The sequence below is a fragment of the Solanum pennellii genome, chromosome 6 (genome assembly GCF_001406875.1).
Source record: "Solanum pennellii chromosome 6, SPENNV200".
In the NCBI taxonomy this organism is placed as follows: Eukaryota; Viridiplantae; Streptophyta; class Magnoliopsida; order Solanales; family Solanaceae; genus Solanum; species Solanum pennellii.
In genome coordinates, this window is record NC_028642.1 from 48,504,993 (window position 1) to 48,572,836 (window position 67,844).

At 31.7% G+C, this 67,844-nt stretch overlaps 3 protein-coding genes, 1 non-coding gene and 1 pseudogene across 5 annotated transcripts; 4 read left to right on the forward strand and 1 right to left on the reverse strand.

Moving 5' to 3' along the window:
* The first annotated feature begins 13,551 nt into the window (after positions 1-13,551).
* LOC107023704 (protein NRT1/ PTR FAMILY 6.3-like) lies at positions 13,552-17,202 on the forward strand. Its single transcript, XM_015224479.1, has 5 exons — positions 13,552-13,909; positions 14,246-14,423; positions 14,576-14,615; positions 15,085-15,653; positions 16,060-17,202. Exons 1-5 carry the CDS (start codon positions 13,792-13,794, stop codon positions 16,931-16,933), a joined length of 1,779 nt encoding a protein of 592 aa, XP_015079965.1. The 5' UTR covers positions 13,552-13,791; the 3' UTR covers positions 16,934-17,202.
* Positions 17,203-28,924: 11,722 nt separating this feature from the next.
* Positions 28,925-32,546, forward strand: LOC107022751 (cation/H(+) antiporter 15-like). The gene is made up of 2 exons (XM_015223342.2): positions 28,925-29,473; positions 29,601-32,546. The coding sequence occupies exons 1-2, from the start codon at positions 29,252-29,254 to the stop codon at positions 31,902-31,904; spliced, it is 2,526 nt and encodes an 841-aa protein (XP_015078828.2). The 5' UTR covers positions 28,925-29,251; the 3' UTR covers positions 31,905-32,546.
* Positions 32,547-40,114: 7,568 nt separating this feature from the next.
* LOC114077637 lies at positions 40,115-42,756 on the reverse strand (annotated as a pseudogene).
* A 6,558-nt stretch (positions 42,757-49,314) lies between these two features.
* On the forward strand, positions 49,315-59,867 carry LOC107021154 (protein arginine N-methyltransferase 1.6). Of its 2 annotated transcripts, none has more exons than XM_015221761.2 (14): positions 49,315-49,725; positions 50,359-50,593; positions 52,071-52,196; positions 53,352-53,516; positions 53,590-53,708; positions 53,779-53,882; positions 54,293-54,564; positions 56,351-56,581; positions 56,734-56,810; positions 58,279-58,372; positions 58,459-58,608; positions 58,712-58,786; positions 58,873-58,969; positions 59,129-59,867. In XM_015221761.2, exons 1-14 carry the CDS (start codon positions 49,415-49,417, stop codon positions 59,281-59,283), a joined length of 2,211 nt encoding a protein of 736 aa, XP_015077247.1. In that variant the 5' UTR covers positions 49,315-49,414; the 3' UTR covers positions 59,284-59,867. The 2 variants fall into 2 exon arrangements, with proteins under 2 accessions (XP_015077247.1, XP_015077248.1); XM_015221762.2 differs by having other exon boundaries at positions 49,316-49,725; positions 56,737-56,810.
* LOC114077690 lies at positions 57,331-57,453 on the forward strand. Its single transcript, XR_003579063.1, has one exon. It is a non-coding gene; the product is annotated as a U11 spliceosomal RNA (small nuclear RNA).
* Positions 59,868-67,844: the final 7,977 nt, after the last annotated feature.

Genomic DNA, 67,844 nt, shown 5'->3' on the forward strand with positions numbered 1-67,844 from the left:
TAATTTGCAATTGTATAATTCGTTGACCTTTTTCGCTGCAATATTTGTATGAAATTTGCATTTGTATACAATTGAATCGAAGTAAAATATTTGTAAATTGTATAATTTATAAGTGTGTAGCACGAAGATATATGTTTTTGCATGTGTATATACAATTTTCTCTCGCTTTATTCAAAACAGAAACACAATTTATACACTTCTATTGTATAAAGCGAGAGAGGAGAGCAGAGGGAAAGTGGCGAGCGAGAATGGGAGAGTGGCGAGCGAGAGTTTTGGGAGAGAGGCGACATGCAAACTTTGGCAAACGTTTGCTATGAGGCACAATTAAATTAAACAGTAGCTACTCCATTTATTTTAGATTATTAATTTGCTATTTTATATAATTATCCCTAATAACTATCAGTTGTATATACATGTCATTTCCTTGTTAAAAATGTTGTGCAAACTTAATTCATTCTTCAATTTATTTTTTGGAACGAAATCATGTTCTATTGGAAAATCATTTCTTATGAGCTACCTTTTGAGAATAATAAGCACAATGACCATAATAGGTATCAAGATAGAAATAAATTTCAAATGTTAGTAGTCATAATTTTCCACAACCTAAAACTCAGTATGATATTAGCTATGTATAGTATACAACTATACATTTCAAAATGGCCCAACACGCTCCAATAACAAAATAAAACCCATTATTATCCATTCAATTTCAGTTTGAATCTACCTACACCTAGATTACTTTTTCATTTCATAGAATTCCTATTTCCAAGTTATTATGTCCTTACCGTCAATAATTTAGCTCAAAAATGTCGTTACAGTCAATACTTTGATCCATAAATGCCCTTGTAGTTACAAGATGTAATGTCCTTTTTCCTAATAAATATATTATTTTTTTCTTTTTAAACACATCTTCTTTATAAAATATTATTAAGGAACATTATTATCGTTTTCTTTCTTCTAAAATCACTTTAACAAATAGAATAATTTCATATACCCTTTCAATAGATAATATATGTCATATATGAAAGATCAAAGTATGTCTAGATTAAAGTAAGATAAACAATAGTTATCCCAAACTCATTTAAGTATTTTTTTTCTCTTCTTTTTATTACAAGAGGAGGATGCCATAATAAGATGGGCAAAGAACTAGTGGCCACTTATTAACCAAAAAAGAAAACTTTCCATTTTAGAAATATAAAAATTTAGTAGAATTGAGACGGGAAACTCAACCATGTATAAGTGATACAACTAGAAATTATGGAAACAATAATAGTAATTAAAAATTAAGATGAGAAGAGGAAAACTAACTATGAAGCAAATTATTAAACCATAAGTATAATTGAATAAATTTAAAATGAGAAGAGGAAGCTCGAACATGATACATAAAAATAAAAAAATACTTCATATCTTTCTATATCTAAAGGGAACAAAAGATAGCAAACAACAACTCTGTCCTCATTAAATAAGTACATTGAGTAATACTTTAAAAGTATAAATTAGAGTATAATCCTTCATTGGTGTATCAGAAGGATAAATAATTGGAGAGACAAAAATGATTGAACATAAAACAAGACACAAAGGTGTCACATGATGACTTGGATATACAGCTCAAGACAACTGCAGATTAACAATATATACCCCATTATTATTATAATTATTATATTTTATACTACTAAAATAAGTGTACTACTCTTTGCTGCCTTTTCAAGTCCTCCAATAGACATATTTCCTTAAATTCTTGGAGTTAATAATTAATTCAAATAAATTGTGTATTTGGTACATGAGTTGACATATGTATATATACACTCATTTTTTCTACTTAAAACTCACCTGATCAAAGGTCGGTTCATATATAAACTAAACTAATTAATCTTGATTAATTGTATAGGTAAGTGATGATTAAATATCAAGCCACGTCACGTCAGCTATGTTTTTTTTCATAATTATTGGGATGAATACGAATATAGAGGATATCCAATAGGGAGAAACATTTTGATCTCTTATAATATCGAAATAGAGAAAGGTAAGATGTTTTAAATTTTAAGTCTATCTGTATTTATGGTGAAACAGTAAATATTTTTATATTCTTAATTAAAGGTTGTTAGTTCATATGAAGTAGAAAGACTATGTGACGTAAATTGAAATATAACGAAATCTCAATACAAGTATCAAAGATCATATGAAAAATTATACTAAACGTCTATTCATGTATATACCTTTTGATTTTTTTTTAATTTTTTAAACGTGATAAGCGAGTCACCAGTGATGCCATCTTTGTTTTTCAATTCCTATTAAGGTGTCCCAAATAAAATGTCGATAAGATACTTAATTACAAGTTTAAAAGCTAATATATTATCTAAATATGTTATAGTAACTAACATAACGACCCTTTACCAAAATGAGTCGAATTAAGTCGACTATTGTTTTGTTGATAAAGAAATTGAACTCACATCAATCTTTTCTTGAAGATTTCTTCTACGCATTAAATTCTCATACAAAGAATTTACCACATAAAACAAGTCTTGACCCCTTAGAATTCTCCTTCACTTCCTTCCCTGGTGGATCACCAAGACTTCAAAAGTTAATGCATGCATGCATCATCATTACGATGAAGCGGAAGAGATTGCTTTTTACTTAATTATAAATTTTAAATATGAATTTTTTTTTGATAAAGAATGTTTTCTCCACTACATGAAGTAATAAAATTAAAAAAAATAATTTAGAAAATACATTAGTACTATTAACCACCCACTTGTCAAATTTATGTGGGGAAAGAGATCTCTATTTATAAAAATTCAAACTTTCACTAAGAAAAATCATTATTAAAAGTGTAATTATTGGCATGGACTTCAATGGTTTTCAACTAGTGTATGATTCCATCGGCCATGTGTTGGCCCATGTCTAGAAATTTATATATATATTCACAAAAAAGATTTGATACACCAATATATATCTGCAAATATATATATATAGATAAACCTTTTACCTTTAATGCTAAATAATTTGAGCACCATAACATCACAAGAATGGTCGATTATAAAGGTGCCGACATACAAAAATGGTTCAACTCCACGTGTTGTGCCTTAATTGTTTGACACGTCAATTACTAGAGTCTTTGACTAAATATATTAATATCGTTTATGTTCATGTTTGATCTGATATATCTTTAATTTAAAATTAGGGAAAAGGGTCTGATATACCCCTCAACTTTGTCATTTGGAGCTGATATACCCCTCGTTATAAAAGTGGCTCATATATGCCCTTACCGTTATACAAACGGCTCACATATACCCCTGCCGTTACAAAATGACTCACATATACCCTTCATTTAACGGAAGTTAAAAAATTAGTTTTAAATTTATATTTATTACTTCTAATTTTTTTTAAAAAATTATTTAGGGGTATATATGATTCTTCTATCAAAGTTCAAGGTATATTTTAATTGTTTTCATACATAAATTATTTTTTGACTTCTTTTATTATAATTATTTGAATTTCTTATTCTTATTTTGTTTTTTTCTTTCATTCCTTAGTTTAAAGAATAAAAAATTAAACTATTTTTTTGTGTGTGTATTGTAATTTAATTTCATATTCGAAGAAAAAATTTGATCATCTACAATAAGTTTTACAAGAATAATAGTGAAACATAAAATAAATTTGATTATCAAAATAATAATTATAAATTAGTCATTGAAACCAAAAAAAGTCAAAAAAAAAATATGTTTGACGAGGATTAAATTTATCATAATGGATTATAAATTTTAGAAAAAAATAATAAAAATTTAGATTAAAATTATTATTTTTTTCATTTCCGTTAGAGGAAAAGGGTATATGTGAGCCATTTGTTTACAAGTAGGGGTATATATGAGCCATTTGTTTACAAATAGGGGTATATATGAGCCACTTTCATAACAGGGGGTATATCAGCTCTAAATGACAAAGTTGAGGGGTATATCAGACCCTTTTCCCTTAAAATTATTTACTTTTCGTTTTATGTATCTAATAAAAAAGAATAGATCTCATTTTACTTGTTAGTTTAACAATAGAGAAAAGACAGCTAACGTTTGATCATAGACTTTCAAATATTTTTGACAAATATTATTTGGATGAAATTTTGAGTGAAATTTTATCATGTATTTGACTTTATTATTCGGAAAATATATTTCACTTTTTTAGAAAAATATGATTTATACCTATAAGTTTTAAAAATATCAAAACTAATCATAAGTTTGGATTACAAGTCAATTGAATTTTTGTTACAACAATATCAAATAGTGTCCATGACACTAGAGCAATGTGGTAATTTTGAGTGAATGCAACAAGCATCATTTCATACATCGTGAAGTAGATAAAACACACGACTTTGTTATCTTGAGCCGATTATTCATCATTTTCATCAATAATCATATTATCATTTCACATTCACCGAATATTGCATCACTACTTTAGAATTAATTTAAAAAATTATGTAATACAACGTAAGCAACAACTATAGAGGGTGTTTTTGTAATAGATAAAAGTTTGGGGTAAACTTTTAATTTTTAAAAGATCCCAAATAATGAGATTTAACTCAAATACTAGAAAAAACTAATATTTGGGAATTTAGGATATTTGCTAAACAATGACAAAGTGTATGGACAAACACTATTTGCCAAGTTTTTTCCCAAATATTATTTGAAAAATCTATGGCCAAATGGACCCATAAAGTCACCACTAAAGTTGTTTTGTATTTTAAAAAAGACACTTTAATTTTGCGGGTGTCCTATTACCCTACGAAACTATCCAAATCCACAATAAATATATCTTCTTGACTATTTTAACACCACTCGTGTTATCACGAAATTTTGGCGCGTGAAGGACTGTTCATACAGCTTCAGACCAACGTAAAATTGCCATGTGACATTCCCAATTTGACTTATTTTAAAAAAAATACAAAACCCATGTATTAATTTTTTTTAAAGCTTCAAGAATAGTTTTTAATTTTTAAATTTTTTTCCTCATCTTCCCCACAATCATTAGCTTACTTATGTTTCTTGGACATCTATGTCTTCGTTCATTTTTTTCTAAACTAATGTTATTGTGTTCATTCTTATTCTTTTTTATTTTGAAAAATAAATTAGTTTAGTGATTTTATTCCTGCTACACATCAAGTTTGAAATTTGGGAATAGTGTAACTATGAAAAATTCGATTTGGGCGTAAGAAATTGAAGAAGGAGATGATGTAAATGTCAGATTTTGACTTGGTGATATTTTGAATATTTAAATTTTAATTATTCGACGATATTTATTTTTATAAATAAATTAATTAATGATAGTTTGACAAATACCTAATAATACTGTCGAAAAATTTCATCCCACGCCAGTGAATTTAGCGACTGTTCTTATGGAAGAAAGAAGAAAAAAGAAGAAAGAAAACCAAAAAAAACAAATATAAAAAAAAAGGAAAAAGAAAAACAAAGAAATTAAATAAAAATAATTAAAAATTAGTTTTAACACGTGTCATACTCTATTTTGTCTGAAGACTTCTCTTATTACCAATAAAATAAAATAGCACATGTATTCTTGTTTTATAAAAAGGCTTCTTAGAATTAAAAGAAAATAAATTAGTTGTTAGTTAATTAATTATTTAAATATTCACTTTATTCATTGAGATTTAATTTTCTATCTTATAATTTCCTTACTCCTACCTCCATTTCTTAAAACGAAGACTTATTATATTTAATAATACTGACTTTATTTTCTACATTAGAAATAATGTGTGCTATACAAAATAATACAATTCAATTTTATGTCGCACGTAACTATCTAATCTAATGATGACAAAAAAATTGGACACAACGTATAAAACTCATGAGTCACGAGTAACTATAGTTTAGGTCGACAAATTAATAAAGATTATTCCCTCGTATTCAACCCCAAAGTTTGATCTATCCATTAAAAGTCAGAAATTAATATATATATATGGTTGCAATTTATTAGCCAATAAAAATATACGATATATATAAGAGTTCATAATCAACGTGTCGATTGCTTATTAAAGTAATAAGGTTCAACAACTATGTTTCAACTAATACTATATATTCGATTCCAATGGTATTTTTTATACATTGCACCATATGCGTTTTGTTTTTCTATTTCAATGCATAATATAATTGTGGCACCTCATTTTTATCGATTCATGCTACTTTTTTAGTTTATTTCGTCAAGTTCTCTTACTTGATTGATATTGTAAAGAATGTGGCATCACTTCAATCACTATTACAGAAAATTATAAAGTTTTTTCCATCGCGAATAAATAAAAAATTTGTAATGTAAACTATTACTATTTTTTATCTGTTTCTCATCGACCAGTTCACCAAAAAAAAAATACTTAGTGGAACTTAAAAATAAAAATAAATAATTTTTTTAGCTTTTTGTTTTAATGCAATCGTGAGTGGGAGAGTAAAGTGGTAACATGTCACATGGGCACGTCAATGGGGGTATAGGAGTACAAATAGTGAAAATCAATTGGATACACCCTTATTTTATGCTTATTCAAAGTTTAAAATGTAATTGAAAAATAATTATTTCAACGTGGACATAATTAAAGTTTTAAGTAAAAATACCCTTCAATCAATATATAAAATAATTTCAGTACATTTTGTCAGACTTGAAAATTCTCTTCCACGAGGAATTTATTTTCAGTGCAATCAATTGTAGAAATATGAACGTAATTCTATAATACTATTTTTGAATTTTTCAATTATATAATCACAAATTTATATGATTCTTTTTATTTTTAGAAAACAATTTTCATGATTCTATTCATAAGTTCTCATTTTTATAAAATTTCATTTTTATATACCTTGGCTCTCTACCTAAGATTGTTCGTTATAATATCATGTTGTTAGCTACTTAAATATTGAAATTAGTTTAATTTTAAGTGTTGGAACTACAATTGTTGATTATTCATAGAGATTTATGACATTTTTTTTTAATTTAATAATTTATCTAATACCACTTGTTTTCTAACCATTGAGGCATTGACTAGAGTCGACAAATAATAATTATATTCCCCAAATCCGTCAACCTCTAAGTTTTTATTTAATAAGTAATTTCAAATTTTTATTATTCCAGTAGACAACGTGTGTCAATCTCTTATTAAGGTCCAACAAATGTTCCAACTAAAACGTACACTATTTTATTCCAACGTCATGGAATATTTTATATCTCTTTTGCTATATTTGGTTAATGGAATAAACTATTTTTAAAAAGATATTTCATATTTTCATTGTGGTAAAACATTTTCTCAAAATTACATTTTCCTTAAAAGTCTCGAAAATAAATTTCCTAACATGTTGCTAGGGGACAACTTCCACGATCATCGATAATTAGCTCTAAGGTTTTTCTCAGCCATCCAATGTTCTTTTTTCCCTGTTCTTACGTCCAATTGAATAACCACATTTACAAAATTGTACTTCTATATTTGTTGAAAAAAACAAAATTATATTGGAAGAAATAGTATTAAAATTAAACAGAATATTTTGATATAGAAATTTAACATAGAATAATATCTTTCTAAGGATTTTTTTATATACAGTTCAAAGCTCTACAAGCATTTTGCAAATTACCAGTTGAAAATGCAATGTAGCGATATCAAATTTGGAAGTGAGAGGTTGGGTGGATGGAGGTAGGTAGGTGGATGGGTAGAGCACACACTGCGAAAAAAATAATTTTTAGTGACAATAAATATACACATTAATAAATAATGCTAAATTTTATACCGATATAAGTTAATTATTATTGAATTTAATGTCATTAGAGATTTTAAAAATATTTACAAAAAATACTAATTATTACAAAAAAATATATATTTAAGCGATAATTTAGTTATAACTGTTAATTAATTGCCGCTAAAAATTATAATGTAATGTAGTGACATGAACTACTAGAACTGATCATGGGTGTGATTGGTGAGGTAAAATGCTTTCCTGTGTATTTTCTTAAAAGTATAAGTGAGTTTTTTATTTTTATTCTGGGATTTGTTAAGTAAGAAATAATGTTCCAAAATTATTTTTAAATAGTATATACCAACCAAAAAACATTAAAAATATACTTTTGAAAAGTATTTCTCACTTACCAATTTAATCATTAAAATAAAAATACAAAAACATCACTTATTTTCTAGAAATGAGCTTTCCACCACCTTTTTATTGTTTCACTCTACTCTTACACTTTGTCTCATCAAAGTTTTTTTACTCGATCGAACATTAAAGAAAATGGTAGAATTATGTGATAAATAAAAATTATCCATAGCTTTAATCAAAATGTGATAAATAAAAATTAAAATTTCAATTACTATAAATGTATACTTAAATTTTATAACTTTTAATATAATTAAAAAGAAAAAATATGTTACACGATCACCTTTTGGATGAGTGGGAGTAAACATGTCACATGGGACGGTCAACACGGCAAAGGGGGACAAACAATAAAAATTTGATGGAATTATCTACTTTTTCATTTTTCAAACAGTATTCAAACTTTAGTCGTCATTTGTAATGTAATTAAAAATAATTAGTCTTTTTAAGTTAAATATTTTTAAAATAATCAAAATGATCACTAGCGATAATTAATTCTTAATGGCATTTAAATATGTATTTTTAGCGGCAATTCACACTTTTTTATATGTCTCAAAAATCTTTAGCAACAATGGTTCTAATGACATTTAACTAATGTTAATAAAGACTTTAACACTCTTTATTAATGCCAGTATTTATTGTCACTAAGAATTGTTTTTATTGTAGTGAAATACTAAAATAAATAAAAAACGAAGAAGGAATCACAAAATCTATCAACAATCTTGTCCATCTTTTATATCTCTCCAATCCGTAAATAAATGATTTTTTGTATTGAACTCTATTCCCAAAATAAACGATATAATATATCCAATAAAGTTTATTAAATGGGATATAAAGAGGATAAAACATAAATAATTGCATCAAACTCATTAAAAAAAAGGAGGAAAACAAAGAAATTCAATTCCCAAAACAAAAGTTGTCCAAATTCAAACAAACCAAGCATTGATTGAATAGAATTTCGAACTTATATGAAACTGTAACTCACTCTAACGACGACAATAGTAATAACTTTTGGTAAACATGTGACGCGTTAGAAATGTGTAAAGTTTATAAAAAAATATAATTGTGATTAATAATGGGTTATTGGAAGATAGTGGGATTTGGTGAAGTCGAAGAAAAGATTCAATTAAATGCGTTGGACAAAGACGAAACATTATAAACAAGTGGTATATACCCTTTAAAATTTTGTCGCAGTTATCTCAAACACCAATTCATGCTTCATGTTTGGATTTTCCCAATATTTTTTTACTTGAGATGCTCCACTTTCCACCCCATAGTTTTATGGAGAATGTTATTTTATCTTTTTTATTTTTTTTTTATTTTTTTTCACTAATAAGTTGTCTTCTTTGTTAGTATTTTTTTTGTCTTGCCCAATATTAACTCTAGCTTGATTTGAATTCAGATTTTAACAGTACAATGACACTATGATTTTTTATGAGTACAGTGTTAATTATTCTCTTCGTTTAAAAAAAATGACTCTATTTCTTTTTTAGTCTGTTTAAAAAAGAATGCACATTTTTCTTTTTGGCAAATTTTAACTTTATTTTTCCACGTGACATGTTTAAGACCACAAGATTAAAAGACATTTTGGTACATTTGATATAACTTTAATTTAGAATCACAAGATTAAAAAATCTTCTTTCTTTTCTTAAACTCCGTTCCAAGTCAAACTAGGTCATCCTTTTTGAAACAGAGAGAGTATATCTTAATTTTCGTAAATTTTTCAAAGTAGATATACATGTATACATATGATTTTTTTCCAAAGTTATAATATGTACATGCATCCCATCTAGAAAGGTGAGTCCCGCCTCTGCTTACCAGTTACCACTTCATGTCTCAATCACAACCCTTATTGATAAAATTATCTTTTTATACAGCACTCCCGGTGCAAATATAATTGTATCATTCACTTATAAATGGATGGATTTTGTTGAGTGAAATAGCATAAAAATACATGATTCAAAATTTAAATATTTATTAATTTCCACGTGAATTTTATAAATTAGTAAATTTTTGATAAAATTATATTTTCGTGAATTCATAGGTTGTGCTCTAAATCTGTCACTAAGTCAATGTATAGGCTCTCTAGTTGTAATATTTCTCATTTGAAGACAAACATCGTGGCGCTAGAGTTCTTAATTAAAAGGACAATCTAATCTGGAATAGTAGATGTTTTTGCTAGACTATTAATTAAAGTATCATTATTCTCTACATAGTAATTATTCATTTACACCGACTTATCTTAATCTGTCTATCAGTTGATTTAGATCCACTTATTTTATACATATCCTCTTTATTAATAATGCTAATTAATTTTGCTTAAGAAAGGCCGACCTTGTTATATATTACATGTCATTCTTGGAACATGTGTTAATACTCCCTACATCCTCTTTTTTAGTCACGAGTTTAACAAAAAGGAATGATTAAACTTTAACTTTGTTCGAAATGTATTTATTTAAAAGGTCACTTGATCGAACAATATTAATATATTATCATAGTATAATTCTCATTGATATATAATTTATCAGCGACATGATTTTTTTGCATGATATTTTGATTATTTCATTTTCAGTATAATATGTAATTTTATTTTGTTGTCTTTTGTATTTTTATTAAATCTTTTTAAAAAATTTTTATGTCTAATTGAATCGAAGATCTATTAAAAACAAATTTTTTCTTCTTCACTTCTGAAAGGAAAGTAAAATCTATGTACACAGTATCATTTCCACACTCCGACTACATTTTTGTATGTGCTTGTTGTAGGAGCACTTGAGTTGATCTACAACTATATGGACCATTGAATTTCAGCAGAGGAGCTATACTAGAAGGACGTTGTACAATTTTAATTGACAGCGATGGATGGTTCATAAAATGAAAATTCATGTACACTATATTTCACTATAATAATGAGATTGAGATAGATGATCAAAATATATTCATAGTCACTCTTTAATCAAAAAAGAGTGTTACACTGAATCTAGGGTCAATTCGTTACGTAGCCATATACTTTTTGGACCTCTATAATCAGTCACTATTTAATGTAAAAATATTATTTGGATAAAAATTTACACTTAAAACTTAAAATTGGGAAAAACTCTAATTGGTGTTTGAAGTTGTTACAAGTGAAAACACATGAATCATACTTTGTGGGTAAATTTTCCATGCAAGCAAAAAAAAAAAAAAGCTAACATGAGTAGTCTATAATTAGATGTTGACTAAAATATGAATAGCTGCCCAATGCAATGGAGTATGATTATGAATAAGAATTATAAGGGCCACCAACAATGTATGTATATATCAATTATATTCCCACGATTGATAAGCACAAGCAATAAAATTGGGAACACTAATTAAGTCAACTAGCTAGTAACACTGAAAGTGACAACATTATGCCCCATACAACATATTCATCGAGAGGTCGGAGTTAGAATTTTAACTTTATAGGTTATGAATTTTATCACGAAGATTTTAAATGATAATAATTGAATTTTTTATTTAATATTTGTATATTTTAATGAATTTATTAGCACAAATATAATGTTTAAACAAAATCTATTGAATTCGATTGAATCCGTATGCAGATCACGTATCTATCAGCAGCAAAAATCAGCATTAATCTCTAACATGTGGCTATGAAGAAAGAAAGAAAGAAAGATAGAGTTCGAATTAGTGGCATATTTCATACTCCACCAATAATTCATTGTGTTTAAAAAATTTGGGTGTTCAAAGTTTAGAAAATTGAAGATGGAAATATTCCTTTAATAATAGTTGAGATCTTATCTTACTTATAATTTTAAATTTAGGCAATTATTTATTATTATTGAAATAAAAATGATTAAAAATAAATAAATAGATAGGAACTTGACTTAGAAAATGAAGGTGTTAACCAAACCCTTAATCCAACAAGAGTGGCTGTTTTTCTTTCAACCATCTTATCGAATATTGCCCCTTCATTTTTTTAAATAAAAGAAAATAATGCAATGCTAGAAATTTTTATTACCAATAAAAACTCTACTTTAAAAGATGAAATGCAAATATAGATATTCAACAGGCGTCGTGGCAGGGGTGTGTGTGGAGCGGTTAACGGTTCATAACTTTTAATATAAAATATAAATTTAATTACGTGTAAAAATCTATTGAAGTTGAGATAAGTAGTATTAATATCTTTTGTCTCGATTTATCTTAGTCAATCTCAATAAGAATGATATTTTTTGTTTTCATAGGTAGTAGTTTAATTTCAATGTTCTTTTTCGCCCTTACGGTCATGTGTTTGGCATGAAGAAAAACGAGTGATTTTTTTTCTTATTTACTATTTTTTAATTTGTAAGTAATAGCAAAAAAATTATTATCCCAAGAGTATTAACATGTAATTTTGGAGAACATTTAGGGGAATAAAAAGGGGTGGAAGTGAGGCCTCGGAGGTGGGATGAGGGGTTAGGTCGTTAGGTTGGTGATATAATATTCTAAAAAAGTTATAAAATTTTTAATATAATAATCGACGATACGTATTAAATACTTTATATATACTTGAAAAATTTAATATAAATAACAAATACATTAATAAATTTAAAGGATTCGAGAAACATCGTAAGAGATTATTTTGAGAAACTTGGGTGAAGTATATCTGAAAGTTTTGAATAGGGGCTAAAGTAATAAAGTTCACGGATGTGAGGAAAAAGGTTCACTTCACTATCAAATATCAATCATTTATGCCATCATAAGATTCTATGGACCACTAAAATTCACTTACCGTGTATAAAAAGAAGATAAAGGAAAGGCAACTAATCATGGGTATGAAGGGATTGGTTGATAGATAAAATTATTTAAAAGAATTGAAATATCTCATATAATTAATTATTCCATATTTTATATGAGATAAAAACAATTTTAAACAATATCAAACAAGCAAACACATTAATATCAATATCAATAGAGTCGTTCCTTCATTTTTTACTCTATAACACTGTCTTTTTTTATTAAAAAAATTATTTTTGATATTATATTTATCTTCAATTATTCTTTAAATTTATTTAAAATAAATATAAATTAACTATGACTTGACAAATTGCTCTTCTTTATATTATATTTTTCATATTAAAGCATTTTTCTGACTTATTTAATAAATAATTAAAATATAAATCAACATAAATAAGTTATTTCTTCGTATTGATTTATTTTAAAAGTATTTATTAAACAAGTCATTTTTAATAATATAAAATATTAATATAAAGAGGGACAAATTTATCAAATCATAAAAAAGTTAAAAGAATGGTTAAAAAAAATTAAAATAAAGAAGATAAACATGATACGATAGATTACACCAGAAAAGTCATGAGCATTACAAAAGGAAACCTAGAAGGAAATTTATGAAATTATCACTATATTTTATCTCGAAATTTTTATGTGGCGTACCAAATGAAATGACCCGTGAGTGTAACCCACCCGTTAGACATGGACCTACATTTAAATATTAAAGAAACAAGAATACAACACACACGACTCTCTGCTATAAAAGGGTGAAGGAATCAATTCAGTCTGCCATAGTCTGAGTTTTACTACTCATATATATTCCTTTAAAATCTCCTCCTATTATAGACCTCTCTTTTCTATCTCATTTCTCATAAGAAACATAAAAAATACAAAAACCAATAAAAGACGGTAAAAAAAAAAAATGGCCCTTCCACACACACAACAAGAAACAAAAGTTATTCCAGATGCCTGGGATTACAAAGGTAGACCTGCCCTTAGATCTACCTCTGGTGGTTGGGCTGGTGCCGCCATGATTTTAGGTAACTTTTTTTCTTTTACTATTTAAATCATCTCGTACATATAGAGAGATATCGAGAATTTTTTGTCTAAGATTCGTGTCAGATAGGGTTAATAATGGATAAAATGCTTTCAGAGTACAAACCTGTGTCCACCACATCCATTAGGAGGTGGTTCACTCTGATAATAATAATTACTATGTCAGAAAGTCATTTTCAAGTTGATTTTCAGAGATAATAACTATTTTGAGTGGTGATCCGTGAAATCAACTTATCTTTTTTTATTTTTTCGTTAGTAGATAGATCTATCGTTGTGTTTTTTTAACATAGAGTTTTTGTATGTGTAATATTATTTATCAGGTGTCGAAGCTGTGGAGAGGCTAGTAACGCTAGGCATTGCTGTGAACTTGGTGGTGTACTTGACTAAAACAATGCATTTAGGGAATGCCAGCGCTGCTAACATTGTTACTAACTTTATGGGAACTTCCTATATACTCACTTTGCTTGGTGGCTACGTTGCTGACACTTTCCTCGGAAGGTACTTAGTGATCTTTTTAATATGATTTGAACAATCTTCGCTTCTTAAACTATCTTTTGAAATTGATCAGTTAGATCCAATATCTATTTGAAAACTAGATAGGTTTACTTAGCTTCTTTTGATTTTTATTTTCTTGGTTTAATCGTTTGCAGGTATCTTACCGTTGGCATCGGAGCCACTGTTCAAGCAATAGTAAGTGTAGATGTTTCTTGCCCAAAATGAATAAGAAAATTAGAAATATTTTGTTAGTTAAATGACCTCATTCACTTTTAAGAGTGCTAAAATGTTGGAACTTAATAAATATATATAGTCACCAATCAACCTTTTTCTTTTCTTACGTATGCAACAAGTGATAAGCATATTGCCAAATAGTAAATTTTAGACTCTTTTTCTCGAATTTATGTCACTAGACAAGGTGTCAATAATTTTAATCAGAATAAAAGTCGATAAAGGGGCTAGGCCTTAAATTTTACTTTATTTCACTGTTTTTTTTAAAAAAATCTTAGTATCACGAAAGTCACAATCATTTAAGTAAAACTAAGAGATCATACAAAACTCTGTCTAGTTATCTCACAACGCCAATAAGTTTTGTTTTTACATTATTTTCATATTGAATTTAAATATTAATACTAATTAATTTTTTTAATTATTTTCTTAATAGGGTGTAACAATTTTGACAATCTCGACCATAGTTCCAAGCTTACAACCTCCAAAATGTGATCTCGGTAGCCCATCCTGCATCCCTGCAGACGGCAAACAACTCGCCGTCCTCTTCATCGCCCTCTACATGACGGCCCTAGGCACTGGATTTCTGAAATCCAGTGTCTCGGGCTTTGGGACGGACCAATTTGATGAGTCCGACCCTAAGGAAAAAGGACGGATGATTAAATTCTTCAGTTGGTTTTTTTTCCTAATCAATGTTGGAGCACTTACTGCTGTAACCGTACTCGTGTACATTCAAGATAAAGTTGGAAGGAAATTCGGGTATGGAATTTGTGCATGCGCCATTTTAGTTGGCCTCGTGTTTTTCTTGTGCGGTACGAAAAGGTACCGGTTCAAGAAACTCGTCGGGAGTCCGTTATCGCAGTTTGCTAAGGTATTTATCGCTGCTTGGAGAAAACGGCATATGAAATTACCGTCAGATTCTTCCGTTTTGTTCAATATTGATGATATTATTGGAGATGAAAACGTTAAAGATAAACAAAAGTTGCCTCATAGCAAGGAATTCCGGTGAGTTTTACTCTTTTAACAATAATATTTTTCGCGCTGATACTTTTACGTGGTATACTTTTATCCAAGTTCTTCATTCTCTCTTAAATTCCGCGTAGAGTTGAATGAATAAGCACGTGATTTGTACTAGTATTTCAATAAAGAAAATTTTAATTTATAGTTAGGTAAGAAATCAAGTTTATTATATGTCGAGTGAATTATTTGAAGTTTGCGTCGTCGATGTCTTAGCATTATTTATTTAAATAATGTAAAAAAAAAAAAAAAGCAATTGGGACTGCTGGAATTGTAATTATTCACGTGGGTAGGCCAATCTTTGATAGGAACAATACAAATCACCACTATCTTCCAAGCATGTGGGCAACATTTTAATTACTATTTGGCTGTGTTTTTTTTTTTTTTTTTGCAGTTTCTTGGATAAAGCAGCTATTAAAGATTCTTCAAGTGAATTTTCTGGGACAGCAATATTGAATAATTGGAAGTTAGCAACTTTAACAGATGTTGAAGAAGTTAAATTGGTAATTAGAATGTTACCAACATGGGGTACGTCAATTATGTTTTGGACTGTTTATGCTCAAATGACAACATTTTCTGTTTCACAAGCTACGACTATGGATCGTCACATCGGTAAATCCTTTGAAATTCCTCCGGCTTCACTCACCGCGTTTTTCGTTGCAAGTGTCATGTTGGTTATTATTTTCTACGATAGGGTTATTGTACCCTTATGTGCCCGGTACCTGAACAGTCCACATGGTTTCACTCCTTTGACACGTATTGCGATAGGGTTAGTCACGTCTATTTTCGCGATGATTGCAGCTGCTTTAACTGAGATAAAGAGATTAAACGTTGCTAAATCTCACGGATTGGTTAACAGTCCGACCGCGGTGATTCCCATGAGTGTGTTTTGGTTGGTGCCACAATTCTTACTTGTTGGAGGAGGTGAAGCTTTTACATATATTGGACAACTTGATTTTTTCTTAAGAGAGTGTCCTAAAGGGATGAAAACTATGAGTACTGGCTTATTTATAAGCACGATTTCCCTTGGATTTTTCTTTAGTTCGATTTTAGTATCGATCGTAGATAAAGTGACCGCGAAATCAAGGCCGTGGCTAGCTGATAATCTTAACCAAGGGAAACTATATGATTTCTATTGGCTTTTGGCGATTTTGAGTGTATTGAACGTGATTCTTTTTTTCTATTGTGCAAAACGTTACGTGTACAAGGAGAAGAGGCTAGCTGAAGTGGGAATTCAAATGGAGGACTCGGGACCAGTTTGTCATTAAGTAAATAGAAAAAAAAAAGCTATCAATGCAGTACTTCATTAGCATAGCCAGTTTTTTTTTTTTTTTTTTTTTTTTTACTTTTGTGTGTGTTTGATTTTCTCGTTGGGGTTTTATTTTAGTGGCAAATGTACCATAGAAAAAGTGGGTTCAAAGGACCCGTTGTCTTTGGCTCAAGCCTACTATATAGTTTGTATGTAGAAAATAATGTACTATATATGAAAGATGATCTGAACCCACTGCTTCAAAGAAGCAGTGGTTTGGTAGCACTATAATCTCAGTATCGAATTTGTCTGGACATAAAATTTAAGAAACGTTAAAATGCTATGGCTTAAAAATATTAAAATTAAATATTTTTTTTAAAATAAGGAAAGTATGATGAGTGTCAAGGCTGTCATTTTATTTTGTGGGGTTTTTTAATTTTTCTACGAATTTTCCAAGATGTAGGAAAAGTAAATTAATTAGTCTTTGGAATTTATTTTATGGGACCTTGAGAACAACTACACTTATTATGTAGAGTTTGTCGTGTATTTGCTAAGTCGCTTTCAATCATCTCTTATTTTATTTCCATCAAAAGTTAAAATCATAAAAATACGTCTTTTCCAATCATTTTCTTGGAAAAAAAAGGGGTTATATTGCATGATAGTTACAGCTAAAAAGATATACTTTATATATATATATAGCCATAATTCTTATTTCTTGTTGTTGACCTTTTCCTTGCAATTGCTTGTTTGCTTGTTTAAAGAACTCATGAGTTATATTTATTATCATTTGAATAAAAGAAATATTTTTACTTTTTTTTTTAATAATTATAATTTTGGGATCAACCTGTTATTTTTACTTTCTTTTTTTTTAAAAGCAAATCCTCGTTGTAGTAGTGGTGGGAGTCAGCATAGTTAACTTGTTAACTAGCTTGCCCTCTGCCTATATATTCTCTGTTTCTATTTACTTGTTAAATTTTGAATTGAAATATCTATTCATTAAATAATGATTGATAATCGGTTTATTCATTTTATATGGTGCTAAAAAAATCATAAATAAGAAGATAATTTTATTAATTTACCGCTTAAAAACTTTTTAAAATTTTTATAAAAAATATGAACACTTAAAAAAAAATATATACTATATTTTTAAAGTTTATTTGTCATTTTATAGTTTGTTTTGAAACATTAAAAAACTTTTTTTTTTTACCAATTTTAAATATAACTTCCACATGACATGTTTAAGACCACAAAATTAAAACGATTGACATATATATATTTCAACAAATTTTTTACTTATTTAATTGAAACAAAAAAAAAAATAAGGATAAAATGAATTGTAACTGCAGTACATGAGACGTGCTAGCAAGGAAAGTGAAGCAATTTAACCAATAATAGGATAAGGTCTTTGTTGTATTGCACGATAGGGACCTAGATGATTGTTTTTTTTCTCCTTACGTCTAGATGATTTGAACTTAGGCCTTCCATCCAACAACATTTTAGCTTTTAGCACAAGTGAATTTAATTTCCAAGGAAGCCCACATTATTACTAAAGTATTTGCTTCAGCCTCAACAAATTTGTTTCCAATAAAATGGTAGTTTACATGTTGTACATACATGAGACAACAATGAAACAAAATGAAAAAAGTTTAAACAATAATTATTATTTATAATAAATAGCAATCAAAGAGAGAGCCAACTGTCCCTTTGGGAACATCCGATAAAAAAGAGATAGACAACTAACTAGGGGTGTGCATCGGTCGGTTCGGTTCGGTTTTACATATAATCGGTTCGGTTTATCGGTTTTCGGTTTTAAAATATGCTAACCCAATAACAAATCAATAAGAAATTTTTATCGGTTTATCGGTTTTTGATGTTATCGGTTCGGTTTCGGTTAACCCAATAAGAAAATGTCGATCAAATAATATATAATAGTACGTATGTTATAATTACATGTTATCAACTTACCGCCAAAACATTATAGAAAACTTTGAATGTTGATCAAATTACTAACATTCACAAACTTGCAAAAGCTATCGTCTACAATTACGAACTAGAATTAAAACTAAAATAAAATATTTCATTGAGACAATCTTGAACAGTTGCTTGATCAACCAGATAATCAACAAAGTTTTCACCAATTTCCTAACCAAAAAATCACATAGCCTAAAAAGCTAATATTGAATCTATTTATGTATTAAATTATGTATATTTAATATTGAGGAAGGGGAAAGTAGCAAATAACTATCGTCTTATTGGGTTATCGGTTTACCCAGTAACCCAATAGAAAAAACCGAAACCGACCCAATAACCCAATAATTATTTTTTCTAAACCCATTAAAAACCCAATAACCCAATAACATTTTGTCGGTTCGGTTTATTGGTCGGTTCGATTTTTGCACACCCCTACAACTAACTGTCGCAATATTTTTCAGATTAGCTCAAGTAAATGAAAAAGTACAAACACGGTAACTTATTGGAGCTTTACATTAATAGGACCAGTAATCAAAATATCAGTCCAAACCATATCCGAATGAAAAAAAATTAAGTAAACGTAGTGTTCAACAATGCAAGAAAATTAAAAATATATTGTAAAAAAAGACTTAAAAGAAGTAAGAACTGTCAATCAATGAAATTGAGAAAACTTCTAGAGATAATTGAAAGAAGAGGAAAAATTTTGAGAAAGAAATTACAACAATGAGTAGTCTTTGAGGAATGAAATGATAATTCAAAAAGTGAGACTGGCAAAATTATAAGAAAACGGAGGGTGGCAATGGGACAAAAGAGCGCAAGCTTCTAGAATTAACACATACCGAGTGAAATGATGCTTTATTATCCCAAACTTGGCTCTTCTATAGTGCATAATCAAATTTTCATTCAGTTAAATATATTAAAAATTCAGACGCAACAAGAAATGAATTAAACTGTAATTAAAATGAGGATACATAATTTAGCGACCACAAACGATTTAGCATATGATAGAATACTTAGATCATTGAATACTTTGCACAAGTCCTAGTCTGTTTTCAGCATTCATCTTATTAGAATTTACCATTTCTCAATTACAATGGTACAGCTAATTGAAAACTTATTACATAAAAGAACAACAACAGAAAGTATGTGAGTCTATACACGAGTCCGGAGCCTAAAGGGTAAAAAATGTTAACAAAAATTCCAAAACGGTATATGAAATTTCTTTTTAACCAAAAGGGCAAAATCGCTCGCGAAGTAGCGATTTTGTCCACCGAAAAAAGCAAAATCGCTGCTATAGCAGCGATTTGTTAAATTTGCTTTTTTTTAAAAAAAAAATTAACAAAATCGCTCCCTCGGGAGCGATTTTCAAAATAAAAATCTTTTTTTTAATATTTCTTTTATATGTCGCTGCTTAGGCAGCGACTTGTGTATAATTTTTTTTAATTAATATTTTTTGCTTTTTTTTTTATAAAAAAAGTTTAAATCAATTTTTTATTTTTTTTAAAATCAAATAGCTGCCAAGGCAATGATTTTTAATTTATTTTTTTAAAAAAAATAAATCGCTGCCAAGGCAGCGATTTTAAATCAAATTTTTTTTAGTGATTTAATTTTTAAAAATTAAAAAAGAAATAATTAAAAATCGCAGCAATTTAATTTTAAAAAAATATTGTTTTCATTTAAACTTTTTTAAATAAAAGAAAAAAAAAAAAAAAAAATTTAAGGTAATGTCGCTGCATAAGCAGCGACTTACTTAAAAAGGTTATTAAAAAAATTTTGAAAATTGAAAATCGCTCCCTCGGGAGCGATTTTGCTTTAATTTTATTTTTTTTAAAAAAAATCAAATTTAACAAAATCGCTGCTATAGCAGCGATTTTGCTTTTTCCAATGGACAAAATCGCTACTTCGCGAGCGATTTTGCCCTTTTGGTTAAAAAGAAATTTCATATACTGTTTTAGAATTTTTGTTAACATTTTTTACCCTTTAGGCTTCGGACTCGTCTATACACACCAATTGCTTTCTTGGTATCATGTGATGTATCAACTTTAAAGGATAGCCTTGGTATCAGCTTCCTTTGTTCGTGGTCTTCACAAAACATCAGGACCTGCCTCATAACATCGTCAATACATAAACTTATAGCGTTTGTGAGAATGTATATAGATAAAAATGTCATGTCGAAATAAACAGCAGTGTAGATAATGTACCTAATGTTTGATCATAGAACTAACACTTGAAGAATTTAGTTTAGGCATTTAAAGTGAAATTCTAGTCCCATTTTGTTTAATTGTCTATAAAATTTTAGTCTATAAAAGTGATCCAACAGAAAACACTGAACCAAAGCATAATACTTATTCATCATGAGGAGGAGAAAGGAACTATTATGAAAAAAGCTATATAAGCTAGCAAACTTACATAAAAGATACCACAATACCAATTGTCAATTGAATAGACATTTTAATCGGAATTCGGTAACCTTCAAACCTTTCAGGTTAAAAATTTCTCTGTCTCTTTGAAATGAAATTTTGCCGCAAGCATCATTTGGTTATGTAAGATCATGTGTATTGTGCATTTTCAATTTGATTTTAGTATCCCTGAAATTTAAGTATTCACTCCTCAATTTCATAAGGATAGAAGAAATCACAGCATCAAGTATGAGTGCAATGCAAGGCCATGCACTAAAAGAAAATAAAATAACAACAGAAAAAAAATAATTCAGACCACATTTATATGCTTTTTTTTATAGCAAATATTATGATACAAGGTCACATATTAAAAGTGAAGTAAATAAATTTAGAAAATCTTGGCCCATATATATAACTATTATCCCAAAACAGAAGTAATTGGATGCATCATGTAATCAACTTGTGTATCATTTTTTATTTATAAATTACAGAAATCTTTTGAAAATTAAATTGAAGAGCAGAAGTTCAGAAAGACGAAAGTTTTGTAACCTTTTTGCAGCATCTTTTTTTGTGCATTTTATGAAAACATACTTGCTTCATAAAAGAAAAGGTGTAGATAATAACAACAAGATTATTTGAATCTGAACAGAAAATGAACAGTTGGATTGACTAAATAAATACTTCTTCCGTTCCATTTTACATTGTACTTTTCACATTTCGAAATTCAAACAAGTCTATCTTTGATTATAAATTTTTCATAGATCCTTTTAATATTTTGAATTATCAATTATTATGACTTATTAGTAATTCTTTACGTAGTTATTTAATTTTATTTTGAAATTTTGAAATAAGCATTTTAATTACAGATTTTTAAAGGGTCAAAATATTAAAATATACTTTATATAAAAATAATTTATTAAGTGTAGTACTTTATTTAATTGAGAAGTAATTCTTAAACCCCACCCAAATTATTTAAATCTATTGAGAATTATATCTACTAATAGCAGAGTTAGTTAATATTTCTTGTTAGTTGCTGTCACATTGTTAGTTGCTAGTCACATTGTTAGTTAGTTAGTCACATTGTTAGTTAGTTAGTTGGTTAGTCACATGTTTTCTTCTTCTTTGATTAGTCTAGAAACTTCCAAGTCACATGTATATAAAGAAGGAGTTATAGATGAAATGAAGCACAATTTTGGAATGAAATAGATTGAAATTCTGTTCTTCTTCTTCCTCTCTACAATGGCTGTTTCTCCACTGTATCAGTGAAGCCATTATAGTGGTTAACTCACTGCATCAGGGAGTTCTTATTATGGTATCAGAGCAAGGTTAGATTCTCTCGTTTTTGTATCTGCGGGATCTGTGTTTGATCCTAAATCTTCATCCAAGTTCATTAGCTTGCCATGACAGAAGTCACAACTCAAGCAACTAGCACTAGAATTGATATGAACAGTGTATTCTATGTGCATCCTTCAGATAATCCAGGAACACCACTTGTTCCAGCTCAATTTGATGGAGTTGGATACAGATCATGGAGAAGAAGCATCTTACGAGCTTTGTCTGTGAAGAACAAGTCAGTTTTTATCGATGGAAGCTGTGTGAAGCCAGCTGAAAATTCACCACAAGCTCGTCAATGGCAGAGATGTGATGATATGGTAACTTCATGGATATTGAACTCTCTCACCAAGGAGATTGCAGATAGTGTTGAATATGTCAACAATTCGTGTGAACTTTGGAAGGAGCTAGAAGACAGATATGACCAGACAAATGGTGCAAAACTATATCAGATTCAAAAAGAAATTGATGAATTTAACACAGGGAACATTAGACATCACTGTCTATTACACAAAATTGAAAAAGCCGTGGGAAGAATTAAATACTTTGAACACCAAGAGTGTATGCACATGTACGTGTATCTGTGGTGCCAAGGATAGTATGCACAAGTCAGAACAAGATAGACGATTGATACAATTCCTCATGGGATTGAATGAAGTTTACACTGTGATCAGATGTAACATACTCATGATGAGTCCTCTTCCTTCTACTGCACAGGCTTTCTCTCTGTTAATTCAAGAAGAAAAACAAAGAGAATATAGACCCACCAGTCGTACACCTATGGAGTCAATCTCACTAAATGCAAATGCTGGCAGAGGATCACAAGGTGGTAGAGGATATAGAACAAATTTCTCAAGTAGTAGTGAATCGAATAACAATGGTAATAGAGGTGTTTTGATCTGTGATTTTTGTAAGAAACAAGGTCACATTAAGGAGAAGTGTTATAAGCTACATGGATATCCTCCAAAGAATAATGTTCCTAATAATAGAACAAACAATACACAACAGTTCAATGCACAACAATTCAGGCAGAACAATAATCAAAATTTCAGAGGAAGAAGGATTGTGGCAAATGCACATGGGGAAGAATGTTCACAAGAAAACAGTAATTCAAATGTTGTCATCACACAAGAACAATATGGCCATATTATGAACTTGTTACAGCAGTTCCAGATTGATAGTTCAGGAGAGGATTCTAAAAACAATGCTGAATCTAACAAGTTTGCAGGTACAATACTATGCACTTCTTCTATTGAGTTTGGTACTGCTTCATGCAAATGTTCTAGATCAGGCATTGACTTGTGGATTATTGACTCAGGAGCTTCAAACCATATGACATATAATAAAGCTTCATTAACAAACATTCAAACATTACCTTACCCTATACTTGTTTCACTTCCAAATGGATACAAAGTCAAAGTGACAGAGTTTGGTGATGTACACATTGCACCTAAAATGGTCTTAAACAAAGTATTACATGTTCCTTCTTTCAAACATAATCTCATTTCAGTCCAGTCCTTAGTCTCTTCAATGCAGTGTATGATTTCTTTTACTGATACAACCTGTCTATTACAGGCCCCTTCAGTGAAGAGGCCTCAGGCAATTGGTAGTAGCAGGGATGGCATTTACTACATGTGTGGAAGATGCTTGAAAAATGCTACTCAAACCACTGATCTTGTTTGTAGTTGTCTACCTCATGTATGTAGTAGTATTCCTTTTCCAAGTTCAGTTTGTAATAAATCATTTGTGGAAAAATCTAAAAAACTTCCTGTGATGTCTGCTTGTTCATCTACTGAAAATACAAGTGTGTTGAATAATTGTGCATCTCTTGATTCTCTTAAGGATGATGTGGATTTGCTGTGGCATAACAGACTTGGCCATGTACCCTTTGTGAAAATGAAAAACATACCTACTATTCCAGTTAAGTTTTCTACTAGACAGCCCTTCACTTGCACCATATGTCCTATGGCAAGGCAAACCAGACTACCATTCACCCACAGTACAACTCATTCTAAGAGTATATTTGACCTTCTTCATATTGATTTATGGGGTCTTTACCATGTTCCTACATATGACAATTGTAGATATTTCATCACCCTTGTAGATGACTACAGTAGAGCTACCTGGACATATTTGTTGAGCACCAAAAGTAATGCCATACAGGTTCTTCAAACCTTTATCAATATGATAGAAAATCAGTTCCAAACAACTGTAAAGTGTCAGATCAGACAATGGGCTAGAGTTCAACAACAATGAAACACTTAAGTTTTTCCAAGCTAAAGGCATTACACATCAGAAAAGCTGCCCTTACACTCCACAGCAGAATAGCATAGTGGAGAGAAAACACAGATACTTGCTTGAAACTGCTAGAGCACTTCTTTTCCAATCCAAGTTACCAACTAAGTATTGGGGTGATTGCATTCTTACATCTACATACCTCATTAACAGACTCCCATCCACATTTCTTCAAAATAAATGTCCTTATGAGATGTTATATAAGGAAAAACCAAAATATAGTCAATTAAGATCCTTTGGATGTCTATGTTATCCCACATTGCCTAGAGTTCACAGAGACAAACTGGAGCCAAGAACCACCCCCCATATCTTTATAGTATATCCATCTGGAATCAAAGGGTACAAGGTAATGAGTCTTGTCACAAAGAAAATACAAATCTCTAGAGATGTAATTTTTCATGAAGGCATATTTCCTTTTTCTTTCTCTTCAGAAAATAGTAATTTTCCTTCTATTGCAAAAACTTATTCTACTGATTTCTCTGAACCTTGTGATACATTGTTAAACAATCATTTAGATGTAATTGATGATCATCCAACTCTGTCTCTTAATCCTCAGCCTATACATTCACCACCTACACAAACTATAACAATCCCACATATACCACAGAGAAAATCCAATAGAGAAACTAAGATACCTTGTCATTTAAAGGACTATGTCTTGACTCTTCCCAATCTAAAGAACAACTCTGTTTCCAATACCATTCCCAATACCAACCAAAGTAGCCTGATATCTAATGCATTGTTCAGTAAACACACTAGTTCTGATGTCATTGTTTCTAAAAGTCAAGTCTTGGTTAAAAACATTTGCTGTGATAGTGAACCATATTCCTATGAAGAAGCAGCATTAATTCCTGCATGGCAAAAGGCAATGGAACAAGAATTTGATGCTTTACATGCAAACAGAACTTGGGATTTGGTTAAACTGCCTATGGATAAACAAGCTATTGGTTGTAAATGGGTATACAAAGTGAAACATAAAGCTGATGGGAGCATTGAGAGATTCAAGGCTAGATTGGTGGTTAAGGGATACACACAAAAGGCTGGAATAGACTACACAGAAACATATTCACCTGTTGTCAAAATGACCACTGTGAGAACATTGATGGCATGTGCTGTGAAGAAAGGCTGGAAAATGTTTCAACTTGATGTCAATAATGCATTTCTGCATGGTGATTTAAATAAGGAGGTGTATATGACAATACCTCAAGGTCTTGATGTGGGTGAGCCAGGCTTAGTTTGCAAGCTTAACAAGTCTTTATATGGACTTAAACAAGCCAGCAGACAGTGGTATGCCAAGTTGACTGAGGCACTGTCTCTTAGAGGATATACACATTCACACTATGATTACTCCTTGTTTTACAGGAAGTCTAATTCACTGGTGGTGTTTGTGGCAGTTTATGTTGATGATATAGTCTTAACAGGCACAGATTGCACTGAGATCACTCAACTAAAGCTATACCTTGATAAGACATTCAAGATTAAAGACCTTGATAAGCTTCATTATTTTTTAGGAATGGAGATACTTGACACTGCAGGAGGGGTTCTTATCTCACAAAGGAAGTTTGCACTAGATTTACTGAAGGAGTATGACTGTTTCAGATACACAGCTTTATCATCACCCCTTGATCCAAATGTTAAGCTCAAAGCCAAGGAAGGAAGTCCTCTACCTGATCCTACCTATTACAGGAAGCTTGTGGGAAAGCTAAATTTTCTTACTAATACCAGAATGGATATTTCTTTCAGTGTTCAACAACTGAGCCAGTTCATGCAAGATCCCAGAATTCCTCATTTACAAGCAACCTTTCACTTGCTCAGGTATATAAAACAAGATCCTACCCTGGGAGTCTACTTATCAAAGGATCCTAACTGTGTTATGAAGGCATATTATGATTCAGACTGGGCTACATGTCCAGATTCCAGGAAATCAGTAAGTGGATTCTTGGTATTACTTGGAGATAGCCCTATCAGCTGGAAATCCAAGAAGCAGGAAACTATATCACTATCATCTGCAGAGGCTGAGTACAGGTCACTCAGGAAGGTGGTAGGTGAGTTGGTGTGGCTACACAGGCTGATCAATGAGTTAACAATACCTCACTCTTCTCCCATAGTTGTATATTGCGACAGTCAAGCTGCCATACATATAGCACATAACCCTGTGTTTCATGAAAGAACTAAACATATTGAAGTTGATTGGCATTTCGTACGCAACAAGCTGCAGGAGGGGCTCATTTCAATTCAACATGTAACCACAAATGAACAATTGGCAGACATTTTTACTAAGTCCCTCACTGGCATTAAACATGATGCAATTCTGAACAAGTTGGCTGTAAGGTCCTTACCTCCAACTTGAGGAGGGGTATGAGAATTATATCTACTAATAGCAGAGTTAGTTAATATTTCTTGTTAGTTGCAGTCACATTGTTAGTTGCTAGTCACATTGTTAGTTAGTTAGTCACATTGTTAGTTAGTTAGTTGGTTAGTCACATGTTTTCTTCTTCTTTGATTAGTCTAGAAACTTCCAAGTCACATGTATATAATGAAGGAGTTATAGATGAAATGAAGCACAATTTTGGAATGAAATAGATTGAAATTCTGTTCTTCTTCTTCCTCTCTACAATGGCTGTTTCTCCACTGTATCAGTGAAGCCATTATAGTGGTTAACTCACTGCATCAGTGAGTTCTTATTAAAATCCTAATGTATTTAATTCATAGTCCTTTTTCCTATTCAATTTCATTTTCATCCTAACCCTTTATCCAGTTTTATTTCACTTCTATCCTTCTCAAGTCAAATTTTATTTTCATTATAGCCAAATTTGACCAAATTCAATCCAAATATCTTGAGAACATCATTTTAATGTCAACCGTGCATATTGAAGATTACATTACAACCGTCCTTTCAAATACAATCAACGGTCCAGATCCTTTCAACTTTTTCTTTCCAAATAACCAAGCTCTAATTTAATTTTTCATTCTCTTCCCCTCCATCGCCGCCACAATCTCTTCCCCTCTCCTCTCTCCCGTGCTCTGGCGAGGACCACCGGACGACAGTCGCCACCTCCCCTTCTTAACTTTTCCCTTTTTTTAATGTAAGAAATTGTTTGTATTTATTCGGAGCAGCCAATTATTTAAAAGATATCATTCGTTTTTTTTTAAATATATATTAGTGTACTTTCTTCTCCCTTTCATCTCCTTGGTTGTTTGGTTACTGGTTAGAGTTATACAATTATTAGCTATACAAGGTTTAGTTATGTAGGTATAGTTATGTAGGATTTAGAGATTACAATACATGAATTATTAAGTATTGAATATTAAACTTTTTGTAAATTATTAATATATATTATTTACAAAATAATAATACATACTAATAAAATGTGAAATATATTGAATAGTATATAATGCCAATATTTTATTAGCATATGTACTGTTAAAAAATATATAATCAATTTTTAATATTTAAAAGATATTTATATTTGTATAAATCAATTAAAAAGGTAAATATATAAAAAAGAAATGAAAATAATCTATATATAATAAGAAAGGGAAAATGCACACTAAAAATTTCAGTGACACACTTATACTATACTAAGGTCTTATTATCCTGAACTTATATTATAAGTAATATTTTACCCCTTTTCAACCTACGTAACACTAGCTTGAAAAAAAAAGCCAATCAGTATTAACTTGTTTTGTAAAAAATGGAGTGTCACAATATATATATATATATATCAGTTTATTTTTTATTTGAAAACACCAATTAGCTTGAGCCGTCAATACCTCTATGTCAATCCATGTTGAGTAAACGTTAAGTATTTAATAAACAGATCAGTTGAGTTTGACCTAATTGTAACCATCATTAGGAATAACATGATATAAAGGTGAATCAATTGAGTGCAATGAATCATGCATAATTCATAAACGAGACATAAACATGTAACATGGGTGTTAAGAATGAATCATGATAACAAATTAAGATTTAAGAACAAGACATCATATAAAAGTGGAAAAAAATATCAAAACATGAGAAAAAAAAGGAAAAAAACTTCCAAAGCATATTAGAGAATAGAGATGCCACATTATTTGCCTCTGTTTTTCCAATGGTAATTATGGACCATAGAAGATTTAGCGCTCAAATGAGTCAATCACCTGATTTCCATCTTTGAAATTTTTTTCTGTCTGTTTTCTCCCTTTTTCTCTGTTTCTTTTTCTTTCATGGAAATCTTTACTCATCCAAGAACGTAGCACACGTACTCATGCATGTTTTATATGGTTGACAAGATATTATGTTTATGGATCTAATTTTTGAATAAATACAAGGTAAGTAACATTATTGGAGAGGCAAAATGGCAACAGAGGTTGTAACGGCGGGAAATAAAACAGAGGAAAACATAGTATGTTATTCGCCATCGATGATAACAACGAATGGAGTATGGCAGGGTGAAAATCCACTTGATTATGCATTGCCACTCTTCCTTTTGCAATTGACATTAGTGGTTGTCTTTACTCGTATTCTCGTTTTCATGTTGAAACCATTTCGACAACCTCGTGTTATTGCTGAGATTCTTGTAAGTTTCCTTTTATTAAAATGTCATAATCTTGACAAAATTTATGTGAATGGTAATAAGTATTGGTTTTAGGCCCCTGATTGTTTGATTAAACGGACTAATGAATGTTTGTGTTTGATGGTAACAGGGTGGTGTAATTTTGGGGCCATCGGTATTAGGAAGAAGTAAAAAATTTACTGATACAGTGTTTCCTCTACGAAGTGTGATGGTGCTTGAGACAATGGCGAATATAGGCCTTCTTTACTTTGTTTTTCTGGTTGGAGTAGAAATGGACATTGCTGTTATCCGAAGAACAGGGAAAAGGGCGATACCTATAGCTCTAGCAGGGATGGTAGTGCCATTTCTTATAGGGATTTCATTTTCCTTCATGTTGCATAGAAGTGCACACGATACTAAACAGGGGACTTTCGTGCTCTTCCTTGGTGTTGCACTTTCTGTTACTGCATTTCCTGTTCTTGCACGAATTCTTGCGGAGCTAAAACTTATCAACAGTGAAATTGGTAGGATAGCCATGTCGGCTGCTCTTATAAATGATATTTTCGCGTGGGTTCTCTTGGCGTTTGCCATTGCCTTTTCTGAGAACAAAAACATGGCTTTGACTTCTATATGGGTACTTCTTTCTAGTGCAGCGTTTGTTGTTTTCTGCATTGTAATTATCAGGCCTTTAATTGGATGGATGATAAAGCGAACTCCAGAAGGCGAATCCATCAGTGAGTTTTTTATATGTATCATTCTCTCAGGAGTCATGATAAGTGGATTTATAACAGATGCTATTGGAATGCATTCTATTTTTGGGGCTTTTATCTTTGGTTTGGTTATTCCTAACGGTCCCCTTGGCCTTACACTTAATGAAAAGTTAGAGGACTTTATTTCGGGGATTTTGTTGCCTCTTTTCTTTGCCATTAGTGGTCTCAAGACGGAGATTAACGCCATTGATGGAGTTGGTTCATGGGCCATATTAGCTCTGGTTATAGTCCTAGCTTGTGTTGGAAAGGTTGCTGGAACAGTCATTGTAACACTGTATTACAGAACACCAATCCATGAAGGCATTACTCTTGGTCTCCTTATGAATGCCAAAGGACTCGTTGAGATGATTGTCATCAATGTTGGTAAAGATCAAAAGGTTATTGATGAGAAATCTTTTGCAATTATGGTTGTGGCAGTTGTGCTTATGACTGCAATTATCATCCCATTCGTGACGCTGATTTACAAGCCAGCAAGAAAGTTTGCGCCATATAAAAGAAGAACAGTTCAAAGTACAAAACCAGATGGCGAATTTAGGGTACTGGCTTGCATCCACACACCTAGAAATGTTCCAACAATCATCAATCTTCTTGAAGCATCTTGTCCTACTAAGAAATCTCCAATATGTATATATGTCCTACACCTTGTTGAGCTTACTGGACGCTCGTCTGCCATGCTAATCGTCCATAATACACGAAAATCTGGCAGGCCAGCGCTTAACAGAACTCAAGCTCAATCGGATCATATTATCAATGCATTTGAGAACTTTGAGCAACATGTTGGAAGTGTCTCTGTGCAACCCCTCACTGCCATCTCCCCTTACTCCACCATGCACGAAGACATTTGCACCGTGGCTGAGGACAAACGAGTGGCGTTTCTAATCATTCCTTTTCACAAGCAGCTAACAGTTGATGGTGGAATGGAAATCACAAATCCAAATTTTCGAACGATAAACCAAAATGTATTAGCAAATGCACCTTGTTCTGTTGGGATACTTGTCGACAGAGGACTAAGTGGTTCCACAAGGTTAGCAGCAAATCAAGTTTCTCACCATGTGGCTGTACTATTCTTTGGTGGACCGGATGATCGTGAAGCATTGTCCTACGGATTGAGGATGAGGGAACATCCCGGGATCAACCTCACCGTCATGAGATTCCTCCCTGGAGTACCTGCACATGAAGAGGCGAGATCAGGTTCAAGAAGAAGTAATATGAATGATCCAAATGTACTAACAATAGTAACAGATGACGACAAAGAAAAACAGCTAGACGAGGACTATGTCAACGCGTTCAGGTTAAGAACAGCTAATGATGATTCAGTTGTATACATTGAAAAAGTAGTGAATCATGGAGAAGAGACAGTAGCAGCAATAAGGACTATAGATCAGTCACATGACCTGTTCATAGTTGGCAGAGGACAAGGCACCATATCGCCGTTGACAGCAGGACTTACTGATTGGAGCGAGTGCCCGGAGCTAGGTGCAATTGGAGATCTATTAGCATCATCAGATAATGCAGCGATTGTTTCAGTGTTAGTGGTGCAACAATATGTAGGAATGGGGCATGGGGATCATATTCTCACACCAGACAGCCGCGGACAACAACTACAAGAACATTTTAACTTTGGCTATACGAATAATCGAACACAAATAAGAGGACAACAACCTCAATGCCATACACAACCCTGAAAACAATGTACATAAAGATTGTTTATTTTTGTGGTTTTGTCAATTAATATTTCAAGATAATAGTGACATTCTTCCTTATTTTTTTCGAATTTTCGAAAGACCACCTCCAAGAGTGGAAAGTAGTCATTGGATTCCACCTATCTATTATGTATAGAAACTTACTGATTGAATTACTATTTCTCTGCAAAAGAATAGCCTTGAACTCCTCTTTATTTTTTCACTTTGCAACATGGTATTCATTTATTTCAAAGCTTGAATGAAGAGTATTTCTTTTGTTCTGAACTATTGAGAGCGTGCGTTTAATAGTTGAGGGACTACTAGTTCATCTCTCGTTAATATTCAAACGATATGAAATATTCTTAAAAAAACATACTATCTAGTACTGGAAAAAAACAGAGGACAGGAGCCTCAATTCATAAATGTCCATTTTTTATTAATCTCATCAGAAAATATCAAACTAATAAAAATGGGATACAACAGAGCGAAAAGAAGGATAGGAGGAGCCTTCCTTCAAACCAAATAGTAAAATAACTCCACACACATTTACTAACAAAATAAGCAAACCATGCATATACACTCATACATAATACTAGTGCAAAAATTCTTTACACTGTCAGTATATATAACTTAAATCCAAACGAGGAAAAAGAAGAAGTTGTAGACAATGAACAAACACATAGAGATGGTTTTGATAATTTACGCGCATTTGAAACTGTTCTGTAATTCTGTAATTCTGTTCTTGCCTCTCCTTAATAAAACTGCTCTCCCTCTTCCCGTGGACGTAGCCAATTTATTGGTGAACCACGTAAATCTGTTGTCTTGTTTTTCGCGTTTATATTTTCTCGTATTATCTCGAATTCCGCATAACAAATTGGTATCAGAGCCTCTCGGTTAATCAGGTGTTCTTGAAGAATTCGAGATGTCTGCTTTGAACGTGAAAATCGACAAATTCACAGGGAGGAACAGTTTCAGTTTATGGCAGATCAAGATGCGGGCTTTGTTGAAACAACAAGGATTCTGGGCGCCGTTGTCGAAAGACAAGAACGCCGTCGTTACTCCTGAGATGGCGATTCTGGAGGAAAAGGCGCATTCGACGATCATGCTGTGTCTCGCGGATGACGTCATCACGGAAGTCTCGGATGAAGAGACTGCTGCTGGTCTGTGGTTGAAGCTGGAGAGTTTGTACATGACAAAATCTCTAACCAACAAGCTGCTTCTGAAACAACGTCTATTCGGTCTACGAATGGCTGAAGGTACACAACTCAGGGAACATTTAGAGCAATTGAATACTTTGTTATTAGAATTGCGTAATATCGATGTGAAGATCGAGGATGAAGATGCTGCCCTAATTCTGTTAGTATCTCTCCCAATGTCGTTTGAGAATTTTGTTCAATCGTTCATTGTTGGGAAAGATACTGTGTCGCTGGAAGAAGTCAGATCGGCCCTTCATAGCAGGGAATTACGGCATAAGGCTAACGGCACAAGTACGGACATACAGCCTTCCGGTCTGTTCACCAGTAGCGGAAAGGGAAGGAAAAACGGCGGAAAGAAAAATAAGCCGATGTCGAAGGGTGCAAAGCCAGATGATGTTTGTAATTACTGCAAGGAGAAGGGACATTGGAAATTTGATTGTCCGAAGAAGAAGAAGCAATCGGAAAAACAATCAGTTTCTGCTGCTGTTGCTGAAGAAGACACCAATTCTGAAGAAGACATTGCCCTAGTTGCGGATGAGCACACTCATCATTCAGATGTGTGGGTTCTCGATTCTGGGGCATCCTATCACATCTGTCCTAGGAGAGAGTGGTTCACGACTTATGAGCAGATAGACGGAGGCAGCATCTCGATGGCCAACAGTTCTGTCTGCAAGGTGGTTGGGACAGGCTCGATCAAGATAAGGACACATGACGGTAGCTTCTGCACATTGAACGAGGTCAGGCACGTTCCATTGATGACGAAAAATCTGATATCTCTCAGTTCTTTGGACAGCAAGGGATTCAGCTGGTCGGGAAAAGATGGAGTCTTGCGGGTCTGGAAGGGTTCAAATCTGATTCTGAAAGGTGTCATGCGTGGTACTTTGTATTTTCTACAAGGTTCCACGGTTACAGGTTCAGCCCATGTTGCATCGTCAGAAGTTCACCAGGAGGATATGACTAAGTTATGGCACATGAGACTTGGTCATATGGGTGAAAGAGGGATGCAAATTCTGTCAAAGGAGGATCTTCTTGCTGGTCATAAGGTTAAAAGCCTAGAGTTTTGTGAACATTGTGTCTTTGGAAAACTACATCGCAACAAGTTTCCAAAAGCCATTCACAGAACAAAAGGCACTCTTGATTATATCCATTCTGATTGCTGGGGTCCATGCCGTGTTGAGTCTTTGGGAGGCTGCAGATTTTTTGTGTCCATGATTGATGACTACTCAAGGATGACTTGGGTGTACATGATGAAGCATAAAAGTGAAGCTTTCCAGAAGTTCAAGGAGTGGAAAATTTTGATGGAAAATCAAACAGGGAAGAAGATCAAGAGGTTGCGAACTGATAATGGGCTGGAATTCTGCTGGTCTGAATTTGATCAATTCTGTAAGGATGAAGGGATTGCTCGACATCGTACAGTCAGAAATACACCACAGCAGAACGGTGTAGCTGAGCGGATGAATCAAACACTTCTGGAGAGAGCAAGGTGCATGCTCTCTAATGCTGGGCTAGATAGAAGATTCTGGGCAGAAGCGGTTAGTACAGCTTGCTACTTGATTAACCGCGGACCACATACAGGCATACAGTGCAAAACACCTATGGAGATGTGGTCAGGAAAAGTTGCTGATTATTCAAATCTGAAAGCTTTTGGTTGTACGGCTTACTATCACGTCAGTGAAGGTAAGTTAGAACCAAGAGCTAAAAAGGGAGTATTTGTGGGCTACGGAGATGGAGTGAAAGGTTTCAGAATCTGGTCTCCAGCAGAAAAGAGGGTTATTATGAGCAGGAACGTTGTCTTTGATGAAAGTTCTCTGCTTAGAACCATTGTGAAGCCTACAACTACGTCAGAAACTGGGAGTCTTGATAAACAGGTGGAGTTTCAAGTCATTCAGAACGAGAGCGATTTGAAAGAACCTGAAGAGGAGGATCAAGAGCCACAGACAGAAACTGATATCCCAGAATCTATGCCATCAGATATCCATCGGAGTATAGCTCAAGATCGGCCAAGGAGGGTTGGAGTTCGTCCACCTACGAGGTATGGTTTTGAGGACATGGTGGGTTATGCACTGCAGGTTGCTGAAGAGGTAGATACATCTGAGCCGTCTACTTACAAAGAAGCCATTTTAAGTTCTGATTCTGAAAAATGGTTTGCCGCTATGGGAGATGAGATGGAGTCCCTACACAAGAATCAGACATGGGATCTGGTCATACAGCCTTCGGGGAGAAAGATTATTACTTGCAAATGGGTTTTCAAGAAGAAGGAAGGGATATCACCAGCAGAAGGAGTCAAGTATAAAGCCAGGGTTGTTGCCAGAGGTTTCAACCAAAGAGAGGGAGTGGACTACAATGAGATCTTCTCACCAGTGGTCAGACATACTTCCATCCGAGTGTTACTAGCGATAGTTACACATCAGAATCTGGAGCTTGAACAACTTGATGTGAAGACAGCGTTTCTACATGGAGAGTTGGAGGAAGAGATATACATGACTCAGCCGGATGGTTTCCAAGTTCCAGGGAAGGAAAATCACGTCTGCAAGTTGAAGAAGTCCTTATATGGACTTAAGCAGTCTCCAAGACAGTGGTACAAAAGGTTTGACAGCTATATGGTGAAGTTGGGCTATACTCGGAGCTCATATGATTGTTGTGTCTACTACAATAGGCTCAAGGATGATTCATTCATCTATCTGGTGCTTTATGTAGATGATATGCTGATAGCTGCAAAGAAGAAGTATGACATTCAGAAGCTGAAGGGTTTACTTAGTGCTGAGTTTGAGATGAAGGATCTGGGAGCCGCTCGGAAGATTCTAGGGATGGAGATCATTAGAGACAGAGAGAGAAGGAAACTTTTCTTGTCACAGAGAAGCTACATTCAGAAGGTCTTGGCGAGGTTTGGCATGTCTTCATCTAAGCCTATTGATACCCCCAGTGCTGCCAATATCCATCTCACTGCCATGTTCGCTCCACAGTCAGAAGAAGAGAAGGAGTATATGTCACGAGTCCCTTATGCCAGTGCCGTAGGAAGTTTGATGTATGCTATGGTCTGTACAAGGCCAGATTTAGCACATGCAGTCAGTGTAGTGAGCAGATTCATGGGACAACCAGGGAGAGAACATTGGCAGGCTGTGAAGAGAATTTTCCGGTACCTTAGAGGTACATCTGACGTTGGTCTCATTTATGGAGGTGATACTCAGTGCTTGGTTACTGGCTATTCTGATTCTGACTATGATGGAGATGTTGACACAAGAAGATCGATGACTGGCTATGTGTTTACCCTTGGAGGATCTGTCGTCAGTTGGAAGGCAACTTTGCAACCTACAGTGACTTTGTCTACTACGGAAGCGGAGTACATGGCCTTGACAGAGGCTGCAAAAGAAGGGACATGTCAATGTTGTGGGCTATGTGCATTAGATATAGAAAGATACAAGGGTAAGCTGGCAAAATGTAATTCAAGATAAGCATAGCCTATAATAATTGTTGACATTGGAGCTTTGTTGATTTTGTTAGTTGTCAATGTTCTTCGATCTGGAAAAAAAACATAAACAATCCCCTATTTTTGCATGAAGATGTTGGATCTTTATCTAAAATCCATTAGGTGTATATTGGTTCTTGTGTTCACCTTGAAAATTATATGTTAGTTATTTTGGAATTATAGTGTTATTTTTATTCCATATTGAGATAGGAAAATAATTTCACAATAATTAATTTTATAATGATGAATTTCAATATAACTTGTTTACAATCAAACGAAGCTATTAAATACTACTATCTCGACAAGTAAGGCTTGTTCAACTAGTTAAGGCGTTGAACATCTCCATCATTAATCGATAAATTGAACGGGAACAATATTAATCAGCATGAGTGGGGTGGAAAAAAACTACTACTAATATCCTAATGAGTTTAATAAGTTATAGCAAGCCTACCAAACACAATAATGTCACAAAAATGCTGCATTAATGGCTCCTAGAGTGGCAGAGAATGACACGCAGGAATAAATTAAGATTAAGCTCTGCTAATTAGTATATTGATTTAGGAAGTAATAACCCATTAATCAGAAAATACTAAACCATCATATATTTGAAGTGTTAATTTGTAATTAAGTAATTAACATTAATTTTGTAACTATTAAATTGGTCACGTGTATCCTGTCCTCAAAATGCTACATAGAGTACAATTTTGTTAAGAATATTCATGTACAGAAAGGGAATGTAATAAAAAAAAAATTAGGCTCTTTTAACACAAAGTGATTTTATATCTTGAAACTTCTAATATTTAAGAATGAAGAAACACTTACCATTTCAATCAAAGCCTTATTGGTAATTATTATTATTATCTAACGGCAGATGACATGTACCTATTTTATAAGTTTTTAGTATTTCCTTGCTTATATTCCTGCTGTTCCATTTCATTTTTCAAAAATCAATATATAACAACTTTGATCAATATTTTAAAGTGAAGCATTTGTTCATTATAATTTGTTACTTATAAATCTAATTCAGCTTAATCAAATTAACTTCGTAAAGTAAATTATCACAAGTAAAAGTGAACGGAGAAAATATCTTTTAACCTATATATTATATATATATATATTGAAGGGTCATAATTGGGCATGGCCAAGCTTTACGAAAGTGGGAAGGATTCTTCTGGACTTGATAAAGACAGAGCCTCAAAGCTCACTGATGATATTTGGGATCTTGTGGTTTTCAGTTCTTGCCTTCTTGGCATGGCAATTAGTAGTTGACATGATTTTAATGTCTCTCCATTACTTAATACCATGTGTCTAACTTAGATACTCCTACTGAAAGTCTTGTGCCAAAGCTACAACTTGGAGACCATGTATTTTTTCATTTTAAATTTACTAAATGGAGTGAACAAGTTTACAACTACACAAAAGAACCATTTTAGGAATTACATTGAAAGAACCTTTTGCAGCATAGTCATGATTATTGACATAAAGCTTCTTAAAATATAATTATCCGGCAAGCCACTCAATATGTCACCCTATTCTAAACTTGAAGTTGGGCAACAAATTTTAAAGTAATAGAAATAAATTGCAATCACAAATAAAATATGAAGAAATTAACATAACTTTGTCGATAAAAATATATAGGTACAATTTTGTTTGTTCTTTTGACTCTTCTCTCTTAAGATTTCTCTGCGATTTGAGAATGAAAATAGTACGTTTCTCAAATTAGAATAATATGGATCTCCTTGAGATTTATTTGATCTTTGTGAATATTCCATGAATTGTGAAATATTCTATATGTCTCTTTAAGGAAACATATTACTCCCATTTATATAGATGCGAGCTAAAATTTATGTTAAAGTATAGCCTCCAAAAATTTTAACCGAAATAAAACTCATTTTATAAACTCCTACAAAATTTTGATGTCTACAAAAACAAGTGAAGATATTTTCTGAGAAGGAAATATTACTATTGACCCGATCGATAATATGAATTGGAATTATTGACTCTTGTCATACCTCTTGATTAAAGAGCAAGGCCAAATGACAGCATGCAATCGATTGAAGGACTATAAATTTGCTTTCTTTTCGATATTGTTTTTTTTCCACTATATATATTGTGTGATAAGATTTACGCATACTCACCGCTTGCAAACCCTATTCAGCGAAATTTAATTGAATATGTTGTGGTGATGGTATGCGTAATATATATATATATATATATATGTATACTCGTCTATTTCAAATAATTTTAAGGCGAAAGTATTATATCTTTTTTATAACATTTTAATTTCAAACCTCCATAATATATTTAAGATCACAAAATTATTTTAAAAAAAAATACATCCTAAATATCTTTAATTTATGATCACTACAAAATTCAAAAAAAATCTTTTGTTTCTTAAAACATCATGCATGCCGATTCAAACCAGGCAAATAATTAAGTACATTTGTGACTATAAATATATTTCATACTTTAAGTTATTATTGTTTGTGTGAATATAAGAAAACATCATTCTTATTAAAATTGATTGTAAAAAAAAAGAATGTCAGGTAAATTAATGTGACTCAAATTATACCATCAATGTAAACGACATAAATGTAGGAGAAGAAAATAAATGACGTGGAATAGAGATTGAAACATCAAATATAGACGTACAGAAATTGAATCTAGACAAAAATTTTGCCATGTTTGATTTGGTCAAAAAAAAATTATCTGAAAAGAACAAGTTATTTAAAAATAAGGATAAAGGAAATGAAATTTCGACTTATATATTGATTGTATTCTCTTTACCGATCAGCTCCTAGCCTCATCCCCCCACCATACTCTTTACCTCCACCCTTACCTCACGTAGTGATCTACTGCACATCGGATTGAATTTTATTGCATATAGATATCTTTAGAATAATATTTTTTTATTTATAATACAAGAAAATAATATGAAACTGAATTATTATATTTTTAATAAAAATATTTTCAAGAAAATATCTTTCTTCGTATTGAAGAAACTTGGTGTATATTGGTTTTCAAAGTCAAGGTTTTTTATTCTTCAAATTCCAAAGCATATAATCCACCCATTTCAACATTCACTAGAGTTTCATGGAAATTGCTACTCCCTTTATCTGTTATATTGCGTTTTTTTAAAGTTAATTTGATTAATTTTTAAAGTTAAATTAGATTATATCAATTTGATATTTTAAAAAAATAGATATCTTAGAAACTATACAAAAGGTACTATAAATTGCAATTTTTTACATATCAATATGATTAAAAATACATCATAAATATTGATTAAAATTTTTACCGTTTAACTCTAAAAAGAAAATTATGACAAATAAAAGTAAACAGAGAGATTACTCAACATGATTAATACTCCTAATAATAGCAACTAACCTTTTTTATTATTTCTTTTTGGGGAATTATTAAGCAAAAAACAGGGGATTCAATTCTTCTTTGGGACATTAAAGTAATCATAATACCAAAAAGCACCAATGCATTACAAGTTGTAACACCTATAGCCCAAAGATGAACTTATTGCAGTTGAAATGTACACAAAATTAGCTGTTAAATGTATTGACAAATTTGAAAAGAGAATTCAAACAAAATTGGGAGAACAGAAGCTCCAATTTAATGAACAACTAATATGCATCTCTCACACTTTTTATTATACATTAGTCAATAGGTATTCTAATTTCATCTAAGCTTGAAGAACCCGAGTCACTGTTAGACGAATTAGTTAGAGTTACTTTCTCATGCTGCTGAAGAAATTTTATTATTTCTTCGGTTTCACCGAGAAGACGAATAGCATGTTGGACATTATCTTCCCTCATCTCTATGGCATTGGAAGAACATTTATTAGTAATAGCATAAGGTATATTGATCAAACACGCGCCAAGTACACTTGCAATCATAGCAGATATATGATCGAATAAGTGTGCTTCTGTCTGATCATCAATTCCTTCGCTGTCCTGTAGTATGATTTGACTCATTTGATACATAGAGTTTGCTGCTATAACTTCAATTAGCTTTCTTGAGTAAGCATCTTTTGTGGCATAGTCTTGCGCTATGTCTGCAAAATTGTGAAGAATCTCTTTGCTTGTTTTTCCTTGAAGATCCATTTTTTGCAGTTCTTGATCAAGCCATCTACGATGTAGATATAGCTCCAACCACGCTACCTCTGCAGCTTGTTTATTTTTCTCCGAGTTTTCATTGGTTCCAGGGACATGTTCAACGAGGCTGACATACTTGAGACCTTGGATGACACTAAGCAAGAGACTGTCCACCATTTTGTGATCAATGTTAGGTATTGTTGTGGCAATTGTTGTTAAAGTTACTGTACACATTTTCCAATTAATATGTGGCTCTTGAAATTGGTTGATGTCAAACTTACTGACTCCTCTAAAATCAGTCAGTTTCTGCAAAAGCTTAATGAGATGTTCTGGCTTCTGTTTTCTACCAATTTCCATCATGCAGGTGGTGTCATCCCACTTGTTCGCCGTCACCTGAGTCAGTTCCTCTTCGCCTTCCAGATGTAAAACATATCGACTAATGTCTTCCTCCAGACTCTCTGCTGATTCTGATTCAGAATTGATTATGTTGTTGCACTGTGAGGAAGAATAAAAGCACGAACGTAGAAAACTTAGGAGGAGAATAGGGAATATTTGCACTCTCTTGCTAGCTACAACAATTAGTATCTGTACTCTTATTCAATTTAGCAAGATTAAAATATGTATCTGCTGGACTAACTTTCTGCATTTTGGATTCTTGATTTCCGGGGCAAAGGGTGTTAGGACCGAAAATAAGCAGGTGTAAACGCGGAAGCTAGCAATGCAAACCTCGAAAGACCACGAGTAAGAAGACAACGAGAAATATACCAAAAGACACAAACATTTAACGTGGTTCGGTCAATCGACCTACGTCCACAAAGGAGATGAGCAATCCACTATGAATATGAGAGTACAAAATACAGAGAGAAACAACCTCAACCAATTCACTCGGAATACATGGGAGGTTCACACAAGTGATAACCTATCAAACTTGTGACCCATAAATTCTCTCCCTAACCAAAACTCTCAAAGCCCTTAAGACTACATTGTGAATGCTGATTAAGTTAGAAGGAACATTCCTCTATTTATAGAGTCCTAAACCTTTTCCTACAAGAAAAGAATTACTCAATCAAAACCCTTTTCCTAAAAGGAAAACCTATTTATGGTAAGAAATTTAGGGCAAATAAAACCCAACAAAGGGACTATCTTTCCAATCTTTAAGTCTCTCAAGCCAATGCTTTTCTACTTTAATGCATATGCTTTTTCTTGACGACTTAATTGTAGCAATCGCAAACCATCTGATAAGCGAGGACAATGTGCCTACTGCCACTCCAGCAGATTGAATCCTCGCAATGCAATATGTTGATCTTCTGTAATCAGACATGGACAGCACATGTGCATCAAATAAGTTGTCACGGAATGACACTTCCAGTAACAGCAGACAATTCAGACAGCAGATAGCGCAACAAGCAGCACAAGTAGCAGAACGCGCCATCACAAACTGAGGATTTCCTGTTTTTGCCATGACGAAAAATTTACTCAAATTTTGTTTCAGTTTCACTTCAACCGGTTTTTCACCTTCTACTAGATTATCAATTTCAATCATGTTGCTTCTTTCTCTGTACTCCAGTTCCAAATAACTTTTAATAGTTGGAACTGTGAGCGCGGAGAAGCACATGATCACAAATAGAACAACCATAGAAAGCATAACAACAATATGTTCTGTTTTCTCCGAGTAGATAATACCAGTGCCTAATTCAATGCAGACATTCACAACAAGGGTGATCACAAGAATACCCAATGCTGTCATGCCCATGAGGATGTCCTTGTTATCCATCAGCGCGAGGCGATGGCATAAAGTTAGCCATTGCTGTAGACATAAAGACAACACTGCTAAGTTTAGCCATTTGATCAATTTTCCCTGGCATGGGATTGTTTAGATCAAGTGGCAACTTAACTACAACCCCTAACAATGTCAATGAAGCAGCATTAGAAGTGAAAAATCTGCATGGAATCCAGAACTTTCGCCTTCTAATTCCTTGTACTGCATCTGCTAACATCGCTAGTATGCAAATCAAAGATGCTGCTACAATATACCTCCCAATCCATGGCATTGGTGCACTGAAATTGTCATGATGAGACATATTATTTAACTTGTGATGAGAGGTAATTTAGATTAGAAAAAGTAATGGCCATAATCTTACTTATATAGAGAACAATAATAACAACAACATACCTAAGCAAAATTCCACTAAGCGGGGTCTGAGGAGAGTATAGTATACGCAGTCCTTGCCAGTACCTCGTGGAGATAGAGAGGTTGTTTCCGTTAGACACTCGACTTCACTTATATAGAAAATATTACTTTGAAATAGACTTTATTCCTAGATTTTAAGTTCATTGAGCATGAGCGGAGCTAGAACTCTAGTATAGGTTCGGTCGGACCCAGTAACTTTTATTGTGTTAAGAAATTCATTAATACTGAGGTTAGAACTCAGATATTAACACTTGAAATGGTTATTTTAGAATCTAGAACCGATAAAATTAAAATTCTGACTCATTATCTTTTGAGTCTTGAGTGTGCGGTTTGACATTTGCTATAGAAATTGCTCAGTATGTTCATACCAGAGTACAAGTCAACTAACAATTAGTTAAAACAATTTTTAAAAAATCGGAATTATTCCTTCTGCAATAGAAAAATCAAATCTTTTGGAGATTATACGAATATAGTGAGAGCAATGTTTTTGAAAAAATTGAAGATTATAGGATAAAGTCTATTCAATGCTTTCTTTGACGATAACGACCTATTGTTTGACCTTATAGTAGTGAACTGAAATTTCCATGCAACTGATATCCTTTGATTTCTATTTCTAGTACTAGTATACAATTTTCAGTGGAAATTTCATGTCATATTTAGAGAATCAAAACATTTAAAATAATAATGAGAGTTTTTTTACTAATTTTTCTAATGTAAGTAGTGAAAACAAGTTACATAAGTGACATTTCAAGTTTATTATTTTTTTTCATCGCTTTCATGCACCCCCGAAATCCTCACTTTCCATCCCTATTTGTCTGCATAATATTTTGCTAGATAACATATAAATATTATTGTATAATATTTTTTTGTTTTCTTACCGAACACTAAAAATTAAGTAAGACACTCACTTATTTTTCATGAAAAACATTTTCTTTCGTAGCAAACACTTTAATAGCTGGTTAGAGAGTTATGAATGTTTTAGTAATGTAGAGATCAGTTATTAGTGAATTTATGTAATATTTTATAGAGTATAGTTATACATATATTAGTTATTCCACCTTCTATCCTAAATAAAGTAATACATAGATTGCCTCATAATTATAACTCGTACATATATTAGAGATTGCCTCATAATTATAACTTGTACATATATTAGCTAGGTTATATTTCTAGTTGTCTATCAAAGGTCATATTAATTTTATACATAATTAACTTATTTTCTATATACCTACAAAATATGGTATAAGAAAATTAATATATAAATAACGTGTTTCTTATCTAGCTATCAAATTGGCGAATCAACACTCAGTTGCAATAGTTGTCACCGTCCACAACCCCAACCCAACCCCCTCCTGAGTCAGATTTCCAACTTGTAAGAAACTTTATATTTAGAGCCTGTTTGGCTCAGCTTAAAAGCTGGTCAAACTGACTTAAAAGCTGGTTTTTAACTTATTTAGCTGTTTGGCAATACTCAAAATAACTTATTTTAAGTTAAAGAAAAACTTATTTTAAGCCAAAAGTTAAAAGCTGGGGTAGGGGTGCTTCTTTTTTTTTTAGCTTATAAGCTGTTTTAAGTTGACCACATTTTTACCTTTTTGCCCTTAATATTTTTATACAATCTCCAAATTACCCACATAACCCTAACATCTCTTTCTTCCATTTTTCCCTTTTCACGTGTAGATGATAGACAATTGTTATTACTAATGAATGAAAATAAAATAAATCTTAAATCTTTCAAGTGATCTATTCAAATTATATATTATTAAAATGTAAAATAAGTTGCAGATATAACTTAGATAAAAATTTATATTCCTCTTATAAATAATTTGTGATAATAAAGAAATATGTGAATGATAGACAATTATTATTACCTATGAATGAAACTAAAATAAAATCTTAAATCGTTCTTTGATCTATTCAAATTATATATCTTTAAAATCTATAATAAGTTTATACTCCTCTTATAAATAATTTGTGATGAGAAAGAAATATGTGAATGATAGCAAAATATAATTATTTATGGCTGTAAAATATAAATTAATTAACTTTTATTATGTTAACAACTTTTAAGGGTATTTCAGACATTTTGATTTAAAAAGCTGTTTATCAGCACTTATTTGCCAAACACATCAAGAACTTTTTTTTTAACTTCAGCACTTTTATCCAAACGCATAACTGCTTATTTTAAAAATAAGTTTCAGCACTTTCAAAAATACTTTTTTAAAGCTGCTTTTATTAAGCCCATCCAAACGGGCCCTTATTAGTATACTTCATGTAACACTCAAACTATTAAATTCTTATCTTATATGTATGAACAAAAGAAAAGACAGAAAAAGAAAAAACATAATAGTAAATAGGTAATTAAGAACCCGATAGGGTTAATAAAAATAAAAAATAAATCAAAAAACTGAATCGAACCCATCAAAAAAAATAGTATTGAAAAAAGAAGCAAATCTCCAATAAAAGCAAACCAGACTTCATACGTACATGGCTATAGAAAGTAGATTTTTTCAATCCAAATTAAAATTAATTAATTTTAGTGGAAACCTCAAGATAAATGTCGAACATAGAAAAAAAAAAATACAAATCAGAGAATACATAGCCTATAGCCCATTGGCCATTAGTATTCTTATGACTCATTTGACTATAGAAAAGTATATATTTACAAATGTTACTAACATGAGCAAAATTGTTTGGTCCAGAAAAGAACTATTTTTCTAGAATAAGACCTTTGAAAATTGAAAAATAAAGACTACACTGCATGCAAAGTTTAGTCTTCTGGAGTAAGTGATCAATTAACAATAATTAGTTATGTCAATTACTTAAACATGGGAATTAATTATTCCTTTTGCAACCAAAAAATCCATTACTATTGGAGATTGTATACTACATAAAGTTACTTTTGAACAATTTGAAGATTATTATTATACCTCTTAACTGATCAATAACATTTTATCAGAGTTTCAATAATATTATGGGTTCAAATAAGTCTTGCTATTATGATTTTATAATTAGTTTTTGGAGTTTGTATTTTGACCTACACATTCAAAATTCAAATATTTATTTAAGAAATATTCAACATATTGTGTTGGAGTTTTTCCGTGTTTTAGCTAGAAGTATTCCAACTTTTACTTTCACATTAAAACTAACTAAATTTGAATAATTTTTAAAATGATGTCAAAAGTTTAGCTTTCTGGATTGATTGAGACTGGAAGCAATTATTGTTTTATAAAATGAAATCAACAAAATAGGAGACACACAAAATAAAAAAAATAAAAAAAAAATCAACAACTTGACTAGCCTAATCTTATGAAACAGAGTAAGTACCATATTTGTTACTCAATTAATTAATCAACTATGATGATAGCAGGGTAGATATTATTCGAGTCCGAAACTCAAACGGTAGAAAATATTAACAAAAATTCCAAAAGGGTATATAAAATTTTATATACCCTTTTGGAATTTTTGTTAATATTTTCTACCGTTTGAGTTTCGGACTCGATATTATTCCACTCATACAAAAGTTTGTGATTGGATTTGATTATGTTCCAATCTTAATTTTAATTTCTAATCCCATCTTTTAAACCTCCTCATTTTGGCGCTTATTGGTTTTAGTATATCTTAATTTTAATTCTTAGACAATTATAAAGTTTTAATTATTAAATGTGTTTGTCTTTAAATATGTTTTAACCACCTAATTAATCTAAATAGATTTGAATAATTATGATATGTAACAAAGTCTTATTCAAGAATTTCTACGAAGAAAATAAGTCATTAGTATAATTTTATTCGGTTAACACTATTGCTATCAACCCCAGTGGCTGCCGCCCACCTCCCACAATCAATATGATCACTATCGATCATTATAATAAGACATCACCATTACTAGTCAATGTTTACAATCAGCATAAGCTATCATTATCATAATGACAATTAATCACTATCTATAACTATCACCGCTAGATACTATTATATAATTGTCAACTATCGACATTATTCGTTATCGCTATCAATATTGACATCATCCACCATAACTATTAGTTGTCAACATCAACTATCACTATCAACCATTACTGTCAGCCACCATAAATATTAATTACTATTTATAATTATCGCCATTATTCATCACCATAAAAAATAACTATATAATTATTTAAAAACACTCTTTCAGTGTGGTAATAGATTAATTTATTATTTATTATTATTTAAATAAACACAAATCTTATATATTCATATGTTCAAAAAATAGTTTTAATTATTTAGTATTCAGATTTTAATATATCATTTTAGTATTCAGATTAAGACATCTAAATTATAGTTATAATCGTCAATATGAGCTACGCATGTTGAACTGCTCAGCCCAATTCATGATTTGATAAGGTTGTAATATGTTTTTTGAAACTCATTCAAAAAAATGAAAATTTTTAAGTAGGCCCCGAAAGGCTTGAGCGAAGTTGGTTGGGCCAAGACTTGGATCAAACAAAAAAGGGGATTTCACATATAGCCACTCAAAAATGTTTAATTACGCTTCATAGCTATAATTTGCTAATTACGAGTCATAGCTACATGTTAGGTGGAGAGTTGCGAACAAGATTGGGAGAGGGGGGAGAGAGGTGAGCGAGAGGGGGCAGAGAGTGAGAGAGAGATGAATTGTATATGTATATCGGCTATATAATTGTATATATGTAATTGATATACATATGCATTTGTATAACTGGTGAGCGACATTGAAATAGGGAGGAGAGAGGCGAGCGAGATTGAGAAAGGGACGAGAGAGATGGGCGAGAGAGAAAAATAATTTGTATAATTCGCATCTCGTCAATTCACGTATTTTTGTATAATTGAGTAATACAAAGTCTGAAATTATACAAATATTATGAAATTTGAAATAACGAATTGATACAAACATAAACATATGAACTTTAAACAATGATACAATTATTTTATACAAATTACATTATATAAATTGTATTATACAAAATCTAAAGACTACACGTTTATACAAACTTTAAAAATTTATACAAAAAAGGTTGAATGTATATAATGATAAAACTGAAAACCAAAGGAAATCATTGTCATGTTTAAATACAAACCAAATAAAGAATTGTTAGTTGATAATTATACAAATGTGGCGAATTATGCAAACGTGACTAGTTATATAAACTGGAAGTCGTCCTATATAATTACTGGTTAATGTTAATCGCTAGTGGTAATTATAACAAACTATAAATATATTGATTAATTAAATAGTATAAATTTGCTTAACTGCGTAATTTTCTCAATAAAAGTTAATTTAAAAACATAGAGTATTGAAAGGATAGATTTCATAAATATACAATAAATAAGTATATATTTAGAGGTATGCATAGGTCGGTTCGGTTTGACTTATCGATTTTTATTTATAATTACATTAAATCAATAATTTTTTTAATGGTTTTCGGTTTATCAATTTTGGTTCTTAACAATTTAATTTTCGGTCTAACCAATTAGAAACTACTTATAAAATAAATATATGACTTCTATAACACTGATGTGACCTTACAAATGCTTATAAAATAAAAATAAAATAACAACACATGAAAAAGAACTATATAAGTGTAATACAACGAGAAATTAAAAGGAATATGGTTCTCACTTTAGATTTTGATGTTTTGTAGAATTTAAAGTTGTGAACTCAAAGTTACTGTAAAGTAAATTGAAAAGACACCTACTAATAAGGTATTGAGATTAGTATATGATATTCATGTACAAGTAAAATTAATAAATTACTAGTCTGAATGGGTTATACCGAATAACCAATATTAAAAATCAATACCAAACCGCTAACTCGATAATTTTTTTTATAAAACTTTTAAAAATCCGTTAACTCAATAACCAAATAACAACACGTTAATAACACTTTTCTCGATTCGCTTTTATCAATCAGTTCAATTTTTGCACGCCCCTAATTTTAAATATAGCCAATTTTTTCTTTTACATTAAAGAAATTACCCAAAGTTGGCTCCACCATTAATAGTTTGATTTAAAAATACCCAAAGTTTTCTTTTCCTTATAAATCTATTATTTATTTCTTTTAAGAAATTACTGTACTTTCTAGAGAATTTCATTTTTTTTTAAAAAATATTAACTAATCTTTTTCTTTTTTAATATCATTTTACTAATTAAAATAGCATAACTGTATGTATCTTCTTAAGTAATAATATATATGTTAGATATATAAAATTGAAAAATTCTTATAAAAGAAAAAATATATATATTTCTTAATTTCCGGATAAACATTTGTTTGTAATATAAATTATTATTAAAATAAAAATACATCAAAAAAGAATGAATTTGAAAAAATATACCTTGATCTATTAATTCATCATATAGAACGTGAGTTTTATACTTAAATTATCATTATTTTTTGAATTTAAAGGCGAAAGCTGAAATATGAATCTAACATTTTTAATATTTTAGATCAACTATTAACTAAAACTATTTTTGTTCAGTTCGGCGTAGTTGCGAGGCATGTTATCCACCACCGTCGGGAACATTCCTTCATAGTCTTCACATCTATGCAGTGCCTTTTCCCTAAAACCCTAAACCCCCAATTTTTTCTCCGTTCCTTTAACAATACTCGCTCAAAGGCCTTCACTGTCCGAAGCATGAGTTCCGGGTCACGAATGTTCCAGCTCAAAGTCGACCCACTTACCGGAAACTCCGAATGGGTCGTCATTGAAGAAGATGAAGCTTCAGGAGATGCTACAAAGCAGCTTCTTGCCAATACTTCTTACCTTGACATGTTTAATGATACTCGAAGAAATAAAGCTTATAGGGAAGCCATTGAAAAGACCATAACCAAGCCTTGCCATGTTCTCGATATTGGGTATTCATTAGTTATATATCATTTTCGGAAGTTAAATTACTTTGAAATAAGAATGTTATCTGTACAATAAGTCGGAAAAATCACTATCCTGACTGTATTTTCTTATATCGGATTTTGTATTTATAATGCATATAACTATAGAAGAATCAGCTTTGAGTATCTATGGACATACCTTATGTTCCATTTTATTTAACTTATCCAGTAAATGATTCCCGAGATAAAACATTTTTCATGAAGAATATTTCCTCGACACTGGACGTAGTGTTAATTTAACTTAGCTCAAAAGTCAGCCCCTTTATGTATATGAATGTAATCAGCAGAAAATGAAGAACTCAACAGAGGGTCTATTATAAGGTTTCAGCTTTTTCTGGAATGAGAAGTAAGTAACAAAATTGAAAGGGGAAACACCGTAAGATTGGTTTAAGATGATAATAGATGAAAGAAAATATATGTTATAGTAATATGACAAGTAAGAGCAACCAAATGTAAGAAGGAAAAAGGTGACTTTACTGTTGACAAACTTTTTGCAACAATTAGGTAGGTCTTAAGACTTAAGATTGGTGGATGTATGGTTTGTTAGTTGGGAGTCAACATACATATATTTTAGGTTCTTGTTTTGAATACAAATTGCAGAGCGGGAACTGGTTTACTATCTATGATGGCAGCCAGAGCAATGGATCATGGAGATTCGGCGGAGAGCTCAGGCTCTAAGGGGATGGTTACCGCTTGTGAGTCATATCTTCCTATGGTAAAATTGATGCGGAAGGTTTTGCATGCCAATGGAATGCATAGAAAAATCCGCATCATTAACAAGAGATCAGATGAACTAGAAGTTGGTGTGGACATGCCTTCACGGGCAGATGTGCTTGTGAGTACACTAGTTTTTTTTCCTATTACTAGATCCAGACTATTGACATACTTACGCTGAACATGTGCCTATGATTGATAAAGTAGTCATGAACTTTTTCCACGACATCCAGTCGGGGAAAAAAGAGTACAATGTGGGCTAATCTGTGAAGTTTTATTTACAGACTTTGCTGGACAAAATGAAAGATGCATTCACCTAATTTACTGTTTAAGTATGTTAAAAATTTCAATCTTCTTTTTGCCTCGTTTATGTAAACATTATTTAACATGATGCCATTCTACTTCAAGTTTTGTGGATACCGGGCCGGTTGCTGTATATGAAAATTACCAGTCTATATGGCCATTTTGTTTGACGCCATTGGTGCAAAGTTTAAAATGTTATGTACTCCCTTCATTTTATTTTAAAAGACATTGGTTGACTGGACACGAAGTATAAGACATCAATTTGACATGTATATTATAAATGGTGGTAAAAAAGGTTACTGAAGTAGTTTGTCAAAAAGCTAGTTTGGAAGTGCAAAAATCACATCTAAGGTATAAAAAGTTTCAATAATTAAATGAATTGAATTTTTGAAAGTTGTATAGAGTAGCTTTATTAGCGTTATGGTGTCAACATTGTGGAATGTCTCCAAGTAGAAAAAGTATGATATGAAGCAGAATGGAGGCAGTAGTATAATATAAGTGGTAATGGAATTGTATAATACTGCTAACAAGTTTGTTGAGGAAAGTTATTTTTACCTGTGAAGTTTTTACTTGTGTCTTGGTCTCTAACTTTGGATGAGATTCCTCATGCAAAACTTCTGAATATTCTTTTTTTTCGCTCCTATTTCTAAAGGGTGAGGGTGTAGTTATGATATAAACAAAATTCATATCATCACTCTTAAAAATGAACCTCTATTCTCATATATTAAGCTACAACCGTTGTTAGGAAAGTAAATTTTGTCTTAGTGTAAATGGTGTCTATTTCTTTAAATGGATACTTTCTCTTCACTACTTCTTACTTGATAACATTTTATTGCTTGAAATAATAACACAGGATCAGCTTCTACATAAATTTCAAACTTCCAGGAGTAACATTTACTCAGACTTAAGGGCTTACTTCTTAATTTCTCAAATAAATAAATTCAAGTCTACCTATAGAGTCTTCATTATTTAATTGGATGATAAAAATGGGACAATAAAGAACTTTATTTTACATATCATTTAGATTGTTTTTTTTTTGGGGTAAAGCCGTTCCATTTTTGCAATTTTTCAATCCAAAAACTACCATACTTCATTTTTGTTTGGGTGTCAGTTTTTAATGAGTTGTTTTAATTTGGGTTGGTGGTTTGGTTCCTTTTTTGAACACTTATCTCATGTGGAGATTCACGCTGCACATCTGCCATGTTTTATTATGTTAAAAAGATTGAATGTTGATTGTTAACCATGACATGGTACAGTTGCATGAATGCTTGTTAATCATTTACCACTCAATTCAGGTTAGCGAAATACTTGACTCTGAGCTTTTGGGAGAAGGGTTAATTCCAACTCTGCAGCATGCTCATGACCAGCTACTGGTAGACAATCCAAAAACAGTGCCTTACCGTGCAACGGTTTATGGTCAGGTGTTTGACCATGGCTTCATATTTAAGTATTCTTTTGCAGATTGTAAGTTTAATTTGTTTCTTGTAGTTTGCTTTGATTTAATTTAATCTTAAGACTACTCTGCATCACGTCTTAATGACATTGACCCGACTAATAGGACTTATGGTCAACTAGGGAGTCAGAAGCACAATGACTTACTATGAGTAGTCTATATGCTGACAATAGGGACCAATTTCATAAATCACTTGCCTAAGGCAAGAGGAAACCTCAAATTAACCAGAGATTAAATGAATTAAAAAAATATCGTCATCTACAATAAAATTGTAACATTGTCATGATTAAAAAAAGGTAATACCATTGTGATATGCTGTAGAAAGATAATGGAACAGTATATAATTTGCCAACAATCCTACCTGTACCACGTACTAATTTCTAATGACAGATGTAGAACATTTTGCGTTATACTCAAAACTTTTAGTCTAATTCTTGTTATGTCAAAATTAGAAGAATGGGCTTTTACGGATACATATAGATGAATAGAAAGAAAAGAAGAGCTCTTCTTATGCAAAACGATCACTATTAAAGATATTTTGCTTTATTTTTCACTATTAGGAAAATTTCCCGTAGCAATGGTTTATATCTGTTCTACTTCTACCTGATGGTGTAGGGTCAGGGTCCTTTGGTTGCAGGCAGTTACTTTTCAGCTAAACCTGCCATTTTCCATGAACTGACTGGTTACTTGTCATCTCCGAAAACCAATGAGTTTTGGTTGGGTCTTCAAAAGTTGACTGACCTTGTTAGTGTGCCGTCATTTAGATAGCTCAATTTCCTTTCTTGGTTGATCGGTTAAGTCATTTAGATAACTTGTGTCAGTGCGTGTCCTGATTGTCGGGCTGGGTTTACTGTTTTTGCATCAGCTGAAATTCAGGTGCCATTGCAAGTGCTTCTTAGTAAATTTCAGATAAACTCATCTTATATACAGTTAATAGAACGCATTTCAGATCTACAAACTAATCAATATTCCTTTTATATTTATTGAACCTAGCTAGTGAGTAATAACTTGCCTGCCATTATATTACTTGGTTGCGATGTACTAAAATCGTTAGGGTATGTTCCAGCCCACTGGGTTCCTTTTGGTTATAAATCAGTTATTTTTTGCCCAACTTACCTTCCAGCTGGTAGAAAGCACAGATTTGTGGAAGCTGCATGATTTGTATAACACTGAGAAAGAAGTACTAGATGAAATTCGTCTTGTTCCAGAAGGAATGGATTCAGCTATATGTGTTAAACGGCAACAATTTTCCATGCATTGTGATGCATTGGAAGAAGACATCAAGCTGGTAAAGTACTTCATAGCGGAAGATGTTTCTATATTGACAACTTCTGGAATACCACTCACTTCAATTTATACAGCTCTCAGAACCTTTCAAAGTATTTGATTTTGACTTCTGGAGAAGGCCGGATAGTCATCGTGTAACGAAGCTGAGTGTACAAGCTACTGATACTGGCGCTGTTCATGCTATAATCTCATGGTACTTATTTTCGTTCTGAAGTGATTTTGTTTTCTCACTTTAAACAATATATAACTTGGTTACTTTTTAGGTGGTCGCTCCAGCTTGATGAGAAAGGCACTATCTTCTACTCCACTGCACCTAAATGGATAAGTTGCCCATCTAGCGTGGAAGGATTTAATTCATCTATCAGCTGTGAGTGGAGTATCTCTGTGTTTTTCTTTTCTTTTAATATTAGGGTGGGACTTTGTAGTTTCTAGAGGCAATTTGGATAGAATTACATATAATCTTGTTTAATTTCTTTTTTTTGGAAACTGAGTCTTGTTTAATTTCTTTTGATATTTCTTTTATGTCATCATAAAAATTAGCACTTCCTTAGTGTTGATTTTGACATAAAAAATACATACCGTTTCGTGTTTTTTTTTTTGGGATAGAACTGAATACTTTTTCACTTGTGGATTTGCTGCAAGGAGTACTCTTTCACATTATTATATTTGTATTGGTTTCCGTTGCATGCCTATAAATGGAGAAATGAGTTAACAGGCTTTCTAGTATCAGAGTCAAACATAACTCCTTATTTGTGCTTTTATCTGTATGCACTATAGGGAGTCAGAATTGGTGTGACCACTGGAAACAGTGTGTTTGGTTCATACCAAAGAAAGGTTTGTCTTTATTGAAGGATGAAGAAGTTAGTTTGCTGGCTGTTCACACTGATACTAGCATCTCATATGAAATGAAGACTTTGTCCCAGAACTTGGAACTTGAACAAAGTGAGCTCAGTGCTCAGAAGTACCAAATCACTTTGCTGCCAGAAAAAATTGCATTATATAGTGATGTCAATTGGAGATGCTCAATGCTGAAAGCTATAAAAAATGCAGTAAGTTTTCACATTTATTCCATGGAACCACCAACCAAAAGAATGTTTGTACATCCACATTAATTGTTCAGTTTTTCTAAAAAGAATGTTTGCACATGTGGATTCATTGAGTATAGTTCTTTAGAATTGAGCACTGTGAACCTGAACTCAGAAAATAACAGCGAAAACATGTTTGGATGTTTGCAATTGATGTTGGTTATCATATCCTTGTTTGCTTTTGATGAATTGAGCCATATGCTTTCAGATTTTCCATGCTTATGGTATTTGGTGCCTCTCAGGTTTACTTTACCTTTGAGTTGATTACGTTTGATGCATCATTTGATGTTTTATTGCTTCCATTCTCAATGTGTTTGTTCCTTGCTATATCTTTTTTTATCAAGTGACAGAATCTGTAAGTGTTTCTATGACATATTTGTTGTGCATATTTATTTCATCATTAATTTTTCACTTATCGTTCACTATGTTGTCGATCCTGTTTTTAATTTCTTTATTATCTCACTCCGCACCTTTAAGTTTCAATTTGACAGTCATTTAAGCATCTGTTATTAGGTTTAACAAAATCAAGCAGAAGATCAACCTCTTAGCTATTCTCTCCTGCCAACGCCACTGCTCTATCACCCCATTGGCCCATTGTCTCCCATCAGCTAGTCAGTTACTTTAGTAGCAGTATTAATAATCTTCAATTGCAAGTCAATTTTTGTTTCTATGCCATAAGGCTTTGTATCAAGAGCTGGACAATCGAGAATGAAACAATGAAAGGCATTCGATAGAGGATCTTTTTTGTTGATTTTTTTTATGGAATTTCAACAACAATCACCGTCTCAAAGCTAAATGTTTACTTAAATCTTTTTTGCTGGACTAAGTAAACCCCTGTAAATTTTTGGACTTCGTCAGCTCCCTGATTTAGATTCACACATCCTAAAGGGCTTAACATGTAACTATGCATCCACTTGATGGCTTTTAATGATATACCTTCATCAAAAGGACAAGAAAAAAAGGAAATTGTTGACAACAGGAGAGGGTGAGAGAGAGATAGAAGAGAAGAAGTTCAAAAACAGAAGTAGCTAGAGGAGATTTTTTACATCAGAAGAAAAAGAAAGTCATTGTGAAGAAAAGTAGAAGAAATTAGCAAATCAAGAGTGAACAGAAATAGAATCAATGAAAGAGAGTACTAGCTGACCAAAGAAGAAGAAGATTGCAAAATGTTCTTTCTTTGGTGGTTAAATCTTTTAAAGATGGGTTCAATGAGACCACTTGTCTCTTTAATTGCATTACTCTTCACTTTCTGATTAAGTCGTTCGGATACTCCAAAAATGCCATATAGCCGTGTCAGATCCTCGAAACATGGCTTTGAAGCACACTTGTTCAAAGAAGTGTCACTTCACCCAGACAAACATAGTAACTGTAGCTTCTTAAGCAACAGGTGATTACTTCTACTACTGATGGCATGAGTGTAAATCCTTAAGTATTGGTTGTTTCGGGGGAGAAAGTGTAACCTCAAGTATTGTGCCAAATTCATTGTTAAATGGAAGTTCTCGTCAACATAGCTCCTCAAGTTCGTTCTACATCTTTTTTTGTTTACTGCCGATATTTTTTGGGTGCTATCAGTTTTCATGTTGTTTCCTACATTAATTATTCTTACTGAAGAACAAAGTCAGTCAGATAATATGTGCTCATAATTACAATCATGCATGTTATTATTGTTTACATGGAACTGACTACTTGTTTTGCTATTTTTACTTCAAATAGTCAGTTGGAGTTAATTGTGCTCCTTTGCTCCTTACAGATGAAGCAGAAAACTCCCTCCTTGTGTGTTGTTGTGGATGATAGCATATTTCTTGCGGTTGCTCTTGCCCATCTCGCAAAAGGGTCTCATGTGCTATCATTGTTTCCAGGATTGCAAGAGAAAGGTGCGCTATATTTGCAAGCTGTTGCAACTGCAAATGGTTATTCAAAGGATCATGTAGAAGTTCAGAAGATGAGTGAACTGTTGACCTCTCAAAGTAGTCTGGAGAAGGTAAAAAATGTAACAATTTTTCTCTTGAACCTCGACCTTGATTGCCTGTTGTCTCTTCTAACCTATTTTTCCATGGCATCTCAAATATGGAGCTTTGTCTGCCTAACACTATACCACTTCCTCGTAAATGCTGATGATTTGTTGTTTCTCAGCAGATTGACTTGTTAGTTGGGGAACCTTTTTATTATGGTAACAACAGTGTGCTTCCATGGCAAAATCTACGGTTCTGGTAAATATGATGTAACTTGTTCCTTTGATTTTAGTGTACTGAGTTGATGCTGTCTGAAATGATTCTGTGCTGCACTTTTATGGATAGATTATTCAGTACTGGACACTGAATGCTTTAAATTATTTGTTGGAAAACAATCTCGTAATGTGGTCTCTTTAGATCAATGTTTGTAATATTTTTCTTGCATTTGCTTTTTTTAGTGATTTCCCAGCTATACTGTTTTAATAACCTTATCACTGCGGATCAGCAGTTATGTCTTTCATAACACAGCTAAGAGGATTGATGTCATCAAAACTATGGAATTCTTTTACTAGTATTGATTGTAACAATTACATATTACAATCAATATGTAATATTGATTGTAACAATTACATATTACAATCAATATGTAATATTGATTGTAATATGTAATGAATAAAAAAAGGGTCTGTTGGCTAAATATGCCACTCTGCCTGCGTGGCGAATGCTGTATAATTATTACAATCAATATTACATATTGATTGTAATATGTAATGAATAAAAAAAGGGTCTGTTGGCTAACTATGCCACTCTGCCTGCGTGGCGAATGCTGTATGGCTATTAAGACATATGGCCGACATAATTTGTGGAACTTTATGGGGTTGGCTCCTTGGCCGACCCTCAAAAAATAAAATGAAATAAAATGTAATGAGACTCTTTGCTAGTGCCTCACTGAGTTCCAAATATAACCTGAATCTAATCAGAACACATAGGCACAACATGTCTTGCGAGCCGCTTTGGAATTACAATCAGCACTAAAGCACTGCACCACTGCGTAACAATCTGTCAGTTACCAATAGAAGAGCATCATTTTGTTTCTTAGAAGCTGCAGTGGATATAAACCTGTATTTCTTGTTCTAAGCTATCGAGGGAGTGATCAATTAGTATTAAAGAACCTTTACTTCCAACCATAAGGTTGGGATTTGAATCACCAAGGGAGTAAAGTGAGAAATGCCACTGTGGCCCTCTTGGTTACGGGGTTTTGAGGAGGGGTTGGGTTTAACTGTATCAACGTAATAAAAATTTCAAATCATTGTAAGCTGCATTTATAGAGCAGTTACCATTTGACCAAAAACAATCTCCACCTTTGGACATACTGAGATTAGAAACTGCCACTATATGCAATGGTTGAGAACCCTGAGGTCTCAGGTTCAGAACTCAGTGGAGACAAAAAACACTAGGTGATTCTTCCTCTCTGTTCTAGCCTTGGTGGACAGAGTTACCTAGGTAGAGGTGAAAGATATCCTGTGTTAGTTGAGGTGCGCGTAAGCTAGCCTGGACACAACGGTCATCAAAAAAATAATTATGTTCCTGTTCTTCAATTCCGCCCGTATGACTCTTTATTCTTTCGTGGAGGTGGAGGTTATTATAATACCTATGATAAATGTGAAATTTTTTTCATGGGAATTTACTTATAAATTATCTATTCTGATTATGATATCATTTGTAGGAAGGACCGAAGTTTATTGGATTCAATCCTATCAGAAGGTGCAGTGATTATGCCTTGCAAAGGATTGTTTAAGGCTTGTGCGATGTCTCTTCCTGTAAGCTCATGGATGCATTCTGTTTGATGCTTTGACCATGATAAGAGTTAAATTCATGTGATGGACATGTTAAACTGTTTGTGCAGGACCTTTGGCATAGTCATCAGTGCCTGCAACATGTTGAAGGCTTTGATCATTCAGTTGTCAATTCCACGTTAGGGGCATGTGGAGGTTCACCTCCCGGACAAGAAAATCCTACTTTACCTTTTTCAGTCTGGCAATGTGGAAAGAGCAAGGTAGTTCACATCATCTTTGAGGAAGAAAAATGCTACAAATTAGACTATCCAATGCAACAAAGTTTAAATCTGTTGTTGATACAATTGAGATTTATAATTGCAGAAAATGAGCGACATAGTTACTATCATGGAATTCAATTTCCTGAAAACAATAAGCCCATGTTCTGGAAAAGCTAAGGTATCAGGTCTTGCGTCGAAACTGGCAAGATTCTGTTAACAATAAAGGCAGCTTGCACATTAGCTCACAAAACCAAGGTTTTGCAGGTAGAATTTATTACACATGGGAAATGTCATGGATTTGTTCTTTGGATCGAGTGGGTGATGGATGCAGAAGAATCCATTGTCTTGTCTACAGGACCAGGTGTGTCTTTGAGAAGTCGCAATCTAGACAGTAATTTCTAAGACATTTTGTTTGGGGTGTCAAATGCTTGCTTCTTGTTTTCTCTTCACAAAATTTTGCTCTATCCCTTTATCCTTGAATGAATTGTTCATTAACTTAATGATCTTCTATCTGATTCAGAACAAAGATACTGGAAGCAAGGGGTAAAGCTTCTGAAGGAGCCCGTGGCTGTGGGGAGCCATAGATCTGCCACCACTGATTGTCACTCAGCAGATATTGAAACGTCTTTCGATCCATCAACTGGTGACCTCATTGTAGAATATGCTTTCTTATAACCAAGCGCATTAGTTGCCTTGTGCAATCAGACTTGAAGCGAGTTTAATCTTCTCAATGCCATCCAATTCCAGAGCTGTAAGTCACCGTACTCCTCACTCTTAATTGGCATAAATATATCGGCAATGAAGGTCTAGCTCAAATTCCAAGGCCACAGTTTCAAGGATGTTAATCAGCACTACTTGCTGCGTAATACTGCAGTCTACAACTCCTTGATGGCGAGTTACTGTAAGATTATATCATCCAGATGTGACCTTGTGCAGAAGTTTTACATCTAGTTATGAATTTTAGATTGGATAGATTCATCATTCCATGTGTTTGTACTTGTCGCCATTTTACAAGTCATCTTCATCTCGCTACTTGTAGTATGTTAAAGAATTGCTGCTTGTGGAGCTGCCACCAGAAGGTAATTTTTGGTATTCTGTGAAGAGAAAGGATCCTTCAAAATTTCAATGCCTAATGTGTCTCACTCAAATATATGTTTTAAGAGTATTTAGATATCACTAGCCTGTTCACTGCAGATTACTCTTCCTGTGTGCCTTGTCATATCCATTTTTTAATGAGATACCATGCATCATTGTGTCAATTTTGTCATAAAACACCTTTTATGTCTCCATCACTAGAGTGGATGAACGCTTTTAAGATTTTTTGGTGTGAATTTGAATTAGTTGGTACGGTAGGAAAACTTGAAAGAATAAAATTCAATTTATTGTTACACTGTTGCTGTCATTCATTTCCCACTAAATTTCTATTAGTACGAAGGAACAAAAAATAATACTAGGCCCCAAAATTGATGCTGATCACATGATATGAAATTATTGCACAACAAATTTTTGGGTTGAGATATAATTTCATTTTTCACCTTCAAAAGACTCAAAACAGTTAAATCAGTTGCATTTGTGGACACAAATTACCATCTTTTTTATAGTAGTACCATCCAATAAGAGTTATTGTGACTTTTTTGTCTTGCACGTCACTTCAGTTTTTTTCTTTTTTATATAACCTTTTGGAATGTAACATCAATTCATCAATGTTTAAGTTCCATTTCTCTTATGGAAGTATGTGTTTCTTAATCATCGACTTATTATAAAGGGTATGCTATATAAAGGGTAAATATATGAACAATCAAAAATTTATTTGTCAACATTTAGATTTTATATACTGCGGCATCTATCCTCCTCTTCATGTCCGAATCATTTTAGCTATTGTCTAATACGGAGGTTATTCTCATCTTATAATTTACTTTCTCATTTTTAATTTTGTCTCTCCTAGTATATTCATAAGCATGTTGATTTTTTGCTATGCCTCATACAACATAGTTGATCTAAAGATCATCCTATCGAACTTACCTTTAAAACCTTGATGAAATATTTATGACATTTCAGGTAATTGCCAATTTTATATTTAAAAAATTCTGTTTATTTACAAAATTGATTTTAACAGTTAAAAAAGGGGTTTTCAGTATTTGATGTTTACGAGCTAGTATTTTCAGAGAGAAGTATTGAAAAAATCTTGGAATTTGATGCAAATTATTAATTTCATCTTCGAATTATTGAACGACCTCAATAACATCCTTCTACTTGACTAATTAAAATTAGATACACCATCGATTGGTAACATGACGTAACAATTGGTCTCAAACTCTTTGTATGAGGATGAAACTCTTAATAAAAAGTTGAGAGAGGTGTTTAAATACCTTTAAACTTGACGAAAATGTAGGGAATATTTCACTTATATTGTAAGATCAGGGGTATATTTAAGTTAGTCAAGTAGTGGGGTGCTTTTAGGGTTGTCAATAATTTGAGAATAAAACTAATAGTTCGCGCAAAGTTTAAGGACGTTTCAACACTTCTTCCTATCTTTTATCAATTGAACTAACAAAGCTTCGTCTTTTCGAGGAGGAACTAGGAAGGATAAAATGTGGTATAACGATAAACATATTCTTTAACTTGGTCTTAACTGTAATTCATACTATCCAATTTTGGATATATATCAAGTAAATACATAAACTTGTATAGAATTATATTGAACAAGTAGACACATGTCCTATTTGGCGTATGTCTCACATGAATTGCCAAGTAGGACACATGTATCTACTTGTTCAACTCTGTACAAATTTAAGTATTTTGTTTGTATATATTCAAGATCAGTATGTCACGTTTTTGTATTACTCCACACAAAGTTGTTGTGATGTTTATTTCTTATACAAAATGTACCCCATTCGATGTTGACTTACATATACTCATTTCAAACACATCTTATTTGGACTATATTCTTCCTCTCTCTTATTAATACTAACTAAACTAATAATACGAATAATTATTGAGAAAATACATAAAACCTCCTTAAACTTAATCGAATAATTTACTTTAGTACTTAAATTATACGGGCATTTAAATACCCCTCTTAATATCTTTGAAGTGTCTTTTTTTTCACTCTGAGACTATAACACCACTCTCATCCGTCAAATCATAGCCACATAAGCGTTACATCATAAACTTGTAGGCATCATGTCATTTCTTTTACTTATCCACAGTATTTTCTTAAACACTTTTGAAAATTAATTATATCAATTGATTAATTTATAACTGCATATCTCACCCCCTTTCTTTTTATTTCCTTGTTGTTCACCATTATTCCAACCTTCAATACTTTCTTTTCTTCTTCTTCACCATTCAACAATTTTTTAAGTCACTTTATAGAAGGAAAACCACTATAATATTCACATTATTTTCTTCGAACCCTCCTAGCGAATTTACTCACTTGGAGAATGAATTTTTTTTAAAGCCAATATTTTCTTGACAATTTAAATAAGAAATGAAGATTGCATAAGAAAGTTGATTAAAAAAATATAATTGTTATGAGAAACGCTTGAATAAATCTAGAAATAAAAATGGGTCACTCAAAATTTAAGAAAATTTATATTCGTCAAATTGACACCAATAATATAGAGTGAAATCAACGTCAATAAAATGATATTGGTTATTGAATTTTACGAATTAGTAAAAAACTAGTGAAATGAAAATAGTAGATAAAGGTGGGGATGAAAATGGAGGAGGAGATATTTCAATGGAGAAAGGTGTGCATTGAGAAAGACAACAAAATGAAAAGAAAAGAAAAATATTAAAAAGGGGACCCACTAATTCATTTACCTCTTATTAAGAAAATTTACATATTTTATAGATTTAATATGTAAAAAAAAAATATTTAAATATTTGTTATATATAGGCCAATAAAAAAAAAGGTCATCTCTAGGGCTTTGAAAATTCAATTTTTTTTCTCTGTTTTCGCTCACTTTTAAATCACTCAAAAGATGTTAAAAAAATTATTTAAATATCCATATAGTTTAAGTACTAAAATAAATTATCCGATCAAGTTTTAAAAAGTTTTTTATGTATTTTTTCCTTTAATTATTTAATCTCCAAATGTTTCTTCAATTTTTCTAACTTACTTATATCATCCATTAGCTACACAACAACAAAAATATTCACAAACCAAATCCATGGTTTATTTTATTTTATATTTTACTCTTAATATTAATTAGTTATTCTCGAATTTTTTTAAGCAATTATATAAAAAACATCAATTAGTAGGATTAGTATGACAAAATAGTTGTCTATTCATTATTTTTTAATAAATATGACAAATATATATATGACAAATAATAGAAAGAGAGTAATAAGTAGATGTTACAATTACTCAATCACACTCAAGTTTATATGAGACTACCATGTACTTTTCTTCGTTTTAGTTGATTTGTTGTATATATTTTTTTTATGGTTTTTTCAAAAAATTTGTTCTAATTTTCGACATAATATATTTAGGCGAAGGATGGTTTGACGCATATTTTTTGTCGAAAGGATTTATGTGGAGTATATAAATTAAACGTTAGCTATTATAAGTATATATGCATTCTTAATACAACTGCGAAGATATTTTGCACAACTTTCACTAAATTCTCGACTCTGCTACTAGAATATAAGATTAAATGATAATTTCAATATATTGTACGTATCTTTTAACTTATAATCACAAGATTCATCCTTTTTACTTTCTTTAATTCCAGATCAAGTTAAAATCAAATAAATAAATTAAAGGGAGAAGGGCCTGAAAAATATTTCAACTTTGACAGAAATTACTGTTACGATACCAAACTTAATTGATGACCTTTTACCCCCTACACTATTTAATAGTATCTTTTAAAGGTTTATATGCGTCCAAGTGGACACTTTACTATTTATAATTAAGCAATATTTATGATATTTACGTGAACACATATATACTGTCAAAATACATTATTAAATAGTATAAAGATAAAAAGTTCTTTCTAAATTCAATACTGTTACAATAATATTAATCAATATTAAGATGTATTTCAAACATTTTCTCGTAAAATAATATTAAGAGAGCAATACAATGCAAAAATTAATGCAAAAGCAAGAAAGGGACATTTCAATACTAGCGAAGAAAGGTACTAGTAAATTACTAATTAGGTTGTTGTGACATTAATATGTTATGTAGCAAAATTAAAGTTGGAGAGCTTGTCTCTTATAAGGACAAAAAAATTAAGAGATAATATCTAGGGAAGATTTAAATGGAATATACACTAACTTTTTCCAACTAACATTAAAAGATGTCATTATTATAAATTGGGAAAAGGGTCTGATATACCCCTCAACTTTGTCATTTGGAGCTGATATACCCCTCGTTATAAAAGTGGCTCATATATGTCCTTACTGTTATACAAACGGCTCACATATACACCTGTCGTTACAAAATAGCTCACATATACCCTTCATTTAACGGAATTTAAAAAATTAGTTTTAAATTTATTTTTATTACTTCTAATTTTTTAAAAAAAAATTATTTAGGGGTATATATGATCCTTCTATCAAAGTTCAAGGTATATTTCCATATTTTTCATACATAAATTATTTTTAACTTCTTTTATTATAATTATTTGAGTTTCTTATTCTTATTTTATTTTTTTCTTTCATTCCTTAGTTTAAAGAAAAAAATTAAACTATTTTTTTGTGTGTATTGTAATTTAATTTCGCATTCGAAGAAAAAATTTGGTCATCTACAATAAATTTTACAAAAATATTAGTGAAACATAAATAAATTTGATTATCAAAATAATAATTATAAATTAGTCTTTGAAACAAAAAAAGTCAAAAAAATATGTCTGACGAGGATTAAATTTACTCATATGGGATTATATTTTTTAGAAAAAAATAATAAAAATTTAGATTATTTTCATTTCCGTTAGAGGAAAAGGGTATATGTGAGCCATTTGTTTACAAGTAGGGGTATATATGAGTCACTTTCATAACAAGGGGTATATCAGCTCTAAATGACAAAGTTGAGGGGTATATCAGACCTTTTTCCCTTATAAATTTATTATAGTCCAGAAGAATCCCAGGAGCGGAATTACGTGACGGAAGGAATTCATCTGAATTTACTTTATTATGGATATATATATATAGGGTTATTTGCTTTTTAATTATATGCGATCTTTTTTATTCAGTAACTAATATTTCAAAATAATTACTGCAACGTATGTTTAAGGTTTTATTTGTTTCCATTAAGATTAAGAGGTCTGAATCTGAATACACATCTCAATATTAAGATTTGCATTGAGATTCAGGTGTTTTGATCTGAATATTAAGATGTGGTCTCTAAATCCAAACACTGAATAATTAATACTGTTTGTTTTCAATATCTGAATGTGCATGTGAAATTATCATTAAATTAATAAAATATCATAAAAATTTCATAATCAACAAAATATATCGCTATTGATTAAAAAAAGTTTTAGTAATCATGATTGAAAGTACATTATTTTTTTTAATTCAAAAACCTTGATAAACGCCAATACACCAACAGTGTTCTTGACACAGTTAATACAAGAAAATTATTAATATAAAAGAAAACTTGAAAGGATTTATGAAAACTTACCAGTTCAAGAGAGAAAAAATGGTGTTTGATTGAGAAAAGAGAGAAAGAAAGTTTTCAGTTATGAGATAAAAAGGCACGCTTAAAGCAGAGAAGCGATGATTTATTATTTAATAACTTATTAAATGAGTCTGAATGTTGTTAAGAGTCTTTTTTTTAAAATAAAGGAATAATGCGCAAGTATCCCGTCAACCTATGCCTGAAATTTAGAGACACACTTATACTATACTAAGGTCCTATTACCCCCTAAATTTGTTTTATTATTAATTTTCTACCCCTTTTCGGCTTACGTGACACTATCTTGTGGATCCAACGCTGATTGATTTTTTTTTAAGTTAGTACCACGTAGACCGAAAAGTGATAGAAAATTACTTATAAAATAAATTCTACCCAATCTATTTGTTATTCAATATTTAGCAGCAACTGCTAATTAATTGCTACATGAGTCATGATTTCTACCCATATTATTTGGACTATATTCTCTTTCTCTTTTTGATCTTCAAGTCTTTCTTCAAATCTTCTCACTTATATCATCCATTAAAAAAAAAAACAGATCTTAACTTATTAGTTCATGGGTTTGCATTTACTGATTATTTTAAAGCTGAATTTGAGAGCATCTTCTTTGAGTTTAAATACTCCTTTAGTCATAAGCTTGTTATGCCCTTTTATAATAAGGCTAGCTGCTTGTTCTTTTAAACCTCTTCATCAAATTCACTATAATTTGGTTCATTCTATTAGGCTTTTTTTCTTCCAGATGAGCCAAATTACCTTAAATTCTCAACCCCCAGCACCTACACGGTGGGAAAGAGCTGTTCGTCTTGTCTACGAGAGATTCACACGTACAAGGCACACACAATTTCGAGAGATGGATGAAGAGAGCTTGCGCGCTCTCTCCATGATTGCTCTTTGAACTAAGATTTCATTGGAAGACGAAAGAGGTAGATTTTGAATTTAAATTCAAAGATTTAGTTGCTTGTCGATCTATCGATAGTATTAATTTTTAAGTTGTGATCATAGGAGTTTAGTATCTATTGAAAATTTAGTTAAAAATAATAATATTAGGTCAGTTGGATCGATCTGTTGATTTATTATTATTATTATATATATATATACTAAAATACACTGGTGTTGTGGTGCATTTCAAAGCTTCTTTTGTCTGTTCTTTTGTTTAATCAAGTCTAATTTTTGTTGTTCTTTGGGCATGAGTCCTAGCTAGTAGTTACATTGTTGAAAATTAGATTTAAAATTAAAATTTGATGAGTAAAAATACGATAATTTTCCCACTAGTAATAGATACCAGAATGCTTAAATAGCCAAATAGATTAGCTTAAAATATGGAGATTGTTTTATTTTAGTTGCTAAAAATGAATTAAAAATTGCTAAGCATCTCTTTTAAAAGAAGGAATTTGTGGTAGGTAAGTGCCAGCAAATAGTTAGGGCCTATGAGCAACTTGGCCACAATTTAAAGCAGCAGCCATGTAAGTGATTGTGGGGGAAAAAACAAAAACAAGAATTGAAAATAAAGAAAATAATGTGTCATTTTTTTCGAAATATTGAACTTTTAGACAAGATGATTTATGTGTTTTTATAACATTTCCTCTAATTTTATCTAGAGAACCTTAATTGCCATAATTAGGAAATAGCTTTAATAGTTGAAACGATAAAATGTTCACTTTAAAGTTTAGATAAGATTAAAAATGACGCATCAATCGATAAATCTGTCCAATCTATTTAGATTTAACGACCCGTTTAATTTGACTTTGTTTAAAATCTGAGTTGATATATCGTTTATACTGACATTGACCTATAAAAAAATTATATTAGATTTTTTTAAGGATATTTTTATAGTTAATATGGTATATAGTCATAATATATGAAAACAAGATTAGGTACTCAAATAGATTATATGAAAACAAACAAATTATTTAAAATTGAAATTGAACAAACTATAGAAATACACGCCTTTTATTTTACTTATTTCCATTATTTTCTATACTTTAAAATTCTCTAAAATCCCTTATTTCTTTAATACATCCGAGCTACATACTAATGTATCAGAGCTAGTATTTAATATATCCAAGCTACATATTATGTATCGGAGCTAGTTTTTAACGTAGCCGAGCTACATATTAATGTATTCGAAATAATATTTAATGAATCCGAGTTACATATTACTGTATCCAAACTTCAAATATTGTATCTGATTTTTTTTAATTTTTAAGGAATTAATGTAATTAGAAATTTATTAAGGATAGATTATAATTTCATACAAAAGCTATGGAATTTATGTAATATACACAAATTGGATAGTAATTAAGAACTGGTTTAATTGAGTTAATGAATTAACTTTTAGTTCGTTTTAGAATTAACCTAATCTATTTCAAGTAAGTTTTGGACGGATCAATTACCCACTTACTTAACAACTCAACTCATTTTAATATACTATTTTTCAACTTAATCCATTCATTTAATATTCGTAAATTAGATTACTGATAAAATCACAAAAGCATCTGGTGAAGGTGAAGAAAATGTACAAGTGAAATGAATTCATTTGATGTGACATTACTATGTTATGTAGCAAGCTGGAGAACTTGTCCCCCCCCCCCCC

What these genes read in the sequence shown, in the direction of transcription:
- LOC107023704 (XM_015224479.1), top strand. Translation starts at nt 13,792, where the DNA reads ATGGCCCTTCCACACACACAACAAGAAACAAAAGTTATTCCAGATGCC. An exon ending in GAGCCACTGTTCAAGCAATA is followed by an intron (nt 14,616 to 15,084) that starts GTAAGTGTAGAT and finishes TTTTCTTAATAG; the next exon opens with GGTGTAACAATTTTGACAAT. An exon ending in CCTCATAGCAAGGAATTCCG is followed by an intron (nt 15,654 to 16,059) that starts GTGAGTTTTACT and finishes TTTTTTTTGCAG; the next exon opens with TTTCTTGGATAAAGCAGCTA.
- LOC107022751 (XM_015223342.2), top strand. Translation starts at nt 29,252, where the DNA reads ATGGCAACAGAGGTTGTAACGGCGGGAAATAAAACAGAGGAAAACATA. An exon ending in GTGTTATTGCTGAGATTCTT is followed by an intron (nt 29,474 to 29,600) that starts GTAAGTTTCCTT and finishes TGATGGTAACAG; the next exon opens with GGTGGTGTAATTTTGGGGCC.
- LOC107021154 (XM_015221761.2), top strand. Translation starts at nt 49,415, where the DNA reads ATGCAGTGCCTTTTCCCTAAAACCCTAAACCCCCAATTTTTTCTCCGT. An exon ending in CTTCACGGGCAGATGTGCTT is followed by an intron (nt 50,594 to 52,070) that starts GTGAGTACACTA and finishes CACTCAATTCAG; the next exon opens with GTTAGCGAAATACTTGACTC. An exon ending in TGAAAGCTATAAAAAATGCA is followed by an intron (nt 54,565 to 56,350) that starts GTAAGTTTTCAC and finishes TGCTCCTTACAG; the next exon opens with ATGAAGCAGAAAACTCCCTC.